The 72,089-nt window shown below is 37.9% G+C and overlaps 1 long non-coding RNA gene and 1 pseudogene across 1 annotated transcript; one reads left to right on the top strand and one right to left on the bottom strand.

Annotated features, from left to right (window-relative positions):
- The first annotated feature begins 7,185 nt into the window (after positions 1–7,185).
- On the top strand, positions 7,186–22,869 carry LOC113619028 (uncharacterized). Its single transcript, XR_003432258.1, has 3 exons — positions 7,186–7,287; positions 20,295–20,298; positions 22,859–22,869. It is a non-coding gene; the product is annotated as an uncharacterized LOC113619028 (long non-coding RNA).
- A 23,486-nt stretch (positions 22,870–46,355) lies between these two features.
- Positions 46,356–49,870, bottom strand: LOC113619034 (upstream-binding protein 1 pseudogene; annotated as a pseudogene).
- Between the last annotated feature and the right edge of the window lie 22,219 nt (positions 49,871–72,089).

Below are 72,089 nucleotides of genomic sequence, written 5' to 3'. Positions count from 1 at the left end.
GGTTTCTTCCCAGACCTCAGTCTTTATGGGCTGTTGGATTTAGCTACTGAGTTGATGAGACTCACAAATATTTATCTTTAAACCTGAATTCTAACTCTATGCCTGTGACAGCCATCTATTTCCTGCCCTCTGACAGGTCATGGACATATAGATATCCTGATGTCATCTCTAATCCAGCATTTATAAAAACAAAACTCATCTCTCACTCTTCTTACTGGTTTTCTTTTTAATTTCCAAGCAGGTCAATGACACCACCATTAAGCTAAAAATTTTGGCATCTCATTCCTTACAACTAGGCATCGTTATATCCTTTTGATTCTTAGTGAAAATAGTTTTTGGTTTTGTTATTTTTAACTCTGTAGTCTAGAGCAGTGCTATTCAAAGCCTGGTCCATGGATCAACAACATTAGCACCACCTGAAAGCCTGTTAGAAATGCAAATTCTTGGTCCTATCCCAGCCCTTCTGAATTACAATCTGTATTTTAACTGTATTTTAGCAAGCTCTCCAGCTGAGTCTAATGTGTGGTGGCGTTCAGTAACCACTGGTCTAGAGTCGAGTGTTGGCGGGCATCGCTCCAGGCTGAGATCACGGCGGCAGCTTCTTAATAGGAGGTGAGTCTCCCTATTTCCAGTCAAATGTCTTATGGACAGTTACTTTCTTTTTCAATTCCTATTTTCTCTGTCAATCTTTTTTTTTTTTTTTGCAGTTCGTGGGCCTCTCACTGTTGTGGCCTCTCCCGTTGCGGAGCACAGGCTCCAGACGCGCAGGCTCAGCGGCCATGGCTCACGGGCCCAGCCGCTCCGCGGCATGTGGGATCCTCCCGGACCAGGGCACGAACCCGCGTCCCCTGCATCGGCAAGCGGACTCTCAACCACTGCGCCACCAGGGAAGCCCCTCTGTCAATCTTATTTCATATCTTACAGTGTTGTGTATTTCATGTGTATGAACTATGTGGAAACTGGCCAAGAGGACATGTTCAAGGGAAACAGACATCTAGAATTAATTAACGCACTTCCAGGTTTCATTCCTCTTTTGAGTGACAGGCTGTAGCAGTTTTTTTCCCTTTTCTTCTTTTCTTTTTATAATGCTCCCAGCTCAGTGGACTTAGCTCCTTCCGTAGTAGAAAACTTCAAAACAGAAGTCTTGTTCCATCTGGGAAAGTTGGGGACAGGAAGGAGACTAGGAGAGGGAGAGGACTGCTATCCAAAAACTCAGTGTGGATTGCAAATATGAGTAGGAATTTTAGCATCAAATGCATTGCTGAGGTTTGTCACATATTAGTAGTTTTTTTTGAGTAAAATAACTTAAAATTTCCAAGTCTTTTCAGCTCCTCCTAGCTTTCTTCATGCAGCTAGAATTCATGGCAATGGTTTATCTGAGATAATCTCCTTTTCTATTTTTCAACATTAGTTAAGGCCAAGAACACAAGGAGATCCTTTTGTTAGATGACTAGCATTTGGAAAAAAAATTTGGATAGAAGGGAGAAAGTCTTCAAATAACTTAATTACCTGCTCTTTTCTGCCCCACGACTCCTGAATGTATTGATTTAACTAAAATTTAGTATTCCATGAACACCTTTCAAATAAAAAAAAGAAGGAATTAAACATTTGTCAGTGTTGAGATACATGCTAGAAATAGAACACAATGATGCTTGCAAGGGACTCTCTCTTGTTGCTCACAGTTTAATGTGGGAAACAGACTAGTAAACAGACACTTAAAATACAGCCCCCAACCATGTAATTGGCCCCAGGCCTCTCTGCTTTTAGGATGTCAGAGAAGCTCTTAATTCTGCCACACAGTTACGAGAGGTTCAGCAGAGTAAAGACTGTCCTGTGAGTGGCACGTCATCTGTTCCGGAACAGCGGAGCAATAGTGCAGGAACATTTGTGCTGAGAAAATGGCAGAGTCAAAGGTCTGTGAGACTGGTTTCAGTTATAAACTTCACTGACTTATTGTAGGAGAAAGAAAAAAAGTGGAGCAGGGCTCCTACCAAATCATGCCTATTTAATTCCCCACGATTGGAAGTTAAATTTAATTGTTTCAGCAGTGTGTCCAAGATAAGGGAGTTGAAATGATGGATCAACTCCTTCATTCATATAATAATTTGAGTCATTCTGAACCAAGATAAAATTATTGAAGGATGTGCTGAGGTGGCTTACATCTTTGGCCATTTTAGGTTCAAAAGCTATTTAAACTTGAACTTTCTTAGAGATTTCTTGATGAATTAAACTGATGATTCATTCTTTTTCAAGAGGCTAATAAGTTTATAAGAGCCAAACAAAATCATTTATTCAGAGGTTCCATCCCTTAATGAATAAAACTATTGATTTCACATTGTCTGTTTAACAACAAATAAGAATTTTATAGTTTGCTGTCAATGGTTTTATACTGTCTGGATGGCAATAAGGAGAACAAAGTTGAAGACCCAGGATCTAAAGACAGTACCAAATGTTCTTTAAATAGTGCAAAACAGATTTTTTTCCTCCCTCCCTCCCTCCCTCCCTTCCTTCCTTCCTCCCTTCCTTCCTCCTTCCCTCCCTCCCTCCCTCCCTTCCTCCTCCCTTCCTCCCTTCCTCCCTTCCTCCCTCCCTCCCTCCCTCCCTCCCTTCCTCCCTTCCTCCCTTCCCTCCTTCCCTCCCTCCCTCCCTCCCTCCCTCCTATTGTTAAAGTGCAAGAGCAAGGATCATCCTTTACAAATACCTGAAAAATATAACTTGGTTAAGCATTATTCTACCTTAAATCTTTCTTGGCCACTTATAGGAAAATATGATATGGGAACAACTTATCTCACATTTTGGCGCTAATGCACTTAATCCAAGTGATAGGAATGAGGCCGCATTTTAAAAATTATTTCATGCACATACCTTATCAAAATCATATTTCAAGTGTGTCTCCCATTGATTTTACTTACAATACTTATGCATCAATCTCCAACATTTATAGAAGACCACTGAGTATACACAGCACAATACTAGGCACAGTGTACTTGGTTGGAAAACAGCCTCTCGTAAATTCACAATGTTCTTGAGAAATCTAAACTGATGTGTAAAACCATGGGCAACATACATTGCTGTGTGAAAATAGAAACATTAAACCGGCACTCTACTAAGTAAGTAGAAAAATGGACAAAGTTATGCTCAGTTGTGACGGCTTGAGAGTAAAGTCCTTTGCTAGTTTGTTCTGCTGAATACCCACTAGATCTGTACAGGTTACTAGAATTCCAGACTGATGTTTATATAAAGTTGTGTTTATGTGACATTTAGGAACCATTGGCATGAATCTCTTTGAAGTTTATTGTAAGCAGCATAAATCAAATAAAATCTTGTAACAAACTGTGGCAACTCTCAGCTTCTGTTGGGACATTTTAAAAGCCCCACTTTTTTTCTTTTGTCTCAATATAGGACCTCTGGAAATCAGAGGATGTAAGTAGATCTTAGGGTATCGTTTCATGCTTTTAACTCTATTTAATCTCACCCTCAGCCCTACTTCATATCAATAATCTGTATTGTCATATCCTCTTAGAATTTTTTCAAGTACATGCATCTTTAAAAAATTACTTTTTGCTAATATAGTGTTTTACAACCTCTCTTAAACTTTGTCATATTGTGGTAAATCTTATGTCCTTTTTTAACGTTATTTGAAATTTTAAAATTAAATATTGTGACAGACACTGTTAATAATAACCAAATATTCTTGCACATTTCTACATTTCCCAGTCTCTGCAGTTAGGGTGGGAACAATGTGACTCCTTCAGGCAAAAAAGTATATAAGTAAAGAGATGGTTTCTTGACCAGGGCAGTTAAGGCCCAGTGTGGCACTACCATCTCTGTCTCTCTTTTATCTGTGTAACTGGAGAAATCCAAGATGCTGGAGTTGCAAGATTGAAGAGCCTGGGGCCCCAAGACACTGCTTGCCCAACCGATTTGCATTGGATTGATAAACAAAACAAAACAAGACAAACCCTTGCAGTTAAACCACTGAAATTGCAGGATTTATTTGCTACTGAGGCATAACCAAGAATTACTTAAATAATACCAATATCTTGAATAAAATATTAATCAGAGAAATGGGATAAAAGGCCACTTTACATGCCTATTTCACAATCACTGGATGGGATTTGGACTCAAATAAGCTAGTTTCTAAGCAACACTTCAGGACTACTTCCAAACAATGAAGTATTTTCTGTCTGGTGATAAAGATTTAAACTGCCTAAGGAAGCTGGTCTCCACTTAGTTTTTCAAATATATTGGGGGACCATGTTATTATGACAAAAACCCTTTGTTATTAAAAAAAAAAATTGAGCTACTGGTTTAAATGACAAAGTTATTCTTTCAAAGCTTTGCTTTTTATATATTTTTTCTGATTATAAAAGCAACATATGCTTATTGAGGGAGAAATTTTTTGTATTTTAAGAAATACAAAAAATAAATTTAAAAAATCCCCTCAGGGGCTTCCCTGGTGGCGCAGTGGTTGAGAGTCCGCCTGCCAATGCAGGGCACACGGGTTCGTGCCCTGGTCCGGGAAGATCCCACATGCCGCGGAGCGGCTGGGCCCGTGAGCCATGGCCACGGAGCCTGCGCGTCCGGAGCCTGTGCTCCGCAAACGGGAGAGGCCACAACAGTGAGTGGCCCGCCTACCGCAAAAAAAAAAAAAAAAAAATTGGCTTTAAGCTTTTTGTGATTGCATGTATTTGTTCTCCCAAATGGTATGCTTTTGGAGCCAATCACAACAGATGAGTATGATTTAGAATAGATTTGGCACAATGCTTTTGTTTTCTTTTGTTTAATGTGTTATGCAGTTAAAATCATAAATAGCAGTTTTTTTCAACTGTGTTGTGAGATAGCCAATTATAAATAGTGAGGAAAGCCATGGATCAGCTTTCAACTTCCATGAGCCTATTTTAAGTATTGTCTGTGAATACCAGAGGCATCTTTGTATTTTCTGCTCTTTTGATTATCATTGATGGAGTCAGTGTTTATAATTGTGGACACATTTTGGTGATCTTTCTCATTCCTTGGACCCCATTAACACTATGGCATTTCTCTTTCTTCTTCCTCCTGCACTTTCACCAGGGTGCTCTAAGTTTAACTGAGATGCTTCTAAATTTTTTTTCTCTTTTGTTTTCCTCTTCAAACTTTTGTTGTTATCAGTTTAACTCTAACATATATGTAAATGTCTCTCAAATTCATATTTTACTCCAGATTTTTTCCAGACACTTATTTAACCACTTGTTGTATTCTTACTGCATCTCCCAGTGTCCTTATCTTCTTCTCTCAAATCAGTTACCAATTTCATATCTTGGTTTTCTGTGTCTTTGACTTCCCTTTCCCAATCACTTGGGCTCAAACAAGGTCAGCCTTCATTCCTTTGTCCTTCACCACTGATCCAGTGAGTTGTAAAGCTCCCAATAACTCCTTTTTTTTTTTTTTTTTTTTTTTTTTGCGGTACGCGGGCCTCTCACTGCTGTGGCCTCTCCCGTTGCGGAGCACAGGCTCCGGACCCGCAGGCTCCGCGGCCATGGCTCACGGGCCCAGCCGCTCCGCGGCATGTGGGATCTTCCCGGACCGGGGCACAAACCCGTGTCCCCTGCATCGGCAGGCGGACTCTCAACCACTGCGCCATCAGGGAAGCCCCCATTAACTCTTTTTAACTAAACTACTTCAAGTACATGGCATCAGAGCAGTAGAGAACAACTTCTGAAAGCAGTAGTTTTCTGTTTATTCCTTCCCCACCTGCACTTCTGCTCTCAGAGGAAATATACTTTAACTGTGTTTTATTCTCCAAGTGGCCACTTAAGAAAAAAAAAAAAACTATAGATAATGTGCTTATAGCTGTATTTATTTATTGATCTACCAACTTCATGCTATTGACTTCCCAACCTAAAACATAATATGTCTTTGGCTTCGTTACCCCTCCTCTTCTTCTGATGTTTCAGTATTTATATTTGTAATTCTTTTATTTTTTTACTTTTGAAATTTTAATCTATATAAGCATCTATTTCTTGTCCTTCAACTTTTGGTATTATTTCTTGATCTTCTCTTGTAAAATGAGAATATCAGTGCCCTTACCCTTTCCTCTATCTTTATTGTAGCCCACAGTTACCTTCTATCTGCAACCACTTCTAAGTTTTCTGTTTGGCTATCTCTAAAGGCTCAAACCCAATAAATACTGGCTACATTATTATAGCATTATTTTATATCTATCTATCTCCACAGCTGGATCCCCATTACATTTCCTTCCCTATAGATGCAATGTTGTGATCCCCAGGCCCTGAAGGAACATGTGCTTTGTTTCTGGGCCTATTGAATTTTCTGGTTTTTTGTTTGTTTGTTAAGAAGAAATGATTATGAGGAAATAAAAATAATAGTATATATTATAGTGTTTTTTATACATACTATTATATGGTTTATTTATATAATTTAATATAATTATGTATAATAGTATATATATGTGTATTTGTATTTTAAGGGCTTTAGTTTTTTAGACCAGTTTTAGAGTCACAGAAAAATTGAGAGGAAGGTACAAAGATTTCCCGTGTATTTTCTGCCTCCACACATGTATAGCCTCCCCTGTTATCAACATCCTCCATCAGAGTGGTACATTTGTTATGATTGATGAACCTACATTGACACATCATTATCAGCCAAAGACCATAGTTTACATTAGGGTTCATTCTTGGTGTTGTACATTCCATGGATTTGACCAAATGTATAATGACATGTATACACCATTATGGTATACAGAGTAGTTTCACTGCCATAAAAATCCTCTGTGCTCTTCCTATTCATCTCACCCTCCTCCCTAATCCCTGGCAACCACTGATCGCTTTACTGTCTCCATAGTCTTGCCTTTTCCGGAATGTCCTACAGTTGGAATCATACAGTATGTAGCCTTTTCAGATTGGCTTCTTTCATTTAGTAATATGCATTTAAGTTTCCTCCACATCTTTACATGGCTTGATAGCTCATTTCTTTTTAGTGCTGAATAATAATCCATTGTCTGACAGTTTATTTATCCATCCACCTACTGAAACACATCCTGGTTGCTTCCAAGTTTTGGCAATTAGGAATAAAGCAGCTGTAAACATTTGTGTGCAGGTTTCTGTGTGGATATAAGTTTTCAAATCATTTGGGTAAATACCAAGGGGCAAAATTGCTGAATCACGTGGTAGGAATATGTTAGTTTTGTAAGAAAGCACCAAACTGTCTTCCAAAGTGGCTGTACCATTCTGCATTCCCACCAGCAATGAATGAAGTTCCCGTTGCTCTACATCCTCCCAGCATCTGGTGACATAAAAATAGTGTCAGTTGGGAATTTGGGCCATTCTGTTAGGTGTGTAGTGGTATCTTGTTTTAATTTGCATTTCCCTGATGACATATGATATGGCCATCTTCTCGTGTTTATTGCCATTTGTACATCTTCTTTGATCAGGTGTCTGTTAAGGTCTTTGGCCCATTTTTAAATTGGGTTTTCTGTTTATTGTTGAGTTTTAAGAGTTCTTTGTTTATCAGACATGTCTTTTGCAAATATTTCCTCCCATTCTGGCCCTGTCTTTTTACTATTTTGATAGTGTCATTTGCAGAGCAGAAAAAGTTAATTTTAATAAAATCTAGCTTATCAGTTCTTTCTTTCATGTGTCGTAACTTTGGTGTTGTCTTTAAAATGTCATCGCCATACCCAAAGTCATCTAGGTTTTCTCCTATTTTATCTTCTAGGAGTTTTATAGTTTTACATTTTATTTTAGGTCTCTAATCCAATTTGAGACAATTTTTGAGAAGTGTATCAGGTCTGTGTCTAGATTGATGTTTTTGCATGTGAATGTCCAGTTGTTCCAGTACAATTTGTTGAAAAGACATTCTTTCTCCATTGTATTGCCTTTACTCCTTTGTCAAAGGTCAGTTAGCTATATTTAGGTGGTTCTATTTCTGGACTCTGTTCCATTGATCTATTTGCCTATTCTTGGCCAATACCACACAGGCATACTTACTGTAACTTTATAATTAATCTTGAAGTTGGATAATATCAGTAGCCCAATTTTGTTCTTAAATATTTTTTTGGCTATTCTGGGTCTTTTACTTCTCCATATAAACTTTAGAATCAGTTTGTCAATATCCCACAATATAACTTGTTGGGATTTTGATTGGGATTACATTGAATCTATAGATCAAGTTAGGAAGAACTGACATCTTACTAACATTGTCTTCCTATCCATGAACATGGAAAATCTCTTCATTTATTTAGTTCCTTGATTTTGTTCATTAGAGTTTTGTGGTTTCCCTTATAAGGTATTGTAATATTTTGTTAGATTTATACCTAAACATTTCAGTTTTGGGGGGTGCTAATGTAAATGGTATTGTATTTTTAATTTCAAATTCCATTTATTCATTGTGGGTATACAGAAAGTGATTGACTTTTGTGTATTAACCTTGTATCCTGCAACCTTGCCTTAGTTGCTTATCAGTTCTAGGAGATTTTTGTCAATTCTTTTGGATTTTCTACATAATTATGTCATCTGCCAACAAAGACAGCTTTATTTCTTCCTTTCCAATCTGTATACCTTTTATTTCCTTTTCTTATTACATTAGTTAGGACTTCCAGTATAACTTTGAAAAAGAGTGGTAAGAAGGGACATCCTTGCCTTATTCCTGTACATAATAGGAAAGCTTTGAGTTTCTCATCATTGAGTATGATGTTAGCTGTAAGTTTTTTGTGGCTACTTTATCAAGTTGAGGAAGTTCCCCTCTATTCCTAGTTTACTAAGAGTTTTTATCATGAATTGACATTGAATTTGTTAAATATATGCATTCACTGCTTTAAATTTTCCTCTAAGCACTGCTTTGTCTGCATCCTAGAAATGTTGATAAGTTGTGTTTCACTTTCATTTAGTTCAAAATATTTTAAAAAAATTTTGAGATGTCTCTTTTGACCCATATGTTACTTAGAAGTGTGTTGTTTAATCTCCATGTTTTTTTGGGATTCCATTTATATTTCTGTTATTGATTTCTAGTTAAATCCATTGCTGTCTGAGAGCAGACATTGTGTGATTTCTAGTCTTCTAAATTTGTTATGATATGTTTTATGGCTATCTTTCTATTTTGTTGAATTTCAATGTGAACTTGAGAAGAATGTGTATTTTGCTCCTTTTGGATGAAGTAGTCTATTGATGTTGATTATATCCAGATGATTGTTGGGATTTTGAGTTCACTTACTGATTTTCTGCCTGCTGGATCTATCCATTCCTGAGGGAGGGGTGTCAAAATCTCCAAGTAGAATAGTGGATTCATCTATTTCTCCTTACAGTTCTATCATTTTTTGCCTCATGTAGTTTGCCCCTCTTTTGTTAGGTTAGTACATGTTAAGGATTATGGAGAATTGGAGAACTTGGAGAATTGGCCCCTTTATCATTATGTAATGCCCCTCCTTTTTCCTGATAAATTTCCTTGCTTTGAAGTCTGCTTTGTCTGAAATTAATATAGCTACTTCTACTTGCTTTCTTTTGATTCGTGTTGGCTTGGTATATCTTTCTCCATCCATTTACTTTTTCTTTTTTTTTTTTTTTTTTTTGCGGTGCATGGGCCTCTCACTGTTGCGGCCGCTCCCGTTGCGGAGCACAGGCTCCGGACGCGCAGGCTCAGCAGCCACGGCTCATGGGCCCAGCTGCTCTGCGGCACGTGGGGTCTTCCCGGACCGGGGCACGAACCCGCGTCCTCTGCATCGGCAGGCGGACTCTCAACCACTGCGCCACCAGGGAAGCCCCATCCATTTACTTTTAACCAATATGTTCTTTATGTTTAAAGTGGGTTTCTTGTAGACAACATAGAGTGGGTCTTGTTCTTTGATACCCTCTGACAATCTTTGTCTTTTAATTGGTTTATTTAGACCATTGATGTATAAAGTGATAATTGGTATATTTGGATTAATATTTACCATATTAGTTACTGCTTTGAGTTGTTGCCCTTCCTATTTTTGTCTTCTACTCTTTTTCTGCTTATTTTTTTAATTGAGCCTTTTATATGATTCCAATTTTTCTCCTTTCTTAACATGTGTTATACATTTTTTTCCTATTTTAAGTGGTTGCCATAGAGTTTGAAATATACAACTAATCCAGGTCCTCTCAAATAACACTATAATTTCATGGATAGTGTATTTTATAATAAGTAAATAATGCCAATTCCTTCATTCCATCCTTTGTATCATTGCTGTCTTTCATTTCACTTGTCTATAAGCATACATAAACATACATACAATATTGTTGTTATTGTTATTTTGAGAAAACTATTATCTGTTCAATCAATTATGAATAAGAAAAGTAAGAGTTTTTATATTACTTATTCCTTCTCTGTTGCTCTTCCTTTCTTTATGTTGATCTGAATTACTGATGTATAATTTTTCTTCTCTCTGAAGAATTTTTTGTTAAACATTTCTTGTAAGGAGGCAACAAATTCCCTCAATTTTGTTTGTGTTAGAAAGTCTTTATTTTCCTTCATTTTTGAAGGATAATTTCACAGAGTACAGAATTCTGGTTTTTGATTCTTTTCTCTCAACATTTTAAATATTTCACTCTGCTCTTTTCTTGCCAGCATGGATTCTGAGAAGTCAGATGTAATTCTTATCTTTTTTCTGCTACAGGTAAGGTGTATTTTCCTCTGGCTTCTTTCGGGACTTTTTAGTTATCTTTGATTTTCTACCATTTGAATATGATATGCCTGGGTATAGTTTTTTGGCATTTATCCTGCTTGGAGTTCTCTGATCTTCCTGTATCTGTGATTTGATGTCTGACATTAATTTGGGGAAATTCTCACTTATTTCTGTTTCAAATATTTCTTCTATTCCTTTCTCTCTTCTCCTTCTGATATTCCCGTTATACATGTGTTATACTTTTTGTAGTTGTCCCGTAGTCCTTGAGTATTGTGGGGGTTTTTTTTTCAGTCTTTCTTTTTCATTTTGGAAGTTTCTATTGAGATATCCTCAGACTCAGAGATTCTTTCCTCAGCCATGTTCAGTACACTAATGAACCCGTCAAAGGCATTCTTCATTTCAGTTACAGTGTTTTTTATCTCTAGCATTTCCTTTTGTTTTTTTCTTAGAATTTTTATCTCTCTGCTTACATTGCCCATCTGTTCTTGCATGCTGTCTACTTTATTCATTAAAGCCTTGTATTGGTGGGCCTGTAGCTGGTGTATTAAATTAAGAATATACAGATTATGACCTGCTGAATGAGAAGGCACAAGCCATCCACATGACAGGTAGCTCCCTCATCATCTGGGCTCCCACTCTGGGGAAATGAAAACCATGGGGACATTTTGATTGAAGATGCAGTTTAAAACACTCACATAGAGGAAGTAAAGTCACAAGATTTATTACTTACAAATCCCAGAAACAAGGGAAGCAGTCTGTGCAGTGAGCTGGGAGAAGGGTGGTCCTCCATCCCAGGTTACAGGCAAGAAAGAGATAGAAGACAGCACCTATTATTTATAAGGGGGTTGGGGCTGAGGTCACTAACTTTTTGTGGGCTCAACTCTAAGTAGTTATTTTAAAAGGTGCCCTGGGAAAAGCAAAGTAGGAACTTGTGGCAGGAATCCTAAGTTCAGATTCTTATCTAAATGTCCAGACTCTGGGTGTGAGCGTGGTTGTTATACTGTAAAGTACCTACACAGCAACTCAAAATAGCCAGTTTCTCATCACAAGCCTTTAACATAGTAATCATAGTTGTTTTAAGTTTCTGGTCTGATAATTCCAACATCCCTGCCATGTCTGTTTCTAATGCTTGCTCTGTCCCTTCCAACTTTTTTTTTTTAATTTTAGTATGTCTTATAATTTTTAAAAATAGCCAAACATAGATGTACTAGATGAAAGGAATTTATGTAAATAGGCCTTTAGTAACATGGGCATAATGTATGGGGAAAGGGGAAGTGTTCTAGAGACCTATGATTGCGTCTCAGTCTTTTAGTCAGTCTGTCCCTCTGGACTGTGAACTTCACAAATGCTTCTATCTTCTTTTCCCCCACCTTAGGTGAAACAGTATGGCTTGAGTGGTCTGGAGATGGCTATTTCCCTTTTCCCACATGGAAGGCTAGAAAGGGCTGGAGCTGTGCATTTCCATTCCTCCAGGTCAGCTGGACTCTGATAAAACTCTAGCAGATTAGGCTGTGGTCAAATAATTTCTCCGGAGCACAGACCTTGTTTAAGAAGAACAGTGTGTTCCAGCGTATTCAAATTAGTTCCTTTCCCTGTTCCTTGCTGGAAGCATTAGGGGATTTTTCTCTGATATTTACTGTAAGAACCTGTATGATATCTTAGAGATAAAAGCCATAAAAGAATGAGGCTCTCCTACAACTAGGTCTTCCTGAAGTTTTTTTACTGTCAGATTTGTTCACTCTGAGCTTCCAAAAATTCATCAATTATAGTTCTGATTTTTCTACCATAGCACTGGTTCCTGTAGAGATTTCAGCTTGTGAGTTTCTACCTTGTAAGTTGCGATTGTTTGAATTCACTTACCAGACTCTCCAATTTTGGGGGCAGCAGTTTGTCCCATGACTTTACTTCTCTTTTGCATCTAAGAAAAGTTGTGAATACTTCAATTTGTTCCGCTTTTTCTTTGTTGTTAGGATGGAGTGGTCCGCGTTTTCTTTGTTGTTAGGATGGAGTGGTGACTTCTAAAGTCCTATGTTGTACCAGAAACCAGAAGTCTTGAATTCTGTTTTCTTATACTGTAGCAATTGCTTAACATTATTTCCCATTTCAGTTTGCTGCATATTTAGAAAGTGACTTTTTGAAGAGATGGAGCTTTGGGATTCTTATCCTGCATTATTTTTTAAAATTAAGGTTTAATTCACACATCATAAAACTTAACCTTTTAAACTATGCAGTTCAGTAACTTTTAGTACATTCACAAAGTTGTGCAACCATCACCACTATCTAATTTCGGAATAATTTCATCATTCCCCCAAAGCAACTTGTTTAGCAGTCATTCCACATTCCTCTCTACCCCAGATGCTGGCAACGATTAATTTACTTTCTGTCTTTGGATTTGTCTATTTTGGACATTTCATATAGATAGAATCATACTATATGTAATCTTTTGTGTCTGGATTCTTAGCATAATGTTTTCATCCATGTTTTGTCATGTTCATCCATATTGTAGCATGAATAAGTATTTCATTCCTTTTTGTGGCTAAATAATATTCCATTCTATGAATATACTATATTTACCTATTCATCAGTTGATGGAAATTTGGATTGTTTCCACTTTTTGGCTATTATGAACATTGTTGCTATGAATATTTTTATAAGTTTTGGTGTGAACATAGGTTTTAATTTCTCTTGGGACTGGAATTGTTGACTCATATGATAACTCTGTGTTTAACCTTTGAGTAACTGTAACTGCTTCCAAAGAAGCTGCATCATTTTACATCCTCACCAGCAATGTATGACGGTTCCAATTTCTCCACAGTCTCACCAACACTTGTTATTGTTTCTCTTTTTGACTATAGCCATCCTAGTTGGTGTGAAGTGGTATCTCATCATGGTTTTGACTGGCATTTTGCTAATGACTAATGACATTGAACATCTTTTTATGCACTTCTTGGAAATTTGTATATCTTCTTTGGAGACTTGTCTACTCAGATTCTTTGTGCCTTTTTTAATGGGTTGTCTTATTGATAAGTTGCTAAGAGTTTTAAAATATATATATTCTGAATATTATACTCTTACTGGATGTATGATTTCCTATTCTATGGATTGTCTTCTCACCTTCTTGATAGTGTCTTCTGAAGTACAAAAGTTTCTAATTTTAATGAAGTCCAACTTATCTATTTTTCTTTGCTTGTGCCTTTGGTGTCATATCTATGGAACCATTATCTAATCCAAGGTCACAGAAATTATATCTGTTTTCATCCAGTAATTTTACAGTTTTATCTCTTAGGTCTTTGATTCATTTTGAGTTAATTTTTGTATATTGTGTGAAGTAGATGCCCAACTTCATTCTTTTGCATGTGAGGATCTAATTGTCACACTGGATGACTTATTATTATTATTATTTTAACATCTTTATTGGAGTATAATTGCTTTACATCGTTGTGTTAGTTGCTGCTGTATAACAAAGTGAATCAGCTATACATATACATATATCTCCATATCCCCTCCCTCTTGCATCTCCCTCCCACCCTCCCTATCCCACCCCTCTAGGTAGTCACAAAGCACTGAGCTGATCTCCCCGTGCTATGCGGCTGCTTCCCACTAGCTACCTATTTTACATTTGGTAGTGTATATATGTCAATGCCACTCTCTCACTTTGTCCCAGCTTACACTTCCCACTCCCCGTGTTCTTAAGTCCACTCTCTACATCTGTGTCTTTATTCCTGCTCTGCCCCTAGGTTCATCAGAACCTTTTTTTTTTTTAGATTCCATATATATGTGTTAGCATACGGTATTTGTTTTTCTCTTTCTGACTTACTTCACTCTGTATGACAGACTCTTGGTCCATCCATCTCACTACAAATAACTCAATTTCGTTTCTTTTCATGGCTGAGTAATATTCCATTGTATATATGTGCCACATCTTTATCCATTCATCTGTTGATGGACACTTAGGTTGCTTCCCTGTCCTGGCTATTGTAAATAGTGCTGCAATGAACATTGTGGTACATGACTCTTTTTGAGTTATGGTTTTCTCAGGGTATATGCCCAGTAGTGGGATTGCTGGGTCCTATGGTAGTTCTATTTTTAGTTTTTTAAGGACCCTCCATACTGTTCTCCATAGTGGCTGTATCAATTTACATTCCCACCAACAGTGTAGGAGGGTTCCCTTTTCTCCACACCCTCTCCACCATTTATTGTTTGTAGATTTTTTGATGATGGCCATTCTCACTAGTGTGAGGTGATACCTCACTGTAGTTTTGATTTGCATTTCTCTAATGGTTGGTGATGTAGAGCATCCTTTCATGTGTTTGTTGGCAATCTGCATATCTTCTTTGGAGAAATGTCTGTTTAGGTCTTCTGCCCATTTTTGGATTGGATTGTTTGTTTTTTTTTTGATATTGAGCTGCATGAGCTGCTTGTATATTTTGGAGATTAATCCTTTGTCAGTTGCTTCATTTGCAAATATTTTCTCCCATTCTGTGGGTTGTCTTTGGATGAGATTTGAAGAAGATCAAATAAAGATATCTTTGTGAACGGGGTCTTCCAGGGGATGACCAGACAGGTCAAATAATGGCAGTGCTCTGGGGAAGAGAAGCCCCATAGAGTGGCTGCCAAGCTTCTGGTTTTCACCATGATCATGGGTTGTTGCTTTCCAAGGATACTACAGAGCTGGAGAGTGGGGAATGAGAATAGGGCAAGTTAAAATGACACAGAACTCACTATATTTCCTGAAATTCAGTCACTTGTTTTGAACAAATGCTCCATGGATTGCTACAAGCCTTTGGTTAATTTCCAGAGTTCTAAAAAAGTTGATTTTGGCAAATTTTACCAGTGTTCTCATTGCTTTTATGAAGGAGAGGTTTTTCAGATGTCTTTACTCTTCCATTTTCACTGATGTCACCCCTGCACTGTTATTTCTATGTTACATTCTCACCATTTTCTAATCTGTCAGTCGTATTTACTGTTTTATTGAGTCCCTGCCCCTCACCCCTCTTAAAGATTGGAGCCTGTGTCCTCCTTATCCAGTCTTTTGATATTCTCCCTGGGCCTACAGCATGGCTTTTATCCTAAACATTTTGGATTGGATTCACTGTTTTCTAGATACAGTGCCTTGTTCTGTCTTGCTTTGACCTTCATTTTCCTGGAAAACTTTTGTAAGTAATTTCTTAAGAAAGTGATATGTGAGAAGAAATAGGTATGTATTCTTGCATTTTTGAAATGTCTTCTTCTTGCCTTCACTCTTGATTGATAGTTTGGCTAGGTATTGAATTTTAGCTTTAAAACTTTTCCTCAAAAAATTTGAGGGCATTGATCCTTTGTGTTTCTGTCTGTTATTTATTGCCACAACAATGATGAATAACAAAGTACCTTAAATAAGTCCAAACATTTATCATTGCTCCCAATTCTGTGAGTTATCTGGGCAATTCTTTTAGTCTCAGTTGGGATACTTATGAGTGTGGTCTGTTAAGAGTAGCTCTGTGACTGCTGATTTTAAATGGAATCACATATTTGGGAATTGGCTAGCTGTAGGCTGGTCTAGGATGACTTCATCTGGAGTGACTCAGCTATTTTCCATATCATTCTCTTATTCTCCCTCCATGTTAGCCTGAATACGTTCTCATGACAGTAGCAGGGATCCAAGAAAAAAGCTGAACACATACAAGCTCCTTTTCAAATCTCTTTTGCTAATAACTCATTGGTCAAAGCAAGTCATGTAGTTAAGCTAAGAGTCAGATGAGAGAAGACTACAAATTTACAAGGCAAAGGGTTTGATATGGTGAGATTATTATTTTGAGCCAGTAATGTGCTTAATTTATTATGGTGTTCTAGTATATAATGTGGCTGATGAGAAGTCTTGTACCAGTCTAATTCTTATCCTTTTGTTTTTGTTTAGGATTTACTCTTTATCCTTGACCTAAAATTTCAGAGTGGTGCATCTAGGTACATTTAAAAAATATTACTAAGAAGTAATTTTAATGTATACTTGGTGGATACTTTCAATCTGAAGATTTGTCCCTAAACCCTGAAATTATCCCCTGTGATAACTTTTTTTCTCATCATTTTCTTTTTACACTTTGAAGTTCCCATTAATTGAATCTGCTGGATTTGTTCTGCGTGTCTCCTGTCTTTCATAGAGTCCATGTTTTGGTCTTCTTATTCTGGGAGATTACCAAAATTTTGTTTTCCAGTCATTATACCAAATATTTATTTTGGCTATTTAAAAAAATTTCTAAAAGCACTTTCTTGTTCTCTTCCTTTTTCATTGCTTTCTATTTTAGTGTTATGGATGTAATTTCTGAGTAAATTATAAATTTTCTTTTGTCTTTTAAATTTTTTTCTTCTATACCTTGAATTATTTGTTTCTACCAAGGTCTTAAAATTGTTTTTTTTTTTTCTCTTTTTTTTTTTTTGGGGAGGTGGGGAGGTCTTTCTGTTTTATAAAGTTGGTTCTCCTCATATATATACCTGGTAGTCCTTAGTTTTCCATTTACATTCCTGATTAAAGTATAGGATAACTGGCATGTGCCTCCTTTATTATTTTATGCATAGCTTTATTTTCTAAATTTCTTTATTTCTTTATTTAAATGTCTTCTCTGAATGACCATTTTTACCAAGAGTCTATGTGGAGTGAGTAGTTTTCATCACCTGTCTTGCTTTAAGACCAAGGGATGGAGTAAGGTTAGTGCTGAGGACAGAATAGCCCCTACTCAAACATATGGGAAATTTTTATCCTTTCTGTTGCACACTGGACACTTTATTGTTTTGTATAGTTAAGTCTTCCTGTCTCTTAGCTCTCTAACTAGATTAAAGTGTGGGAACACTATTATATACATACTTTACCTCACAAAATTCTGCTTTGGCCAAGACAGTTGTGTAATTACATTGATTAATTAACCTGTTGCCAGAAGACTTTAATACTTGAGCAAGCTTCCCTTTCTTGCTAGAAAATGTTAACTGATCTTACTTGGTTAAGAATAAAAAAAACTTACTTCCAGTTTTACTCTAAGTTGTTTTTCTTACTAGAATCCCCTAATTAGTTTAGGTATTTCACATTCCAATAACTAAATTTATTTTGCAACTTCAGAGTTTCCTGGGATTTCCCATAGAGTCAGAGATATCTGCAGAATAATCTGGGAAAATTTTTGAAGTAGAAGAAGGAGTACGTGAACATCTACTGAAATTCTCATTAACTGTACTTAGAAACTGAACTTTATCGATTAAAAATTAGTTTCAATCTCTGTATGATATGTACCCCTGGAAATCTTCAAATCAGTATTTTCTAAGTTTTTGTTTCTCTTTTTTGTAAAGTTTATTTTGGAAAATTTCCATAATACAAATGTAGAGAGTATTATCATTAACTTAAATATCCATCACCCTGAATTATCAACAGTTCCCAATTTTGTTGCTTCTACTCCCTGCTACATTTTTTCTTCTGGAGTATTTTAAAGCAAATTTTAGTCATCATTTCATTTCACCTGTTTTTTTTTCTTCATAATCACTATGCCATTTTCAAACCAAACCAAATTTAAATTTCTTAATGTCATCTAATAGTACATAGTTCAGGGCTTCCCTGGTGGCGCAGTGGTTGAGAGTCCGCCTGCCGATGCAGGTGACACGGGTTCGTGACCCGGTCCGGGAAGATCCCACATGCCGCTGAGTGGTTGGGCCCGTGAGCCATGGCCGCTGGGCCTGCGCGTTCGGAGCCTGTGCTTCGTAACGAGAGAGGCCGCCAACAGTGAGAGGCCCGTGTACTGCAAAAAAAAAAAAAAAAAAAAAAAATAGTACATAGTTCAATTTTCCTTGTATCTCAGAAATGTCTTTTTTACTTTTTAGAATTAGGATTCAAGCAAGACACATTCACTACATTTGGTTATTATGTAAGTTCCTATCCTGTCTTTTGGAGTTCTGACTCCTTGTTTTTTTTTCTTATCAGTGTTGTGTTAGGGCACTGGTTCTCAGTTTTTGTGTTTTTTTTTTTTTTTTTTTTGCCTCAGGACTCCTTTACTCTCTTAAAAATTATGGGGGACTCCAAAGAGCTGTAATTTATGTGAATTATTTATAATTTAATTTGTTTTTAATTTATTGAGTTAATATTTACCAATTAGAAAATAAAACAAATTTAAAACATATATTAATAAAAATATTTTAAATAATTTTTTTCATTAAAAATAATAATAGTAAACCCATTGCATGTTAACATAAATAAAAATTTTATGAAAAATAATTAATTTCCAAAACAAAACTGATTTAGTGAGAAGTACAATAGCACTGTTTTACACTTCTACAGATCGCTAATGTCTGGCTTACTAGAAGGCAGCTAGATTCCACATCTGCTTCTGCATTCAAACTACTGCATTATGTTAATTTGATTGAAGAAATACATATGACTACATATATATGAAGAAATATATATATATGAAGAAAATCTAGCCTTCATACAGTTATGAAGTCCTGTAGCTTTTTTTTTCCCATGGATATTTATTTATTTTTACTTTTAATTTTTGACTCATATTTCTATTTTATTTTTTTTTTGTTTAACTTTTTATTTTATATTAGAGTATAGCTGATTAACAATGTTGTGATAGTTTCAGGTGCACAGCAAATCCACTCAGCCATACATATACATGTATCCATTCTCCCCTGACTCCCCTCCCATCCAGGCTGCCACATAACATTGAGCAGAGTTCCCTTTGCTATACAGTAGGTCATTGTTGGTTATCCTTTTTAAATATAGCAGTGTGTAAATGTCAATTCCAAACTCCCTAACTAACCCTTCCCTCCACCCTTCCCCCCCGCCGGTAACCATAAGTTCATTCTCTAAGTCTGTGAGTCCGTTTCTGTTTTGTAAATATGTTCATTTGTATCATTTCTTTTTATTTTTTAAAATTTTTTATTAATTTTTTTCATTTCTTTTTAGATTCCACATATAAGCGATATCTTACGATATTTCTCTTTCTCTGTCTCTGAAGTACTGTAGCTTTTGAAGAACTCCATAGTATTCTTGTCAGACAATAAAAGTGCAAAAGCAAATAATATCTCAGTGTTATTCTAAAGATAGTCTTGACCTGCCAGATCACATAAATAGGTCTCAGGGACCCTGGGCTTCTACTCCTTACACTGAGCCACGATGGCTCCCCCATCTCATAGAGGTGCTTGTCTTACTCTGCTCCATCTAATAGCTCTAGGACTGTGGTGTTTGGGAAGAAGCGAGAGTGGGACAGAACAGAAATCTTGAACTTTATGTATAAGTATTGAGGTTTATTATAGTACTGAAGAGTTAATTCTGAAACTTGTATGCGTATCACGTTGAGAGAGTGAGTAAAAATATTGATGTTGGGAACAAGGGTTCTTGCTGTAAGAAAAAGGAGAGACAAATGTAGAATTGGGAAGGTGAGGAAGAATCTTGTACTTTAATGAAGTTGAATTGGGGATATAAGTATGAACTAATCAATATGAATTTATAATGTTTAAAAAATGTATTTCCTAATTCTGTCCAGTAGAAGGGCATAGAAGCAATAGCATCATAGTAACAATTTTACTTGTGCCCAGATCTTGTCTTCTGAATCCCTGCTTTTGAGAAATGCCTGATTACAGTCCTGGGAAAGGAGGGCACAGGTGAGCCTTAAACACCTTGTGGTGCCAGCAGGCTGAGATGTGTGCAATGACAGGTGGGACCCCCAAAGGATATGGGAGCTACCTGGAGGGTCTCCCACTGGACTTAAACTATCTGTGTTTTACTGTTACTTAGCTATTTTATATTTGTCCATATTTATCAAGTCCTTGTATCTGTGACTCTTTACACAAATGTGAAACAAATTTGCAAGTAAGCAAATAATATTATAAAATCAAATATAAGTCAATGACCTGTTTTAATATGCATATTTTGTTGAAACTAAATTACCTTTTGTTAGGTGTAATATATTTACTTTGTGTGTTTGAGCTTCAGCTCTACAGATGCAGAGGATGCCTGCTTATATAAGTATGTTGTACAGAATAGCGTTAATAATTTCAAAGCTTTTAAAATAGTTCATTATAATCAGTTCACCCTTCATCAAAACTCTACCAAGGAACAATCCTAGATGTCACTGTCAATAATATATCATTTTAACTCTAAAGCTTCCATGTTTATTCAAGACAAGATTAGCATTGTGTTGTTATTGAATTCTATATTACAATGGCATCTAATCAAATTACTGGAGAAGAAAAATATCTGAAGTTCTTGATTTTTGCAGATGTTGAAAATGGTAATAGTTCACACACTGAGCCTGCTCTCAGACTGAGGCCTATCTGTAAATACTGGAAGTGATTTGTACACCCCATTTAAAAATGACATGACTGTAACTCAGGTTTCCCTATTCCTTTTCTTAATCCCTAGCTAGAAATTTTAAACTGTTGAAAACTTCTATTTCTCCCTTGATGGATGTGAGTACATTTAGATCTTAAGTCCATGTTTATGTTATTTCTCATAATTTGTGACAATTAAATTAGTACATTTCTTCACCATACCATGGTGTTCTTATATCAAATTGGCTTCAATGTTAGTACCTTAAACTGAAGTCTGTTTCTGTGAAAGACATGCTTTTCAACTATAGATTCTCTTGGTAAAAGGAAATTGTCTTTATAACTGATAAAAATAATTCAATACAAAAACAGTGCAGAATAGTTAGCTTGACATTAGGTCTTACCAAACGATAGCAGTTAGCCATGCTTATTCCCACATACAAAGTTAAGTTCTGTGACTTTAGGTGGTCCTTGGTGCTCCCATAATCATTATTCTTGGGGAGGCAGGATTCATCTTTGAGGTGGCTTTTTGGATGATGCAGGATATATTCACATAATTTTTAAAGTTGCCAAATAAAAAAATAAGCTTTAAAAACATTCCTAGAGCACTTGTAGACAGTCCACAGTATCCTCTTACCCCCACCAACCCACCTGCCCCCCCCACCCCCAGAGAAAAATAAGACTTTTGGAAACACCCAAATGATGGATTTGGAACAATGTTTGGGAAAGGTGTAAATTAGGCCCGTTTTCTCTTGGTCATAATCCAGATTTCCAATTAATTTGATAGAAGCACTTCCAGTTGACATTCATTCACCAATTTTCTGTATTGGTGCAGTTTTTTCCCCTCTTAAAGGCTGTTTTCAATACTGATAGCATACTGAGCCTGTTCACATAAGCTGTAGGCTACTTTCTATTTTTATTTATTTTTTTGCTGTGTTGGGTCTTCATTTCTGTGCGAGGGCTTTCTCTAATTGTGGCAAGCGGGGGCCACTCTTCATCGCGGTGTTCAGGCCTCTCACTATCGAGGCCTCTCTTGTTGCGGAGCACAGGCTCCAGACGCGCAGGCTCAGTAGTTGTGGCTCATGGGCCTAGTTGCTCCGCGGCATGTGGGATCTTCCCAGACCAGGGCTTGAACCCGTGTCCCCTGAATTAGCAGGCAGATTCTCAACCACTGCGCCACCAGGGAATCCCTGTAGGCTACTTTCTATCACAGCCGTATACTTCTACCACCGATGAAATTGTTCGTTCTAAAATCTTTTTATTCCAGTTTTTAAATTTTATACAATCTATGTTTATTATATTATAATTATATAATCTTATTAGACACTGTATACATCAATGAAACAAATACTGGAAGGAGAATTATTTCTAGGAAAACTAAGATGAATGCTTTGGATGTTGATAAAAACATGGCACTGTGCTTGCTGCCTAATTAGGTGTGAATGAGAGAATTGAGATCAGAAGGAAGGATCATACTAATCTAGAAAACATTTTCACTTAAACTGCTTGACAAGGGACCCTGTGTTCTTTCCTGCCCTGAGACTAATTGGGAATTTAATGTGATGTTGTGATAATTTTCCTTATATCTGAAGATTGGTTAAATAAATGTGTACTTTCATGTTTTAGATAAAATGCTTAAATTACTAATCAATTTGTGATTGTCCCCATCAACCAACTTTTCTTTAGCCAGCCATCTACTGGTCCTGAGTATATCATATAATCCCATTACCTAAATCTTTAGTCCTAGATGGAAAATAAACAGTGATGCTAGGATAGTTATTCCATTTTCTTAGATGAGCTTTTATAACACGTCCTAGTGTTTGCTTTTTTTAAAAAAAATTTATTAAGAAGATGACATATATCTATTTGGTTCCTGAGAAGGGAAAGGAAGAAATTAGAAAAGACTACTGCAGTTATCCAAAAGTTTTGTAGAAGTGTCATTGTTCTTTATTCACAGTAGATGCACAGGAAAGACTTGATTCATTCCAAAAGTAGAGTAGAGCCAAGATATTTGTTTTTTTAATTAATTAATTTTATTTATTTATTTTTGGCTCTGTTGGGTCTTTGTTGCTGCGCATAGGCTTCTCTAGTTGTGGCAAGCAGGGGCTACTCTTTGTTGCGGTGTGCGGGCTTCTCATTGCAGTGGCTTCTCTTGTTGTGGAGCACAGTTTCTAGGCGCGCTGGCTTCAGTAGTTTTGGCACATGGGCTCAGTAGTTGTGGCTCGCGGGCTCTAGAGCACAGGCTCAGTAGTTTGGCACACGGGCTTAGTTGCTCCGCAGCATGTGGGATCTTCCCGGACCAGGGCTCGAACCCGTGTCCCCTGCATTGGCAGGTGGATTCTTAACAACTGTGCCACCAGGGAAGTCCACGATATTTGTTTTAAAATCCAAAAATGTTTAGGAATTCTTCCTATCTCTTTTTGAAGCTGGTCTTTGAATATTTGTATTCCTGTCTCCTCGTGTTTTCTGACTTGTGCTGGAGTGACCTGTCTGAACAGGGGATAATCTTGTTATGTGCTTATGGCTGTGGAGAAATTAAAGCTGCTCTTGGCTAAGGACTTGGACTTGAAAGAAATGACTGTGTGATGTATACAATTCCGTAAGCTCACTTGTCTCCTCTACAGGTCCATGCTGTTCTAACACCCATGTAGGTACTTGAAGATGTGCTGACCTTGACCTCTTACAATAACAGAAAGGTTTGCAGACTTACAGTTGAGATCTTTTAATAATTTGAAAGAATTCTGGAGAGATTTTGTCTCTGAAAAATACTCACCATATGAAAATGCAAGGTACTTTTTCCTCGAGTTGGAAATCAGTGAAGTTTCTCAACTCTAATTTACTTTTCATAGGCTATAATATCACAGTTTTGAGAATTTCCAGTAACCCAGGTTACAGCACAGCTGCACAGTTTGGAAAGCAGCTGCCTAAATGGGGTGGATCTTGTCATGCTTATTTGAAAGGATGTTTGTGGTTGTTTGACAAAATGAAGAGCTTAATCAGGATACAACTTTTTATTCTGTCTCTCCCTTCTCTATATGCTGCCTAATATTTTTTTATTAAATGACTTCTCTGATAATTACAAACACTTGGTTAATGTTAGAATATTTTTATTTTAATACATAGTTGGACAAGTTGACTTTTTCCCCTTTCTCTCCACATTCATCCCATGAGAGTGGTGAAGCAACTACCAACATCTTTTTGCCATCAACACAATTATTTTGTTGAATGTATTTTTTGGTAAATCCATGTTCACCCTTGAAAAGAGCCTGAGTTAGAATTTTCTTAAAGCCCCCTTTGTGTAATGTAGTTTTTGAAGAAATAGACTTTATTTTTGAGAGCAGTTTTAGATTCACAGAAAAATTGAGTGGAAAGTACAGAGTTCCCATATATCTCCTGCCTCTACACACGCATAATCTCCCTCAGTATCAACATCCTGCACCAGATGGTTACATTTGTTACAACGTATGAACCTATATTGACAAATATCTATAGTCAACATCTATATAGTCTTGGTGCTGTACATTCTGTGGGTTTGGAAAATGTATAATATCATGTATCCGCCATTATAGTATCATACAGTGTAGTTTCACTCTACTAAAAATCCTCTGCGCTCTGCCTAGTCATCCTTCCTTCCCCCCTCCTCCCAGCAACCACTGATCTTGTTACTGTCTCCTTAGTCTGCCTTTTCCAGGATGACATATAGTTGGAATCATACAGTATGTAGCTTTTTCAGATTGGCTTCTTTTACTTAGTAATACGTATTTAAGTTCCTCCAGGTCAGGCTTCCCTGGTGGTGCAGTGGTTGAGAGTCCGCCTGCCAATGCAGGGGACATGGTTCGTGCCCTGGTCCGGGAGGATCCCACATGCCGCGAAGCAACTAGGCCTGTGAGCCATGGGTGCTGAGCCTGCGCGTCTGGAGCCTGTGCTCTGCGACGGGAGAGGCCACAACAGTGAGAGGCCCACGTACCCAATAAGTTCCTCCAGGTCTTTATGTGGCTTGTTAGCTCTTTTCTTTGCAGTGTTGTATAATAGTCTGTGGTCTGGATGGGCCTCAGTTTATTTATCCATTCACCTACTGAATGCTTGGTTGCTTCCAAGTTTGGGCAATGATGAATAAAGTGGCTGTAAGTATCTGTGTGCAGGTTTTTGGCTGTATATAAGTTTTCAACTCCTACGGATAAATACTAAGGAGTGAGATTGCTGGATCCTATGGTAAGAGTATGTTTAATTGATAAGAACCTGCTAACTGTCTTCCAAAGTGGCTGTAGCAGTTTACATTCCCACCAGCAATGAATGAGAGTTACTAGTGAGATGTATTTTTAAGTACATTTATTTTAAAATTTATAACAACCTTATAAAATGGGTATTAATGAGGTTAACATGCAAAAGTGATCAGACTCAAGGAGACTGACTATCCTGAGGCTAAGAAACTAGCCTGGGGGCTTCCCTGGTGGCACAGTGGTTAAGAATCCGCCTGCCAATGCAGGGGACACGGGTTCAAGCCCTGATCTGGGAAGATCCCACATGCCGGGGAGCAATGAAGCCCGTGCGCCACAACTACTGAGTCTGCACTCTAGAGCCTGCGAGCCACAACTACTGAGCCCATGTGCCACAACTGCTGAGCTCATGTGCCACAACTAATGAAGCCTGTGTGCCTAGAACTCATGCTCTGCAACAAGAGAAGCCACTGCAGTGAGAAGCACACGCACCACAACAAAGAGTAGCCCCTGCTCGCTGCAACTGGAGAAAGCCTGTGTGCAGCAACGAAGACCCAATGCAGCCAAAAATGAATAAATAAATAAAAATTTAAAAAATGAATAAAATCTATCTAAAAAAAAGAAAAAAAAGAAAAAAAAGAAACTAGTCTGAAGTCTATTCTAGTTCAAAAGTTTGCATTATTTCTTTTGTGCCTTAATGACTCTGCTAAATATAAGCCATGAAGGACACATAAAACATTTATAAATGTTTTAAGTTGAACTGTTAAGGTTCAACTTAAATGTATTAAGTTGAACTGTTTTTTTCTAAATGATCTTGAAACATTATAATTAGACCATCCATGCACTACTCTATATATGTTGAAACTGAGGTCTAGCTTGCTTAAGTGATAGAGTCATGGTGACACAGCTAACTAGTAGTAGGGCCAATTTTGTCCCAAGGTCTCTTGACTTTGGATATTAGCACTGGTAAGACTGATTTTCAAATATTGCTTATGGGATTGTCTTGCTACATTATATTGACTTTTATTTTTAAAAAGTTTTTTTTTCTCCTTAAGATTCAATCCTTTTTATTTAAATTAGCTTTAACATCTGTTTTAACAAGGAAAAATTTCTAAAGTGAAAATATGCCTTTCACCTTTCTAGTTTATATGAGTATTTTTTCCTACATTTCTTTTACTTTTAAAAAGTTTGGTTCAATTGGATTTTTTTAAACAATGTTTTGCTCTATTTGGTCATATATATTATTAAATTTCCAGATAAATTCATATCTGAATAACTTGGAAAACTTGAGCATTTTAAAGTGAGAACTGACACAGAAAGGTGTATGTGTCATAAAAACAAAGAGAATTTATTCTAGTTGCCACAATAGATCGTTTCAGTTATTTATAGCTCCTCCAATGTAGTTAGTACTTAAATAACAACACAATGTTCATCTTCCTACTCCTGCTTTTCTACTGCTCTCTGCTCCTTGCATCCAGGTTCAACATACATTCATTGGTCATCTATTAATACTTTGTGCCAGGCTTCATGTGAGTGAAAGTATATGACATAGTGTGTATGTACTCAGCTCTTTATTGCAACCCTGCAGAATGGACATGAAACTCACAGGAAAATAATATGGCTTCCTTTCTGTTCTTTAACTATTAATTACTCCATGAATGTTTTCCTTCTTGCTAATGGTTCAATTGTTTCTTACTTTAATTTTCAATACTGTCTTACTTTAATTTTCATGTTTTACCTCCTCAACTATATATGGCATAATTTTCCTCCCATAAAATGTATCCTACCATGATTGATCCCTTGGTTTACTGAACCTCAAAAAGATACTACACCAATTTCTTTTACAGCTCCTGTGTTTCAGCTATATGTCGTCCAAGCCAGCACATTTCTACCGCATAGCATTTGATCAGCACATTAGGATTACAAATACATTATGGGAAAGAACTTTAGTAATGATGATGGTAAGCATCACTTAAAAGTAACTTTTAGATAAAAACTAAAAAATAATTAATTGATGATTATTATGATATGTTAAAGAATCTTAAGTAAAAAAGATGAATTTTCTATTGGAAGAGTGAGCTAGAAAGGGAAGTTTAGTGCTGGTACCCACTCTACTCTCAAACCCAGATGAGTTTAGTTCCCCACTTGATTATTAGTTAGGAGGCAAGCAGTGTGCTTGAAACTCTGTCTTTTCTAACCTCATCTCCTTCATGGATGTCTTGGAGACAAGTTCTTATGGTTCTGTGTCCTTCTCACCCCTCAAGCTAGGTGTTGCTTGGCTGTTATGCTATTATAGTCCAGGGACTTTAATTCTCAATCTGACTATGAGTACAATTTACTAGATGTATAGTGTGTCTAAACTAGTTGGTAGCGTTGGGGTGAAGGCAATCCATTTCTCGGACCAAAGGTAGGTCTCCCTAAAACTTAATTTTTACACTGTTGCAAGAGAAACAAGTGTGCCCGTTGTTATACAAGGGAAGTAGATGATTTTGAAAACACTATTATCTTTTTTTTTTTTTTTTTTTCGGTATGCGGGCCTGTCGCTGTTGTGTCCTCTCCTGTTGCGGAGCACAGGCTCTGGACGCGCAGGCTCAGCGGCCATGGCTCACGGGCCCAGCCGCTCCGCGGCGTGTGGGATCTTCCTAGACCGGGGCACGAACCTGTGTCCCCTGCATCGGCAGGCAGACTCTCAACCACTGCACCACCAGGGAAGCCCCACACTATTTTTATGAGTTTTTTCCACTTAGAAAAATGGAAAAAATTGTGTGTATTTGTACATATGTAACTGTATTCTTCTCATCCCTTGTACCCTCTCCCAAATATGGTTACACCCTTTGCTATTTTGCCCTGTAATCTTACTATTCCTCCAGTTAGATATCCTGTAATGTGCTTTATACATCTTGAATCTCTACTGCCTCATACAAAAGCTTGTAAACATCCCCCATCCCACACTGTTCTCTCCCCCACTTCTCTTCATGTCTTCTTCCAAGGACTAATCCCTCTTCCCACTACATATTCTATTAATTACATTATATTATGGCTGTTGGTTTAGCTATCTAGCCTAAATGGGTCCCAGAAGAATAGATCCTCTATATCCTTATTCCCTCTTTCTTCAATGCTTAGCACAGTATGTGGTGCAGACACAGAATAGGGACCAAAATGTTAGAATGGAGGATGTGTCTTGTGAGAGAAGATCCTCATTATCTTCAAGTGTGTGGGTACACTCTGAGAGCGTGCTGATATGTGTGTGGACACATGGTTCTTATATTAGCCTTCTGTGACCATAGGAAAAATGTTAAATTTCTTCCTAACCACTTGCAGGACATAAAACATCACAGCTTAACAAAAATCTATGAAATCAGATCTCCAAGGTTTCTTTGTTATGTTCTTGTGGGATAAAAAAAAAAAAACAGTTAAGTGGACTCCATTTATCTCATTCTTGAATTAGTAGAATTGAACTAGAAACTTGAAGCACTGGGCTTCCCTGGTGGCGCAGTGGTTGAGAATCTGCCTGCTAATGCAGGGGACATGGGTTCGAGCCCTGGTCTGGGAAGATCCCACTATGCCGCGGAACAACTAGGTCCGTGAGCCACAACTACTGAGCCTGCGCGTCTGGAGACTGTGCTCTGCAATAAGAGAGGCCGTGATAGTGAGAGGCCCGCGCACCACGATGAAGAGTGGCCCCCGCTTGCTGCAACTAGAGAAAGCCCTCGCACAGAAACGAAGACCCAGCACAGCCAAAAATAAATAAATAAATATTTAAAAAAAATTGAAGCACTAAGTTACTTCAAATTTAGCAAGTATCTTAACATTTTGGAAATAGTATAAGATCCCAATAGTATAGCAGGAGTATTATTCTAGGTTAAGGGTGACATAGGTGATCCTATGGTGTGTGATTACTTAACTGAAGAAAATATACTAGGTTGATATTGAAAATTAAAGCAAAACCTCTCATGAAGCCCTCCATTAACCTGTAAATGGTTAACCCCCAGGTGGGCTCATGCCATTGGCTCTAGCAGCCTCCAGCTTCTCCTTGCGTGTCACAACACAGCCTGAGCCCATGAAGATGCTACACCTATTCTTGGCAGCATTTTACCTGGATTTCTAAGGCTATAAAATGATTTAAGGAAAAATTATGGCATGTGAGAAGGATTCTTAATATGTATACTCTTAGGCATAATAAATAATTTTTCTATAAATTAGTCAAAAAATTTCCTAGTGTCTTCTTTATTTTCAAAGGCAAAGGAAGGGGGCTTCCCTGGTGGCGCAGTTGTTGAGAGTCTGCCTGCCGATGCAGGGGACACAGGTTCGTGCCCCGGTCCAGGAAGATCCCACATGCTGCGGAGCGGCTGGGCCTGTGAGCCATGGCCGCTGAGCCTGCGCATCTGGAGCCTGTGCTCTGCAACGGGAGAGGCCACAACAGTGAGAGAGAGGCCCGCGTACCGCCCAAAAAAAAAAAAAAAAAAAAAAGGCAAAGGAAGAAAGCTGGAGTCCTTTTTGTATTCTCACATCAACGGTCGTGAGGCATTTTAATTTAAGGGGAAACAAATCTGTGACCCACTTTTAAACAACTGAGACTGATTAACCTTTGTTTAAATTCATCTAATTTAAAATAAACAGCCTGGAAATAAATTAGACATTTTTCGGTAGGAAGTAGAGAAAGGGATCATGTAAATACAGAAAGTGAGAAGAGATGTTAACCGCATAGATGCTGGTGTGAACTGGGGGAGAGTTTCATTTAAGAAAAGTTCTCTTGGCTCTCGTGTATAGAGATCATACCCCCTTCTCACCCGGTTTCAGTGATGAATTGTTTTTGCACATGAGGGAAATCAAACAGAATCTTGACAAGTGTCTATATTTTACATGTGTATAACTTCACAGAGAAAAATACGTGTTTGTTCTTTGTGGAAATTGGGGCTCTCTTTTACCTCCTCCTCCAATGCATAGAGAATCAGTCACAGTGTTAAATACAGGATCCCTGGTCAGGGCTAATCTGTGAGAAACTTCAACCTAAACCCGCAAGCACCTGAATTCTTACTGAGCATGGCATGATGGTGTGTGGCATTCTTCACAGTGGTCTAGTTTGCATAGTTTGGGGCCATGGTGGTACGTAGAGTGTCCTAGATCAGGAGTCAGGAGGCTTGACTTTGTTATTAACAAGTTGTATGACTTGAGCAAGCTATTTAACCTCTGTGTGCCTTAGTCTCTGTTGAAGAATAGAAAAGAGGAGAGGAACCTGTCTTTGTTGAGGTAAAAACTCAATATGAGCAAAACGTGTTTCATTCATATACTTCTATAAAAACTCAAGTAGAATTAAGACATCAGTATTGAAGAGGTTGGCTTAGGTGATGATGCTGTTATGAATTTCCATGGCAACACAACATACTAAGTTTTATCTTTAAAAATTGTTGTGTCCATAAATCGAATGCCCTTACAGAATAAACGATTATGCATTTTGTTGATAGAACGTAGTGTGCTGCTAATTAGTTGAGAAATCTTTTAACTTTTGTGGGCATATATTTAGTGCTTACCGAATATCTGATTAATCTATCCAATAGTTAGCATTTTATATCACTAATATGATTGCTTTTCAGTTAGCCAAGATTAGTTTCAGCTTGAAACCAAGAACTCAGACTATTGTATATTGACTTCTTCTTTTTTTTTCTTTTTGCTTTAACTTACTTATTCTAACTTTTGTTAGATGAATGTCATTTAACCAATCCTTTTTTAGGCTTTTCTTCACAAATATTTCAAACTATAGCTTTTGTTTTATATCTGTGTGAAACTTATCAAAGACTTTTGAAGTATAACTCAGCATATGATTAATTATTAGCACTCTGTTGATAAGGGAACCAAGAGTAAATTGATTTAATCTATTAAAGGGAAAGTTGGGATTTATATAAGAGAAAGTGGCAAAGAAGAAAAAATATAGATCTTTCAGAAACAACAAATTGTTTTCTTGGGCAAGATGTGGACAAGTTGATAGTAAGCAAAGAGATCTTTCTTTTCAATTGCTCATGGATTCTCCGGAAGACCTTAGATGTTTCACTATAACAAGTTGCTCTGCATTCTATTAGTGTCCTACATTAGCATCTCCATCTCGGTTTTGCTAGGTGTGCTCCATTTCTCTCATTACCATTTTTCACAGTCAGTCACTTTTTTAATATATCCCCAGTGCATAGCTGTCTTAGTTTTCTATTGTTGCTGAAACAAATTACCACAAAATCTGTTACTTAAAGCAGCAGTAATTAATTGAATTATAGCTGACATAAAACATTATATTAGTTTTGGGTGTACAACATAATGATTCAATATATGCATATGTTGCAAAATGATCACCATGTCTGGTTACCATCCATAACCACATATAGTTCCAAAATTTTTTCAGTGTGATGAGAACTTTTTAAGATCTACTCTCTTAGCAACTTCCAAATATACAACTACTAACTATAGTCACCATGTTGTACATTACACCCCAGGACTTAATTATTTTTGTAAATCAAAGTATGTGTTTTTTGACCCTCTTCATACATTTCACATGCTCTCACCCACTGTCTCTGGCAGCCACCAATCTGTTCTCTGTATCTATGAGTTCAGTATTTTTTTTTTTACTTTTTTGATTTTAATTTTGGCCATGCCCCACGACATGTCAAGCAGGGATCGAACCCAGGCCCTTGGCAGTGAGAGCACAGAGTACTAACCACTGGACTGCCAAGGAATTCCCAGTATTCTTTTTTTTAGATTCCACTTAAAAGAGAGATCATATGGTATTTGTTCTTCTCTGTCTCTGACTTATTTCACTTAACATAAGGCCCTCAAGTTCTATCCATGTTATTGCAAATGGCAGGATTTCATTCTTTTTTAATGGCTGAATAATATTCTGTTGTGTATGTGTGTGTTATACAAATATATGCATTTATATATACATGTGTGCCTATATATATATAGGCATTTTCTTTTCCATTCATTCTTTGATAGACACTAGGTTGTTTCCTTTTCTTCGCTATTGTAAATAATGTTGCAATGAACATGGGGATGTGTATATCTTTTCGAGTTAGTGTTTTTATTTCCTTTGGATAAATACCCAGAAGTGGGATTTCTGAATCATATAGTAGTTTTATTTTTAATTGTTTGATAAACTTCCATATTGTTCTCCATAGTGGCTGTACCAATTTATATTCCAACAGTGCACAAGGATTCCCTTTTCTCCACATCCTTACCAACCCTTGTTTTCTCTTGTCTTTTTGATAATCACCATTCTAATAGATGTGAAGTAATATTCCATTGTGGTTTTGATTTGCATTTCCCTGATAATGAGTGATGTTCAGCATATTTTCATGTACTTGTTGGCCATATGTATGACTTCTTTGGGAAAATATCTATTCAGTTCTTCTGTCTATTTTTAATCAGATTTTTTTGGATGTAAAGTTATGTGAGTTCTTTATGTATTTTGTGTATTAAACCCTTATTAAATATATGATTTGCAAATACTTTTTCCTATTCCATAGGTTGCCTTTTCATTTTGTTTATGGTTTCCTTTACTGTGCAGAAGTTTTTTGATTTTTAGTTATTATTTTTAGGTTTAGCAACACAGAATTTATTTTTGGGTTGGATTTCCAGGCTTTTACATAAAACAAACAAAGAAAATGACAACTATGTCAAGTATGAATATGAGCTTGCTCTGGCTTTCACAAGACATAAGGAGTTCAGTCTGCTTCCCTTTGGTTACTAAATTATAGGCAGGCACATGATGTACTGGAAAGAAAACTAATCTGGAAATCAGGAGGCTCCGATCTTGCATTTATCTTAGTCTGGGCTCTGTAACTTTGAATGAGTTGCTTCCGTTCTTTGGAACCTAGTTTCTTTTTTATAATGGAAGCAAAATTGTTAAAACTTTCTTTTTTTTAATTGAAGTATAGTTGGTATATAATATTATATAGGTTACAGGTGTAAAATATAGTGATTAACAATTTTTAAAGACTATACTCCATGTATAGTTATTATAAAATATTTGCTATAGTCCATGTGTTGTACAATATATCTTTGTAGCTTATATTATACCTAATAGTTTGTAGCTCTTAGTTCCCTACCCCTATGTTGTCCCTCCGCCTTGCCTCTCCTCACTGGTAACCACTAGTTTGTTCTCTATATCTGTGAGTCTGCTTCTGTTTTTATTATATTCACTAGTTTGTTGTATTTTTCAGATTCCACATATATGTGATATCATACAGTATTTTTCTTTGTCTGATTTATTTCACTTAGCCTAATGCCCTCCAGGTCCATCCATGTTGCTGCAAATGGCAAAATTTTATTTTTTTAATGACTAAGTAGTATTCCATTGTATATATGTATATATACCAGATCTTCTTTACCCAGTCATCTGTTGATGGTTACTTAGGTTGCTTCCATGTCTTGGCAATTATAAATAATGCTGCTATGAACATTGGGGTGCATGTATCCTTTCAAATTAGTGTTTTTGCATTTGTTTTGTTTTGTTTTGGATATAAACCTGGGAGTGAAATTGCTAGGTCATATGGTAATTCTATTTTTAGTTTTTTGAGAAACCTCCATACTGTTTTCCACAGTGGCTGTACCAATTTACATTCCAACCAATAGTGAATGAGAATTCCCTGCCAAAGCTTTTCAGTTTGATATAGTCCCACTTTACTTCTGCTTTTGTTGCCTGTGCTTTTCATGTCAAATCCAAAAAATCATCACCAGGATTAATGTCAAGGAGCTTATTGCCTATGTTTTCTTCTAGAAGTTTATGGTTTTAGGTCTTAAGATCAATTCTTTAATCCATTTTGAGTTAATTTTGTGTATGGTATAAGATAATGGTCCAATTTCACTCTTTTGCATATGGCTGTCCAGTTTTCCCAACATCATTTTTGAGGAAACCCTTCCCCATTGTATATTCATGGTTTCTTTGTTAAAGATTAATTGACTATATTTGTGTGGGTTTATTTTGGGGCTCTCTATTCCTTTCAATTGATCTATTTGTCTGTTTTTATGCCAGTACCATACTGCTTTGATTACTATAACTTTGTAATCAGGAAATGTGAGGCCTCCAGCTTTGTTCTTCTTTCTCGAGATTGCTTTGGCTGTTAGGGTTCTTTTTCAGTTCCATACAAATTTTAGACTTTTTTCTATTTCTGTGAAAAATGCCATTGGAATGTTGATAGGGATTGCACTGAATCTGTAGATTGCTTTGGGTAGTATGGACATTTTAAAAATATTAATTCTTCTGCGTAAGCATGGAATATCTTTCCATTTATTTGTATCTTCAGTTTCTTTCATTAGTGTTTCACAGTTTTCAGGGTACAGATCTTTCACCTCCTTGGCTAGATTTAGTCCTAAGTGATTTATTCTTTTTGACGCTATTGTAAATCAGATTGTTTTCTTAATTTCTCTTTCTGGTAGTTTGTTATTAGTATATAGAAATGACACAGATTTTTGTATATTGATTTTGTTTCCTGCAACTTTACCAAATTCATTTATTAGTTCTAACAGGTTTCTTTTTTGTAGAGCCTTTAGAGTTTTCTGTATATAAGATCATGTTGTCTGCATAAATGACATTTTTACTTCTTCCTTTCTGATGTCCATGGCTTTTATTATCTTTTTTCTTGCCTAATTGCTTTGGCTGGACTTCAAATAATATGTTGAATAAAAGCGGTGAGAGTAGGCATTCTTGTTTTGTTCCTGATCTTAGAAAAGCTGAACGCTTTCACCACTGAGTATGATGTTGGCTGTAGTTTTGTCATATACGGCCTTTATCATGTTGAAGTATGTTTCCTCTGTACCTATCTTGTTGAGAGTTTTTACCATATATGCATGTTGAATTTTGTCAAATGCTTTTTCTGCACCTTATCTTGACATGATCATATAATTTTTATCCTTCATTTTGTTAATGTGGTATATGACATTGATTTATGGATATTGAATCATCCTTGCATCCCTGGAATAAATCACACTGGATCATGGTGTGTGATCCTTTTAATGTATTGTTGAATTTGGTTTGCTAATATTTTATTGAGGTTTGTTCCATCTATGTTCATAAGGGATATTGGCCTGCAATTTTCTTTTTTCGTAGTGTCTTCACTGGTTTTGGTATCAGGGTAATGCAGGCCTTATAAATTGAGTTCAGAATTGTAAAACACAAATATTTTATAGTTCTATAGGTCAGAGTTTGAAAGGAGTCTGCAAGGCTGTGTTCCCTTCTGGAGACTCAGAGGGGGTTGATTAATTTCTGTTCCCTTCCCAGATTCTAGAGGTTGTCTGCATTCTTTGGCTCATGGCTACATCACTCTGACCTCTGCTTCTATCATCATATCTCTTTCTCTGACTCAGACACTCCTGCTTTCCTCTTATAAAGACACTTCTGATTACATTGGGCTCACCCAGAAAATCCAAGGTAAGTTTTCTAAAGATCCTTGACTTAATTACATCTGCAAAGTCTCTTTTGCCATATAAAGTGACATATTCACGGGTTTTGGGGATTACAATGAGGATAGCTTTGGGAGGGTTCATTATTCTGCATGTGTTAACAACACATGACAAGATCCATGGTAGATACAAAGAGCTACAGTTATTATAATAATGTATATAATTACCCAGGAGTGTAAAACAAAAGCTAATGCTATCTTGACATATCAATAATTGATAATTATGCCTTTTATGATGAATAATTCTAAGGCCCATTGACAAAGTAGTTAAAAAGTATAAGTAGACTTTATAATACAGTTCCAGTGAGACCCATCAATGAAATCTTAATGTGCTTTTACTTTCTCCATGAAGATTCATTTATTCACATGTATATATATTTATCGGTTAATAATTAGAATTAAAAAACTATGTGCCAGGTCCTGCTCTCATAGAGGCTTACAATAAAAGGTGGAAGATAAGTATTGATGAAGTTATTACCTTTGTTGATTGATGTGATTACAGATGGCAGTGCTGGAAATGAGAGATGTAGAGGGCTTGATGAGAGTATAAATTGAGTTCCTCACCTGGTGTGGGCATCAGGGTAGTTTTCAGAAGTCATAGAGATAAATGGCCAAAATTTCTTGGAAAATAACAGGTTTACCTGTAGGCATTAGTGTTCTAGGCGTTTATACCATGAGAAGGCCAACTATAAAAACTGTCAATAGCTTTCCCTCATTAATCTATCCATGCAGGGCATGTTCCATTGACAACTTTTGTTATGAGTAAATTCTTCTTGGTTTTCAAGAGTCCTGTGGTGCCATTTTTAGACAATGGTCTTATGACCACAAGGAAAGGAAGAACTGCAATCACTTCAGTGAGCATCAGGTGGTCTGGTGATAGGATAGATATAAAGTTGAAACTGTCATCTTCTCAGGTTACTGCCTCAGTGATGTCAATCACTGCCTGAATACCTCATTAAAAAAAAAGACATTCAGTTTGTGTTATGTATACTCGTCAGTACAAGAAATTCTTGGCTTCTTGGGACATGGGTTTCCTATGGAGTTTTTGCCATGTTGAAGGCAAGGTACCCAGCACAAGGGTACCTTCCCTAATGCCCAGGAGTTTTTGAACCTGACCAGTGCTTCTGAGGAATGTAGACCACTCAGAACTGATGCTCTTTTACCTTATGATATTGAAACTGTCCTTGGGGCCAAAGAATGGTATTTAACTCTGGTGCAACAATTACAACAGAACATATTACTTGCAGATTTGTATATAAATTATTAAGTTCTGGTTGTTACCTGGAAACCTATCTCCATGGCCATGTCTTAATAAACTGTGCTGATGGCATACTTCTTTAAGAGTTGTTTTTTTCAAGATGCACCTATGACTTTATTCTTCTCATTGTACTACAGCTATTGAAGCTTTTGTTCCAGGCTTTTGTCCTGAGAAATCAGTCACAGGATTATAGATTTGGTGAAACTCACCCAGGAAATTTGACTATTTTAGAACCTACCTTAAGCAGCTTTTCAGGCTGATTACATTTTATGGTTGATTACCTTCAGGCTACTGATTTGAAGAGATGGATGATAGATGACTAATCAGAAAGCTCCTGGAAGAATCTAAGCTTGTATAGACTATACTTCCTCATAAAGATTACATTTTGTGGGGAAACAGACTTTATATTCCCAAAGGTGGCTGCTGCATTGACCTTAGATGTTATTTACTTTCATAGGTTTTGTTTTTAAATGTTTGTTTTTAATCTATCTTGACTGTCTGTGGTCACATAAAAGATTTTGGTTTAGATTATTCCAGGAACAGATTTTTTTTTTTAATTGAGGAAGTACTGTTAAGGCGAATCTATGTTTGTTTAAGCCTAAAAACCCATTTTTAATATAGACGTTTTTACTTTGTGCAGGAAATATGCTTCCACACAAATATGTTCGTTATTTATATAGTGGTACTGTTAGACATATGTCTCTATGAAGGTAAAACAAATAACTAATTTCAGAGAATCTAAAAGTTTCTAAAAAAGGGGTTATTTAAGGTTTTGTAAACTTTTATACAAGTTACTTGCTATTAGATAAACATTCTAGGGGAGTATTTTTCTTAGATGATTTTGAGCTCTAATATCCTGCTTTCTGGAAATTCCTGGAGCTTATGAATTTGACATACCAGACAAAGTTATTAAGGAATTTAAAATAGGTTTGTCGGCCTGAGTAAGTGGGAAAATTAAGGAATTTCTTATGTAAAATGCCACACAACTTGATTATTTTCTCTATAGTTTTGGCTTTCTTACAATGAAGTAACTAACAAATGCAACTATAACCACAGGCTTATTTAGGATAAATGCAAAGAGTTAGCTCCTAGCACCCTGTGCTCTTTTTCAGACTAATTATTGCCCCCCCATTTTATTAAGATATAATTGATAAATAAAATTGTGTATATTTAAACTGTACAGTGTGACAATTTGAAATACATATACATTGTGAACTGACTACTACAATCAAGTTAACAAATTTATCACCTCACAGTTACCATTTTTTCCTTTTTAATTTTAATTTTTAGAACTTATTTTATTGAGGCAATGTCAATTTATAACATTATCTAAGTTTCATGTATTCAACATTATATTTCTACTTCTGTACACCCTCCAATATGCTCACCACCAAAAATTTAATTTCCATCCATCACCATACAGTTGAGCCCTATTACTCTGTTCTTTGTATTTGTGTGTTTGTTTTGTTTATTTATTTATTCATTTATTTTTAATAGTTTGTTTTTTACATTCCACATACGAGTGAAATCATACAGTATATGAACCATCTGAAAGAGAAATTAAGAAAACAATCCCATTTACATTAGCATCAAAAAGAATAAAACACATAGGAATAAATTTAACCAAGAAGGTGAAAGATCTGTACCCTGAAAACTATAAAACATTGATGAAAGAAATTGAAGAAGACACAAATAAGTGGAAAGATATCTCATTGTCATGAACTGGAAGTTTTATTATTGTTAAAATGTACCTACTACCTAAAGCAGTCTTCAGATTCAATGCAATCTCTATCAAAACTTCAAAGGCATTTCTCACAGAAATAGAAAAAGCAACCTTAAAATTCACATGGAACCACAGAAGACCCCTAATAGCCAAAGTAATCTTGATAAAGAAGAACAAAGCTGGAGGCATCATGCTTCCTGATTTAAAGCTCTATTACAAAGCTACAGTAATCAAAAAAAATATGGTACTGGCATAAAACAGACACATAGACCAGTGGAAAGGAATAGCCCAGAAAAAAAATCCATGCATATATGATCAATTAATCTTTGACAAGGGTGCCAAGAATACACGATGGGGAAAAGATAGTGTCTTCAATAAATGGCATCAGGAAAACTGGACCACTACCTCATACCATACACCAAAACCAACTCAAAATGAATTAAAGACTTAAATGTAAGATCTGAAACCATATAACTCCTAGAAGAAAACATAGGGTAAAATCTTCTTGGCATTGGTTTTGGCAATAATATTTCAGATATGGCACCAAAAGCACAGGCAACAAAAGCAAAATAAACAAGCAAGCCTACATCAAACTAAGAAGCTTCTGCACAGCAAACGAAACAATCAGTAGTGAAGAGACAGCCTATGGAATGGGAGAAAATATTTGCAAATCAGATATTTCATAAGGGATTAAATAGGTAAGGAACTCATACAACTCAATTACAAAAAAATCCAATTAAAAAATGGTCAAAGGACTTGAAAAGACATTTTTCCAAGGAAGACATGAATGGACAACAGGTACATGAAAAGGCGTTCAATGTCACTAATCATCAGGGAAATGAAAATCAAAACCACAACGAGGTATCACTTCACACCTGTTAGGATGGCTGTAATAATAATAATAAAAGATAACAAAGGCAGGCAAAGATGTGGAGAAAAAGGGACCCTTGTACACTCTTGGTGGGAATTTATATTGGTGCAGCCACTATGGAGAACATTATGGTGGTTCTTTAAAAAATTTAAAACAGGATTGCCATATTATCCAGAAATCTCATTTCTGTGTATATATCTGAAGGAAACAAAATCAGTATCTCAAAGAGATATCTGCACCCCCATGTTCATTGTAGCATTATTCACAGTAGCCATGACATTCTAACAACCTAAGTGTCCTTTGATGAATGAATGGATAAAGAAAATATGATATCTATATGTCTATATAGCTACATCTTTTGCTGTGATACAACATACAATAAACACATGCCACTTTAAAGATTATTTTTTTCTGTCTTTCAAATGACAATTTAAGGGTTATATCCAATTTGATTTTTTTTATTGGAATATAATTGTTTTACAATGTTGTGTTTCTGCTGTACAATGAAGTGAATCAGCTATATGTATACCTATATCCCCCCCCGCCTTGGACCTCCCGCCCACCCCCGCTCCACCGAGCTGAGCTCCCTGTGCTATATAGCAAGTTCCCACTAGCTATCTATTTTACACATGGTAATGTATTTACCTCAAACCTAATCTCCCAATTCATCCCACCCTCTCCTTCCCCACTGTGTCCACATGTTCATTCTCTACGTCTACACCTCTATTCCTGCCCTGCAAATAGGTTCATCTGTTCCATTATTCTAGATTCCACATATATGCGTTAATATTATGTTATTTGTTTTTCTCTTTCTGTCTTACTTCACTCCATATGACAAACTCTAGGTCCATGCACTCTCTACAAATGACCCAATTTTGTTCCTTTTTATGGCTGAGTAATATTCCATTGTATGTATATACCACATCTTCCTTATTCATTCATTTGTCATTGGACAATTAGGTTGTTTCCATGTCCTGGCTATTATAAATAGTGCTGCAATGAACATTATTAGTACTGTCTCCTGCACTGCTTAGTTCTTACTTTCTAATCCTGCAATGTTAAATAAAAAGAGATTCTTGTCTTGAGCTTTAGAAGTAAAGTATTATGTCCCAGTAAGATTGAGAAGCAGTACTCTGTTTTATCAACTAGATTTCAGGCCCTAATGAAACTAAGAACAATGATTCCTTTTGGTAGTGGTTTGTTGGTTGGTTTTTAACACTTGGTTTAGAATAGTTATCTGTACCACGATGGAGGAGTGATAGTGGAGAGTCTGTCACTGTCAGTTAAACTCAAAATTAAAACCATGGGACTTCCATGTTGGCGCAGTTGTTAAGAATCCGCCTGCCAATGCAGGGGACATGGGTTCGAGCCCTGGTCTGGGACGATCCTACATGCCATAGAGCAACTAAGCCCGTGCGCCACAACTACTGAGCCTGTGCTCTAGAGCCCATGAGCCACAACTACTGAAGCTCGTGTGCCTAGAGCCCGTGTTCCGCGACAAGAGAAGCCACTGCAATGAGAAGCCCACGCAACGCAATGAAGAGTAGCCCCCACTCGCCGCAACTAGAGAAGCCTGTGCACAGCAACAAAGACCCAGCTCAGCCAAAAATAAATAAATTTATTTAAAAAAATTTAAAAAAATTTAAAACCATGCAGGTAATTTAAGTGAGTAAATTTTACATTTTGGAAGACACTTGCCCCATGTAAATGTGAGAAATTGCACTGGATAGTCTAAATCTTTAAGAAGAGGTAAAAGTCTGTAACTTTCATATGAAGCGTATTGTCATTTAATATTGGTAATAAACTAAATCAAACATCGCAGACGAAAGAAATCACTACTGCAAAACCACCTGTCAAGTTGAAACTTCTGGAGTAAATGATACCTAGGTTTCTTCCAGTTGTAAAAAAGGTCTAGTCAATAAATTATAGTCACCATTTCGTTGCCCTGTACAGTTTTTTAATTGAATAAGATATCAATGCATGCTATCTAAATAACTTGGTTATGTTTTTCTACCACAGAGATCTAGTTTTAAATTTTAATTTAGTAGAATGATGCTGATAAATGGCTCTAGATTTTTGCCTCATTGATGCTAATGGGAGTAATGGGGTTCCTTTCGATAGGATACTTTAATATCATTGTCAGAATAGGTACTACCTTGAGTATGAACTTGTACTTTTAAATAAACTGTTGTATCAAGTCAGGGATCAGGTTGTCAGCCATCACAGATCTAACTGATGAAATTAGCCAGAAAGCACAGTGACTTTTGTTCTAGGATTTTGGTTAAAGAAAACTTGATATATAACTCTTAATCATAGGAATTTTAACTCTTTGGGGAAAGTCTGTGATAAAATTATAACTGAGGGAAAAAATAAATCAGAATTTCTGCATCCAAAAATAGAATGATAGATTTTTTTCAAAATATCTAGCATTAGTGTTTAACTCTTGTATTGGACTCTCTATTAGAAATAAGTTGTAGAAGCTGTATAGTATAGTAAAAGAATATAGTAAAAGAAGTATCAGGAATTCTTGGTTAGTTTTAAGCCTTCACTCTTAGATGGAAGATGCTTTTCAGTGAATCCCTGAAACATCTGGACAGAGCTCAAGGGTGGCCCTGGGTTGGTGCATGATGCAAAGGTTTGAGCCTTGACAAATTTCTTTAAATATCAATCATTCTAAATGACTAGTTAGTGATTGAGTTTCAGATTCTTTTTGGAGGATATTAAGCAAGAGGGGGAAAAAAAAAAGGGTACTGGATATAGGAGGAATGCAGGTGGCATGGGAGACCAAGTGAGGACTCAGACATACTTCAACTTGTTTCTGCTTTCTTTATAAAGTGGTAGACTTTGTTTTAGGTGACCTTTCTCTGTCTGACAAATCTACTTACAGGTAACATTGTAGCAGCTCAGGATTAGTACTCACAGAGGGAGAAACTGGTCAGAGGTCTGACTAGGGAAGGAGGACTCAAAGTACACTTGACATGGGTCGTGGGCCAGCAAAGGAATGAACGATGAAGATAATGCTATCTTACACAGCAGTGAAACCTAGTAAACTTTCTACCTGAGCAAGAAGGCTATGATTTGTGAGCTAGATTTCAAAATACAGTCAACCCTCAATATCTGCTATTCCACATTCGCGGATTCAACCGACTGCGGATTGATTTTCCAGCGGATTTTGCTTTTCCGGAACTCGCAGCTAGGGAGAGCCAACCGTACCACACCATTTTATGTAAGGGACACGAGCATCCTCGGATTTTGGTATATGCGGGCGTCCTGGAACCAGTCCCTCGTGGATACTGAAGAGCGACTGCAGTGCACGAAGTTGCACATGATGTGGAGGCCAGGTCTTAGTGGGTAAGACTGTATGGGCAAGATCACTCAGAAAAATATTTAATCGTTATAGCACTGGTAGAGGACTTCAGAGAGTGGTGTTTGGGTAACAGAAGTTGGGACTTACATATGAAAGTAGACATGCTATTTACTTATGAATGGCCATCAAAATCCAGTTTCCCTTAGAGTTTTGGAAAAGAGAATACACTGGACACATTTCCTGAAAGAATTACCTGAGACATTTGTGGAAGAGTGCCTGTTTGTCACCTTTTTCTATTTAAAGCTCTCCAGCATTTTACCTCTTTCCTATATTTTGAAAATTCCTTGCTGCAGAGGTTCTGCTGGGAAGCAGCGTCCACCTCCCACTAGGGAGGTGGAAAATTTTGTAACATCATAGAAACAGAAAATTCTCAGAAATTGCTTCTCTAGCTCTTATGGGACTAGGTAGATCAGATATAGTGGTCTGGGCTGTTCAGCTTGGAGTTCCTGGAGCCAAGTTGGAGGTCTAGATAGGGAGGTGCTCTCTGAGGGCAGCAGCAGGTGTGTCCAGGGAGCGGCTCCAGTTCTGGGGGTGGGGAGGGAGGGTAGGGGCTACATGTCCTCCCAGCTGGTCTGTGCTGGACGCTGGGTGTGATCCTACCTGCAGAGCTTTCTTTTGTTCCTGCCTGTTCTGAGTCTGATTTTCCAGTCTCCCCAGGAATTGTGAAATACCCATATACTTCAGCATCATTTTTTCTTTGCAGCTTAAGTCAGGTAGATTTGGTTTCCATTCTTTGCAACTGACTATATAATACATGAGGGAATCACAAAACCTTCTCCCTTTGAATCCCTGGAGAAGAGAACTTGATGGCATTTAAAAAGCTGGAAATTAAATTGAGCTTTTTAACTACAGAACTTTTTAAGGCCAAGTACCACCCTGGGATGGGGAGGGGACAACATTGTTCTGCGTGAAAACTCATGAGCTCTGAGCAGGGCAAAAAACAAAGAATCTGACCATATAAGATTGCTTGACTACTTCTCTTTCCTCATCAAGCCATTTCTGTCTTCTTTTACTTATGAGGCTTCGGTTCTTGCTTCTCCTGTATGCTCTTCTAACCTTTGATCCTAACATGAAGCCTGGCAAGCCGTAGTTGCTGCAGGATTTGTTGAATCAACTTTCATGGTTCTGTAGTTTCTTGACTCTTGGAAATAAGTAGCCAAAATAGTTTAAAGAATGATGTATTTTTGGTTTATTTCTTTTTGAATGCTGTGAAATCATTCCCTAATTAGAAAATAGACTTATTTTTTCATGGGGTCTTATGGAATCCCTTCATATACTTTTTGCTTTGCAGAGAACTCTTTTCTACCGCAGACTTGTTCTTGTGGTTTTATTTTTGAGTGATTAACTTGGGATAAGGGAACCATTTTGAAGGATTTACTCGTGAGTTCAAAATGTATATACATCATTGCAACAATTGCTGCTGTAGGGAGAGTCCTAAAACAAAACAAAACTTAGAAATTTGCTTACAAAATGGCAGGACTTTGTCTTATCCCCTACCCCCCACCAAGAGAGAGACAGACAGACAGACAGAAAGAGAGAGAGAGAAAGAGAGAAATCTCTATGGCATCATAGTTGGAACCCAGTGCATTTAGAGCCAGTTGGCTTGCCCTTGGCTTTGGAGACCAGCCGGCTGATCTCCAAACATCACAGCCAAAGACAGCTTTATAATCAAAGCGGAAAATAGCTGAGGAAACATTTGGAAAGCCCCTAGTTTCTGTTTCTGTTTGTTCCTTTGCCCACCTGGTAATAATAAGACTTTTTACATTCTTTCCACAGTATTTGGTGTGGTCTTCTGACCACTAACATTTGTCCTTTGTCCATACACATATTAGACGAATCTTGCAACATAAAGAGGTTTGTAGAGGATCGGTCTAATATTTTATATAGCCCGATTCTTTGCTTTTAGGGAGTGACATTAAACTATCATCCTAGGGGTGTGTGGTAGTTATTTCACTGATGCTACGCTTCTCCAGAGCAAAAAGGGCATCAGAAACATGTGACTCTTGTTTAGCTTCACATGAATTACGTTGAAGTTTGAAGCATGGAGTTAAATAATAGCTGAAATAAATATTAAGTAAACAATTTGCTTCCTGTTTTCCTGAGATTATCTGAAATGGCCAGTTTTACAGTCCAGCTACTTAGCTCAGGATATGTGCCCATTCTGAAATTTTGCACTTGGTAATGAAATCTAAATATTTTCTGCGACTAAGCAGGCATATGAATTAGAAGGCCATGAAATATTAAATATGAGGGAAAATAAGTTTATAGCTTAATATGAAAGAAATTTAAAACATATAGAGTAAACTTGTGCCAAAATCAGAGATTCTCAGCCTTGGCTGTACATTGGAACCACATGGGGAGCTTTAAGAAGCACTGATGCTTGGGTCCCACCCCAGTCTGACTTACCTGGTCCTGGGTGTCTCCAAGCCATCAGGATTTTAAGTGCTGTAAAACTGTTTGATAGACTGAAAAATACTAGAATTCATTGACTTTATCCAGGTGCTTTACAGAGTCAAGTTAAACAATAACAGATGAAATACAGTCATCAGGTGGTAAGAAGCAGTATAGTGTCTAACTCTACTTCTTTCCTTAAGTTTAATTACAGATTGTGTACTTTGTTTAATGTCTATCTCGCCCTCTAGACTGTATGTTTTCTGAGTGCAGGGAACATCCCTGTGTTATTCACTGTTGTGTATTCCCAAGGCTCAATGGCTCTATACAGTGTAGAGCATATGATTGGCCCTCAGATATTATAAAATAAATGAATACTTACAAAAGATTTGGCTTATAGAGACTCTGAAGAGCATCAGATCAGGGTAATGTCATGCCCAAATTCCTTCTATGGGAATGAATTACCTTTAATTCTTTCAGTTCAAAGCTCTAATTCTCTATCAACTAAACTACCTCTTAAGAAAATATGCTAAGCTATTGATTTTTCACATTTCAGTGTCATGGTAGAATATAAACTCCACGAGGGCAAGGACTTTGCCTTGTTTCTTGCTCTATCTTCTATGTCCCCAATAGTAAGATCTCATATATTGGTGAAAAGAATGAATTATGTATCAGTGCTTTTTAAACTGCGTTCCAAGGAGATCAAGCCTCTTAGATGTGCCCCAAGGTTTGGAGGTGGGAGTGGTGCATAACGGAGAGACACACCAAGCAACCGGAGCTAACCTCTATTCCATGTTCACTTCAACTAGAATAGGCCTTGTGTTTCTTGGGGCTCCTTATTTTATTTTTAAAAGCTTGAGCCACTAAGTTGTACTATTTCAGAAGAACATTTCCATAAAAAATTAGTCCTTATAAGTTTATTTTAAAGAATGAAACATTTTAACTATATAATTATATAGTTTAATATACATACATAAAATTGCACAAAACACATGTAATATATTTATAACACAAAGAAAATACCCACATAAACATGAAGGTCAAAAAGTAGGTTACTGACATCTCAGAGCCCCTTTCCTCTCCCCTCAAATACTGCCTCTTCCCCCCAGAAGAAACCACTCTCCTGACTTCTAACCCTCTGGTTTTGCCTGCTTTTTTCAGCATTAAAAATGACATTTATTGTTCCATAACTCTTGAGGCTCAGAAAGGAATGCTAAATAGACAAGCAAAACTCTCAACAATTAAGAGACGCTCACTTCCTTCCCAAGTGACTGGTACGGAAAACACGCGGTCACACAAAAGCAAAGGGCAAATGACGGAAAGGAAAGCTCTCCTGCTTCAGGGTCTATACAAGTTGTTACGGATATTTTCAAACCAAAGATGGAATATTTAGAGACATTACTTTTTCATATCAAATAACCCCCTTTATGAACAAAACATAAAATGCCAAAGCTTTCACCCACTGAAGTAGTTTTGTCTTCTGGGAGAGATTTTAAACTCAAAATTACCCATTCTTATTTCTGCCTGAACAAAGATAAGGATCAAATAATACACTCAAAACCAAGACACTGGGTAAACGGACAGAGATGGTATAATTAAAATGGAATCGAAGTTTGAAAAGAAAATTGTGTCTAGTACACCACAGGCCTCAAATGCTTGCTGATGAATTTTGGGAAGGCTTCGGGTGAAGGGAAGAGATAATAATGATTGATTGATTGATAGTAGAAAAAATTGCAAAAACAGTGATTCCCTTTGGAAAGTATACTGGCCAACAAGCATTGGTTTTGTGAAAGAGGCACTCTTTTTATAGAAAAAGAAGCTATTATGTGGTGTATAAAAAAGTCCCTAAATAATCACCAGAATGTTACCCGTGATTGTACTAAAGCTCCATATTAGAGAAATGTGAGGAATTTTGATGGTACAATATAGTGTTTGTGATGTCTAGTGTTCCACAAATAAATTTCAACTCTTGATAATGAAGACCCCTTAACACCAAGTCAGAAACTATCACACTGTTTTCTCCTGCTTAGGTGTATTTCCAATGTTGGGGACAGGTCTTTAAAAAAGTTCAACAACAGTATGGTGCAGGGTGGGGTGGGTGGTCAGAGACAGAGAGAGTGAGGAAAAGGAGAAAGAAAACCACATGAGTTTAAAAGGCATTGGGGCTTCAAAAATGAAAACCAAAATGCTAAAAACGGAAGCAGAAGCAAAAAGTTTTTCAATAAATCTGTGACAAAGCAAAAACACAAAAGTCTTTGTACCTATTAGGATTTACACTGATCCTCTCACCAAGGTACTCTTGATAATGCAGTTTGCTTCACGCCCCTCTTCCTGGCTTGGGGCTTCTCCGATCTGGCATGATCACGGCAGATGCGCACCCTTAGACATGATTTTTTCCAAGAAGGCGCCAAGCCTCTCCCCTGACCAGTGATCGGCCCGTATCAGCGCCGGCCTCCCTCTCTCCACACGTGGATTTGGCACTGGCCCCGCAGCAGCCAGTGCCCCCCCACCCCGACCCAGGTCAGCATAAGGTCCCGGCAGCAGAAGCCGAACTGGCCCAGAAAGGTAAATGCCCACAGTACGTCTTTACATTCATTTCCAAACCGCATACAGTGTAAAAAGACAGCGAAGGCTGCTTCTAGGGACTGTGTCTACTGGCCTCTCTGGCAGAGAAGCAGGCGGCCTACCTGCACCGGGGCCCGACGTGCTCACTGTCCCGGGCCGAGGCCGAGGCAGTGAAGCGAAGGAGACGTGCCTCTCATCCAGCTTGTGAGAAGGGTCATCCTGTGTTTTCAATATGAAACATTTCATACGGTAAAATCCAATCCCAAGACTTCTTGGATTCAGTCTTCACACACTTTTAAGCGTAACTTTAACTGGTGCTGAATAGAGTTCAGACTACGTCAAGACGTCACTTCAAAATTATGTGGACGCCACCGCCGTTTTCAGCTTTTACTGTGGAGAATAAAAAACAACTCTCATCTTGAAAGTTCTGAACCATCTGATCGCTAACAAGAATGTGAATACCGGTGGGACCCTGTCTGTAAACCTGGTTAATTTGGTGGAAAGGAATATTAAACACCAACGCAAGTTTTCGAGCAACTTCTGAAGCAACCATTTCTTCTAAGTAGATTGCATGATAAACGTAGGGTGTGGCGGCGCTGCTGTCGCCCCCGCCACCCGCTGCCTGCTGCTGCCCCTGCGGCGCCGGCTGCTCGCGGCAGACGTAGAGGGTCAGGCGGGGCCGCACCGACCTTGACTTCAGTGAATTATAGAGCCGAATTCCATTGGCTGCACCACAAATTTGTACTAGATCTTCCTTTGTCAGTTTTAACAAGTCGGCACCTAAAAAATTGGAGAACAGTCTTGTGTAGGAAGAGAATCTGTTTTTGAGCAGCCATTGTTGTGTTTCCTGGATCGTGGCTGAAGGCTGAAGTTGTTCACTAGAGGCCTGTGAAACTCCATCTCCTTGATGATTTGGGGAAGAAGAATTGCTGTCCGGGACGCTGCAAGCGCTCTGCTGCGGGGCCGTGAAGGTGGGCGCCGTGGAAGGGCTGCTATTCACATAGGCGGTGGGGGTGTCGGGCCATGGAGAGCACTCTGTGAGGACCGTGGTGTCATAGGACGGCTGGTACTTCTCCTTCTCATGAGCGGTTCTCTTCTCCATCTTCTCTCGATCAGTTTTTTGTTTCCTATCTGCACCTTTCGGCTTAAAAACTTTGATTTGGCAGCTAGCTGAGTGTAGATGATCTGTGTATTCTCCATTTTCATTCTGCTTAAAGGTGTCAACCTGGATCCTAAAAGGCACTCCCTTTTCACCTCCGTGCTTCCGGGGAGTAAATTCTGTGCTGATGCAGTGTACCTGAATGAAAGCAGATGTGCGTTTTGCAGGATCCCACAGAAATTCAACTGCATTTAACTGGCTTGGATTTGTCTTTGTGTCAATTATTCCCACAGACATTGGAATATCTAAATCGAGGAGTCTGTCTCCTGGGCGATTCCACTTCCAACCTTCAAGTTGCTGATGCTCTGTATATTGGAGCCGTCTGTCATGGAACACAACTCTTATGATGCTCTTTACCAGTTTTCCAGTGATCTCAGGCACATCTCCCATTTTCCGATTATCCAGCATGCGAATTTCGTAAGACTGACCTTGGTTCAAGTACGTGAGCGTTTCATCGTGCAGCTTCACAGCTGGTGACGTTGCTGCACACATCACATACTGGAAGGGCGGGTGTTTGGTTTCGTCATCCAATGGAAGGCTGGAATCTTCCTGCTTGAAAATTGGCAATGCCAAGACATCGCTCATGCTGTAGGCGCCGGCGCCCAGCTCCTGCCCGATGCCCGAGAGACTGGCGTCGAAGTCGTGCACCAGCCCGGACTCGATCACCTCGTCCATCTTGAGCACCCAGGCCATCTTCCGGCTTCGCCGCCGCCCGGCGCGCAGCGCGGCCTCCGCGAGCGGGGCGAAGAGGCCGGAGCTCCACGGGCGCGTCCTGGGGGAGGGCGCGGGTGAAGCCTCCGGCGGCGCGGCGAGTGGTCACCAGCGGCAGCCTGGGCGGCGGCCGGGATGAGAACAGCCAGGGCCCCGCGGGCAGGGCACGGCGAACCCGGCGAGCAGCTGCAGCGAGAGCGGCCGGGCCGCGGGCAGCGCCTCCCTCCCGCGGACGCCGGCCCCGCGCCTCATGCCGCCGCCGCCCACCCCCTGCGCCGCTAGCGCTGCCGCCGCCACCGCCCGCCCCGCCCCGAGGCCCCCGGCCGCATCCTCCCCGGGACCGCGCGGGGGCGGGAGCTCAGCCCGCCCGTCACCCGACCCCCGGCCTCGACCCCCGGCCCGCTGCCCGCCCGCCCCGGCTCTAGCGCCCCGCCGCCCCGGCCAACCCAGCCGACGCCGTCCCGCCGGCCCGGACGCTGGCTTCGCTACGGCTCCGGCTCCAGCTCGCTCGCCCTGCCTGCTTTTTAAAGAATGTTTTGTGAAAAAAACCCATACTGTATATATCCTTTTGTGTATACTTTTTTCTCCTTGATATTATTTTCAAAATGACTCCATATGGTTTTATTTGACTCATTTTCAGTGCTATGTAATATTCTGTTTTATGAATATTACATAATTAATCCATTCTACTACTGATTGATCATTTGGGTTTCTAATTTTGACAGCTATGAAAAATGTTGCTACTGTGAATATTCTCATACATGTGTATGCATTTCTGTTGGGTTCCACTAGGAGTGGAATTGCTGATTATAGGATATGGATGGGTATTTATATAGCTTTATTTGGGACAGTCAATTTTTTTTTTCTAACATGATTATTTCAGTTTAAAATTTCTTTTTTCTTTTTTTTTTTTTTTTGCGGTACGCGGGCCTCTCACTATTGTGGCCTCTCCCATTGTGGAGCACAGGCTCTGGACATGCAGGCTCAGCGGCCATGGCTCATGGGCCCAGCCGCTCCGTGGCATGTGGGATCCTCCCAGACTGGGGCACGAACCTGCATCGGCAGGCGGACTCTCAACCACTGCGCCACCAGGGAAGCCCCTCATTATTGTTTTAATTTCCATTTTCTCAGCTACTGAAAATTTCACCAGCAGTATATGAATAGTCCCTTCCCATTTTTCCTTTTTCACACCAATTCCTTGTATTATCAGCCTCTTTACTTTGAGCCATCCTGTTTGGACGTGTAGTGGGAGCTCATTTTGGTTGTGTTTTTTTTTTTTAACATTTTATTTTTGGATACGTTGGGTCCTCATTGCTCTGTGCGGTCTTTCTCTAGTTGTGGCGAGTGGGGGCAACTCTTAGTTGTGGTGCATGGGCTTCTTCTTGTGGTGGCTTCTCTTGTTGCAGAGCATGGGCTCTGGGAGCACGGGCTTCAGTAGTTGTGGCACATAGGCTCTAGAGCGCACGCTCATTAGTTGTGGTGCACAGGCTTAGTTGCTCCGCAGCATGTGGAATCTTCCCAGACCAGGGATCAAACTGGTGTGCCCTGCATTGGCAGGTGGATTCCTAACCACTGTGCCACCAGGGAAGTCCCTCATTATTGTTTTAATTTCCATTTTCTCAGCTACTGAAAAGTAGGCTAGAGGGCAGACAGCAGAAGCAAGAAGAACTACAATCCTGCAGCCTGTGGAATGAAAACCAGATTCACAGAAAGGTAGACAAAATGAAAAGGCAGAGGACTATGTACCAGATGAAGGAACAGGATAAAACCCCAGAAAAACAATTAAATGAAGTGGAGATAGGCAACCTTCCAGAAAAAGAATTCAGAATAATGATAGTGAAGATGATCCAGGACCTCGGAAAAAGAATGGAGGCAAAGATTGAGAAGATGCAAGAAATGTTTAACAAAGAACTAGAAGAATAAAAAAACAAACACCTAGAAGAATTAAAGAACAAACAAACGGAGATGAACAATACAATAACTGAAATGAAAAATACACTAGAAGCAATCAATAGCAGAATAACTGAGGAAGAAAACTTACAAGTAACGTGGAAGACAGAATGGTGGAATTCACTGCTGCAGAACAGAATAAAGAAAAAGAATGAAAAGAAATAAAGACAGCCTAAGAAACCTCTGGGACAACATTAAATGCAACAACATTCACATTATAGGGGTCCCAGAGGGAGGAGAGAGAGAGAAAGGACCCAAGAAAACGTTTGAAGAGATTATAGTTGAAAATTTCCCTAAAATGGGAAAGGAAATAGCCACCCAAGTACAGGAAGCACAGAGAGTCCCAGGCAGGATAAACCCAAGGAGAAACACACCGAGACAAATACTAATCAAATTGACAAAAATTAGAGATAAAGAAAAATTATTGAAAGCAACAAGGGAAAAACGACAAATAACATACAAAGGAACTCCCATAAGGTTAACAGCTGATTTCTCAGCAGAAACTCTACAAGCCAGAAGGGAGTGGCATGGTATACTTAAAGTGATGAAAGGGAAGAACCTACAACCAAGATTACTCTACCCAGCAAGGATCTCTTTCAGATTCAATGGAGAAATCAAAAGGTTTACAGACAAGCAAAGGCTAAGATAATTCAGCACCACCAAACCAGCTCTACAGCAAATGCTAAAGGAACTTCTCTAAGTGGAAAACACAAGAGAAGAAAAGGACCTACAATAACAAACCCAAAACCATTAAGAAAATGGTAATAGGAACATACATATTGATAATTACCTTAAATGTAAATGGATTAAGTGCTCCAACCAAAAGACACAGTCATGCTGAATGGATAGAAAAGCAAGAGCCATATATATGCTGTCCACAACAGACCCACTTCAGACCTAGGGACACATACAGACTGAAAGTGAGGGAATGGAAAAAGGTTTTCCATGCAAATGGAAATCCAAAGAAACCTGGAGTAGCAATACTCATATCAGATAAATAGACTTTAAAATAAAGAATGTTACAAGGAACATGGAAGGACATTACATAATGATCAAGGGATCCATTCAAGAAAAATATATAACAATTATAAATATATATGCACCCAATATTGGAGCACCTCAATACATAAGGCAAATGCTAACAGCTATAAAAGAGGCAATTGACAGTAACACAATAGTAGTGGGGGACTTTAACACCTCACTGACTACAATGGACATAATCCAGACAGAAAATCAAAAAGGAAACAGAAACTTTAAATGACATATTAGATGACATAGATTTAACTGATATTTATAGGACATTCCATCCAAAAACAGGAGATTACACTTTCTTCTCAAGTGCACACAGAACATTCTCCAGGATACATCACATCTTGGGTCACAACTCAAGTCTCAGTAAATTTTAGAAAATTGAAACCATATCAAGCATCTTTTCCAACACAATGATATGAGATTAGAAATAAGTTACAGGGAAAAATATGTAAAACCACAAACACATGGAGGCTAAACAATACATTACAAAATAACCAAGAGATCACTGAGGGAATCAAAAAATAACTAGAGACAAATGGCAATGAAAACATGATGATCCAAAACCTAAGGGATATGGAAAAGCAGTTCTAAGAGGGAAGTTTATAGCAATGCAATCCTACCTCAAGAAACAAGAAAAATCTCAAATGAACCATCTAACCTTACACATAAAGGAACTAGAGAAAGAAGAAAAAACACATCCCAAACTTGGTAGAAGGAAAGAAATCATAAGTATCAGCAGAAATAAATGAAATAGAAACAAAGGAAGCAATAGTAAAGATCAATAAAATTAAAAGCTGGTTCTTTGACAAGATAAACAAAATAGATAAACCTTTAGCCAGACTCATCAAGAAAATGAGGGAGAGGACTCAAACGCATATATGTGGAATGTAGAAAAATGGTACAGATGAACCAGTTTGCAAGGCAGAAGGGACTAAGGGACTACTAAGGGACTACTACAAGCAACTCTATGCCAATAAAATGGACAAACTGGAAGAAATGGACAAATTCTTAGACAGGTATAACCTTCCAAGACTGAACCAGGAAGAAATAGAAAATATGAACAGACAATCACAAGTAATGAAATTGAAACTGTGATTAAAAATCTGCCAACAAACAAAAGTCCAGGACCAGATGGCTTCACAGGTGAATTTTATCAAACATTTAGAGAAGAGCTAACACCCATCCTTCTCAAACTCTTCCAAAAATTTGCAGAGTAAGGAACACTCCCAAACTCATTCTACAAGGCCACCATCACCCTGATACCAAAACCAGACAAAGATACTACAAAAAAAGAAAATTACAGACCAATATCACTGATGAATATAGATGCAAAAATCCTCGGTAAAACACTAGCAAACAGAATCCAACAACACATTACAAGGGTTATACACCATGATAAAGTGGGATTTATCCCAGGGATGCAAGGATTCTTCAATATATGCAAATCAGTCAATGTGATACACCATATTAACAAATTGAAGAATAAAAACCATATGATTAGGTCAGTAGATGCAGAAAAAGCTTTTGACAAAATTCAACACCCGCTTATGATAAAAACCCTCCAGAAGGTGGGCATAGAGGGAACCTATGCCCACTTTCAACCTAATAAAGGCCATATATGGCAAACTCACAGCAAACATCATTCTCAGTGGTGAAAAACTGAAAGCATTTCCTCTAAAATCAGGAAAAAGACAAGGTTGTCCACTCTCACCACTATTATTCGACGTAGTTTTGGAAGTTCTAGCCACAGCAATCAGAGAAGAAAAAGAAATAAAAGGAATACAAATTGGAAAAGTAGAAGTAATACTATCAGTGTTTGCAGATGACATGATACTATATATAGATAATCCTAAAGATGCTGCCAGAAAATTACTAGAGCTAATCAATGAATATGGTAAAATTGCAGGATACAAAATTAACGCACAGAAGTCTCTTGCATTCCTATACACTAACAACAAAAGATCAGAAAGAGAAATTAAGGATACAATCCCATTCACCATTGCAATAAAAAGAATAAAATACCTAGGAATAAATCTTTCTAAGGAGACAAAAGACCTATGTACAGAAAACTATAAGACACTGCGGAAAGAAATCAAAGATGATACAAACAGATGGAGAAATATACTATGTTCTTGGATTGGAAGATTGTGAAAATGAGTATACTACCCAAAGCAATCCAAAGATTTAATGCAATCCCTGTGACATTTTTTACAGAAATAGAACAAAAAATCTTAAAATTTGTGCGGAGACACAAAAGACCCTGAATAGCCAAAGCATTCTTGAGGAAAAATACTGAGCTGGAGAACTCACACTCCCTGACTTCAGACTATACTACAAAGCTACAGTAATCAAGACAATATGGTACTGGCACAAAAACAGAAATATAGATCAATGGAACAGGATGGAAAACCCAGAGATAAACCCACACACCTGTGGTCAACTAATCTATGAAAAAGGTGGCAAGGATATACAATGGAGAAAAGACAGTCTATTCAATAAGTGGTGCTGGGAAAACTGGACAGCTACATGTAAAAGAATAAAATTAGAACACTCCCTAACACCATACACAAAAATAAACTCAAAATGGATTAAAGACCTAAGTGTAAGGCCAGACACTATAAAACTCTTGGGGGAAAACATAGGCAGAACACTCTATGACATAAATCACTGCAAGATCCTTTTTGACCCACCTCCTAGAGAAATGGAAATAAAAACAAAAACAAATGGGACCTAATGAAACTTAAAATCTTTTGCAGAGCAAAGGAAACTATAAACAAGATGAAAAGACAGGTCTCAGAATGGGAGGAAATATTTGCCAATGAATTAATGAACAAAGGATTAATCTCCAAAATATACAAACAGCTCATGCAGCTCAATATTAAAAAAACAAAAAACCCAATCAAAAAATTGTCAGAAGACCTAAATAGACATTTCTCCAAAGAAGACATACAGATGGCCAACAAACACATGAAATGCTGCTCAACATCACTAATTATTAGAGAAATGCAAATCAAAACTACAATGAGGTATCACCTCACACCAGTTAAAGTGGGCATTATCCGAAAATCTACAAACAATAAATGCTGAATAGGGTGTGGAGAAAAGGGAACGCTCTTCCACTGTTGGTGGGAATGTAAATTGATACAGTAACTATGGAGAACAGTATGGACATTCCTTAAAAAACTAAAAATAGAACTACCATAAGACCCAGCAATCCCACTACTCAACATATACCCTGAGAAAACCATAATTCAAAAACACATGCACCCCAACTTTCATTGCAGCATTATTTACAATAGCCGTGTCATGGAAGCAGCCTAAATGCCCATCGACAGACTAATGGATAAAGAAGATGTGGTACATATATACAATGGAATATTACTCAGCCATAAAAAGGAAAGAAATTGGGTCATTTGTAGAGACGTGGGTGGACCTAGAGACTGTCATACAGAGTGAAGTAAGTCAGAAAGAGAAAAACAAATATCGTATATTAACGCATATATGTGGAATGTAGAAAAATGGTACAGATGAACCAGTTTGCAAGACAGAAATACAGACACAGATGTAGAGAGCAAACATATGGACACCAACGGGGGAAAGTGGGGTGGTGGTGGTGATGGTTAGATGTATTGGGAGATTGGGATTCACATGTATACACTAATATGTATAAAATAGGTAACTAATACGAACCTGCTGTATAAAAAATAAAATTAAATTAAATTAAAAAAAAAAGAAAAGTAGGCTATTTCGATATCCTATTTGTGACATACCTTTGAATTTCTTTCCCATTACTATTGGGTTGTCCGTGTCCTGGTTTGTATGAGTTCATTGCATATTTTGGATATAAGCCTTTTGCTGATGTATTGCAAATATCTGCTCCCATCTGCAGCTTGCTTTTTCAATTCTCTTTGTGGTGTATCTTGAATAGAACGTTTTAGGTTTAATGTTGTCTAGTTGATCAGTTTTTTCCTTTATGGTTAGGTGTTGTTGTTGTTGTTGTGTGTGCTCTGTTTTAATCATCTTTCCAATGCTGAGGTCATAATGATATACCTTATTATATTCTAGAGCAACACTATCCAATAGAACTTTCAAAAATGATGGAAATATTCTGTATCTGGGCTGTCACATACTATTTTCAGATGCTATTGAGCACTTGAAATGTGGCTAGTAAGACTGAGGAACTGAATTTTAAATTTTATTTAATTTTAATTAATTTAGATCTTTGTGGCTGGGAACTACCGTATCCAACAAAGCAACTCTAGGAGGCTATTGCTTTGTCTTTTATGTTTAAATGTACAATCCAGCTGGAATTGATTTTGTGTGTTTGTATGGTATGAGATAAGGGTTCGGCTCAATATTTTTTCCCATATCTAATTGACCAGAATGATTTTGTTGAAAATGATTGCTTTCTCCATTGCTCTGTAGTACCACTTTTGTCATAAATTAGGTGTATATACACACTTGGATCTTTGAACTCTTTTTTCTTGTCTATTTGCATATCTTTGTGTTGATTCCATATGATCTTTTTTTTTTTTTTTTTTTTTTTTTTTGCTGTACACAGGCTTCTCACTGTTGTGGCCTCTCCCATCGCGGAGCACAGGCTCCAGACACGCAGGCCCAATGGCCATTGCTCACGGGCCTAGCCGCTCCATGACATGTGGGATCTTCCTGGACCAGGGCATGAACCCGTGTCCCCTGCATTGGCAGGCAGACTCTCAACCACTGCGCCACCAGGGAAGCCCCATATGATCTTAATTGTATAGATATATTAATATTTATTGAGTTCTACTTTGTTTTTTGAGAGCATCTTGGTTATTGTTAGCTTTTTTTATTTCCATGTAAATTTTAGAATTAACTTGTTAAACTACACACACACACACTCCTATTGTGTTTGTTTATTAATTAATTAAGTTTTTCACACACACACACACACACACACACACTGTATCTTATTTTTTACAAGAGATAAATAAACTGACACCAGGCATTGTAAATGGATGACCACAACAAAAGCAACAATGATTGCAATTACCAAACACAAAACACACTCATACTATGTCATAATATTGACATTCAGTCCAGTAATCCTCCACTGTAACAGCTCCTTTACTTTGCAGTGAAAATTGATTTTTATATTCTTTGCCTCTGAGTCTTTGTGGGATTTTTTTTTAATTCAAACAGAAAGTCACAAAAATTATAATCATCTTCATCAGTTCACTCAGTCCCATGTAATTAATTTTTTTCATCTTGATCTTTTGTTAGCACTTTTATGAATTCATCAGTTTTCCATTTGAGTTCTGAAAATGCTTATTCATTCAGTTCAGCAGTATAGTCAGTTACCAGAAACCTGTACTTGTCACAGTCTTTTCCATGAATTCCTTGAAGATGAAACCCTTTTATAGGAACATTATTGCAAAAGCATCAGAGTACACCCAGAACTGTCTGTAAATGAGAAAAGACTTAAAAATGACCACGGTTAAAGATTTGATGAAAGTTCATAATAATGCAATCAACAAAGAAATTTAGTTATTTCTGAGATATACATTTTAAAGTAATAACTAGAATTATGACTTACAACATTATACCAGAACATATAAGATTTTTAGAAATTTCATGTAATGTCTGAAATATTTATATTAACATATTTCATACATATAACCCAAAGAACGTTTAGTATTGGTTGTTTTTGTTTGTTTTTTTATACTGCAGGTTCTTATTAGTCATCAATTTTATACACATCAGTGTATACATGTCAATCCCAATTGCCCAATTCAGCACACCACCATCCCCACCCCACCGTGGTTTTCCCCCCTTGGTGTCCATACGTCTGTTCTCTACATCTGTGTCTCAACTTCTGTCCTGCAAACCGGCTCATCTGTACCATTCTTCTAGGTTCCACGTACATACGTTAATACACAGTATTTGTTTTTCTCTTTCTGATTTACTTCACTCTGTATAACAGTCTCTAGATCCATCCATGTCTCAACAAATGACCCAATTTCGTTCCGTTTTATAGTTGAGTAATATTCCATTGTATATATGTACCACAACTTCTTTATCCATTGGTCTGTTGATGGGCATTTAGGTTGCTTCCATGACTTGGCTATTGTAAATAGTGCTGCAATGAACATTGGAGTGCATGTGTCTTTTTGAATTATGGTTTTCTCTGGGTATATGCCCAGTAGTGGGATTCCTGGATCATGTGGTAATTCTATTTTTAGTATTTTTAAGGAACTTCCATACTGTCTCCATAGTGGCTATATCAATTTACATTCCCACCAACAGTGGAAGAGCGTTCCCTTTTCTCCACACCCTATCCAGCATTTGTTGTTTGTAGATTTTCTGATGAAGCCCATTATAACTGGTGTGAGGTGATACCTCATTATAGTTTTGATTTGCATTTCTCTAATAATTAGTGATGTTGAGCAGCTTTTCATGTGCTTCTTGACGATCAGTATGTCTTCTTTGGAGAAATATCTATTTAGGTCTTCTGCCCATTTTTGGATTGAGTTGTTTGTTTCTTTAATATTGAGCTGCATGAGCTGTTTATATATTTTGGAGATTAATCCTTTGTCCCTTGATTCATTTGCAAATATTTTCTCCCATTCTGAGGGTTGTCTTTTGGTCTTGTTTATGGTTTCCTTTGCTGTGCAAAAGCTTTGAAGTTTCATTAGGTCCCATTTGTTTATTTTTGTTTTTATTTCCATTACTCTAGGAGGTGGGTCCAAAAAGATCTTGCTGTGATTTATGTCAAAGAGTGTTCTTCCTATGTTTTCCTCTAAGAGCTTTATAGTGTCTGGCCTTCCATTTAGGTCTTTAATCTATTTTGAGTTAATTTTTGTGTATGATGTTAGGGAGTGTTCTAATTTCATTCTTTTACATGTAGCTGTCCAGTTTTCCCAGCATCACTTATTGAATAGACTGTCTTTTCTCCATCGTATATCTTTGCCTCTTTTGTCATAGATTAGTTGACTATAGGTGTGTGGGTTTATCTCTGGGCTTTCTATCTTATTCCATTGATCTGTGTTTCTGTTTTTGTGCCAGTACCATATTGTCTTGATTACTGTAGCTTTGTAGTATAGTCTGAAGGCAGGGAGTGTGAGTTCTCCAGCTCAGTTTTTTCCCCTCAAGACTGCTTTGGCTATTCGGGGTCTTTTGTGTCTCCATACAAATTTTAAGATGATTTGTTCTATTTCCATAAAAAATGCCATTGGTAATTTGATAGGGATTGCATTGAATCTGTAGATTGCTCTGGGTAGTATAGTCATTTTCACAATATTGATTCTTCCAATCTAAGAACATGGTATATCTCTCCATCTGTTGGTATCATGTTTAATTTCTTTCATCAGTGTCCTATAGTTTTCTGCATACATGTCTTTTGTCTCCCTAGGTAGGTTTACTTCTGGGTATTTTATTCTTTTTGTTGCAATGGTAAATGGGAGTGTTTTCATAACTTCTCTTTCAGATTTTTCATCATTAGTGTATAGGAATGCAAGAGATTTCTGTGCATTAAGTTTGTATCCTTCAACTTTGCCAAATTTCTTGATTATCTCTAGTAGTTTTCTGGTGGCATTTTTAGGATTCTTTATGTATAGTATCATGTCATCTGCAAACAGTGACAGTTTTATTTCTTCATTTCCAATTTGTATAACTTTTATTACTTTTTCTCCTCTGATTGCCTTGGCTAGGACTCCCCAAACTATGTTGAATAATAGTGGTGAGATTGGACATCCTTGTCTCATTCCTGATCTTAGAGGAAATGCTTTCAGTTTTTCCACATTGAGAATGATGTTTGCTGTGGGTTTTTTGTATATGGCCTTTATTATGTTGAAATAGGTTCCCTCTGTGCCCACTTTCTTGAGAGTTTTTATCATAAATGGGTGTTTAATTTTCTCAAAAGCTTTTCCTGCATCTAATGCGATGATCATATGGTTTTTATTCTTCAACTTATTAATATGGTGTGTCACATTGATGATTTGTGTATATTGAAGAATTCTTACATACCTGGGATAAATCCCACTTGATCATGGTGTATGATCCTTGTAATGTGTTGTTGGATTCTGTTTGCTAGTATTTTGTTGGGGATTTTTGCATGTATATTCATGAGTGATATTGGTCTGTAATTTTCTTTTTTTGTAGTATCTTTGTCTGGTTTTGGTATCAGGGTGATGGTGGCCTCATAGAATGAGTTTTGGAGTGTTCCTTCCTCTGCAGTTTTTTTAGAAGAGTTTGAGAAGGATAGGTTTTAGCTCTTCTCTAAATGTTTGATAGAATTCACCTGTGAAGCCATTTGGTCCTGGACTTTCGTTTGTTGGAAGATTTTTAATCACAGTTTCAATTTCATTACTTGTGATTGGTCTGTTCATATTTTCTATTTCTTCCTGGTTCAGTCTTGGAAGGTTGTACCTTTCTAAGAATTTGTCCATTTCTTCCAGGTTGTCCATTTTATTTTCTGTGTCCATTTTATCTTTCTGTGAATGTGGTTTTGTTCCACAGGCTGCAGGATTGTAGTTCTTCTTGCTTCTGCTGTCTGCCCTCTGGTGGATGAGTCTATATAAGAGGCTTGATGGGAGGGACTGGTGGTGGGCAGAACTGACTGTTGCTCTGGTGGGCAGAGCTCATTAATACTTTAATCTACTTGACTGTTGATGGGTGGGGTTGGTTGTTTGGCCTGAGACATCCCAACACTGCAGCCTGCCTGGGCTCTTGGGTGGGGCTAATGACAGACTCTGGGAGGGCTCACACCAAAGAGTACTTTCCAGAACTTCTGCCAGTGTCCTTTTCCCCACGGTTAGCCACCCCCCGCCTCTGCAGGAGACCCTCCAACACTAGCAGGTAGGTCTGGTTCAGTCTCCCCTGGGGTCACTGCTCCTTCCCCTGGGACCTGATGTGCACACTACTTTGGTGTGCCCTCCAAGAGTGGAATCTCTGTGTCCCCCAGTCCTGTTGAAGTCCTGCAATCAATTCCCACATGGCTTCACATTCTGGTTCTCTAGGAATTCCTCCTCCCATTGCCGGACCCCCATGTTGGGAACCCTGATGTGCAGCTCAGAACCTTCACTCCAGTGGGTGGACTTCTGTGGTATAAGTGTTCTCCAGTCTGTGAGTCACCCACCCACCAGTTATGGGATTTGATTTTACTGTGATTGCACCCCTCCTACCATCTCATTGTGGCTTCTCCTTTGTCTTTGGATGTGGGGTATATTTACTGGTGAGTTCCAGTGTCTTCCTGTCGATGATTGTCCAGCAGCTAGTTGTGATTCTGGTGTTCTCACAAGAGGGAGTGAGAATACGTCCTTGTACTCCACCATCTGTTTCCTCCTTGATGTAGCCCTCCTATTGGGTTTTAATTAGCATTTTATCAACTCTGTAGGCCAGTTCGGGGAGGACAAACAGCTTTACATGATTGAGTTTTCTATGTAAGAAATGCCATACCTCCTTTATGGTCTTTATTTTCTGTCAGACATGGTAGTGATTTTTCACATATTTTATTGGATTTATTCCTAGGGATTGGATATTTTTGACACTATTATAAATGACACCTCTAAATATTTCATTTTCTGTTTGCTCTTGGTACAGAAATGCAGTTGATTTTGTCATATTGATCTTGTATTTGGCAATCTTGCTAAACTCATTTTTTATTCTAATAATTTGTAGATTATTTGTAGATTATTTCATATATTCTACAAGCAGATCATAAGCAAATAATTGTTGTCTTATTTCTTCACTGTCTGAACTTTGAATCTCTTACTTCTTTTTCTTGCTTTATTGCACTGGCTAGAACTTCCACTACAATGAATAGTAATGCATATTTTGTAAAATTATTACCATTGTAGTGTGAGCAGAGACCTCCATCATGTCACATAACTACCATTTCTTTTTCTGATGAGAACATTTGATCTATTCTCTTAGCAACTTTCAAGTATACAATACAATATTGTTAACTATAATCACCATGCTGTAAAATAGATCCCCAAAACTTATTTATCTTGTAAATGAAAGTCTGTACCCTTTGATCAGCATCTCCCCTTTCCCCCACTCTCTCAATCCTGGCAGCCACCATTCTACTCTCTGTTTCTATGACTTAAACTATTTTAGAAGCCGCATATAAGTGAGATCATTTAGTAATTGTCTTTCTATGTCTGACTTATTTCACTTAGCATAATGTCTTCCAGGTTCATCCATGTTGTCACAAATAGCAGGATTTTCTTTTTTTTTTTGTATGGTTTATACATACTACATTTTCTTTACCTATATCCATCTATGGACCCTTTGTTGTTTCCATATGTTGGCTATTGTGAATAATGCTGCAATGAACATGGAAATGCAGATATCTCTTTAATATACTGATTTTATTTCATTTGGACATATACCCAGGAGTGGGATTTCTGGATCATATGGAAGTTCTCTTTATTTTTTGAGGAATGGCTACTGTTTTTCATAATGGCTGTACCAATTTACATTCTCACTGACAGTCTACAAGAGTTTCCTTTTCTCCTACCCGATCAGTGCTTGCTGTCTCTTGTCTTTTTTTAAATAGCCATTCTAACAGGTGTGAGGTGGTATCTCATTGTGGTTTTGATTTGCATTTCCCTGATGAAGAGTGATGTTGAGTACATTTTCGTATAATTGTTGGCCACCTGAATGTCTTCTTTGGAGAATGCCTATTCAGTTCTTCTGCCCATTTTAAAATCAGATTATCATTATTATTTGTTATTAAGTTATATGAATTCTGTATATATTTTTGATATTAACCCCTTATCAGATATCTGATTTGCAAATATTTTCTTCCATTTAGTAGGTTGGCTTTTCATTTTGCTGATGGTTTCCTTTGATTACCAGAAGCTTTTATTTATTTATTTATTATTTTTGGCTGTGTTGTGTCTTCGTTGCTGGGCATGGGCTTTCTCTAGTTGTGGCAAGCGGGGGCTACTCTTCAATGTGGTGTGCGGGCTTCTCACTGTGGTGACTTCTTTTGTTGCGGAGCTTGGGCTCTAGGGGTGCAGGCTTCAGTAGTTGTGGCATACGGGCTCAGTTGTTGTGGTTCGCAGGCTCTAGATCGCAGGCTCAGTAGTTGTGGCGCACGGGCTTTGTTGCTCCATGGCATGTGGGACCTTCCTGGACCAGGGCTCGAACCTCTGTCCCCTGTGTTGGCAGGAGGATTCTTAACCACTGTGCCATCAGGGAAGTCCCCAAACAATATTAATTCTTCCAATACATAAAGTTAGGATATCCTTCCCTTTATTTTTGTCTTCTTTAATTTCTTTCATCAGTCTTTTATAGTTTTCAGTGTACTAATTTTTCACCTCCTTGGTTAAATTTATTCCTAAGTATTTTATTCTTTTTGATACTATTGTAAATGGGATTGTTTTATTAAATTCTTTGTCAGACAGTTCTTTGTTAGCATTTAGAGGTGCAACTAATTTTTATACTGATTTTGTGTCCTGCAATTTTATTGAATTAGTTTATTAGTTCTAACAGTGTTTTTTTGTTTTTTGGGTTTTTTTTGGCTGTGTTGGGTCTTCATTGCTGTGCGTGGGCTTTCTCTAGTTGCGTTGAGTGGGGGCTACTCTTCATTGCGGTGCACGGGCTTCTCATTGCAGTGGCTTCTCTTGTTGCAGAGCACAGAATATAGGCACATGGGCTTCAGTAGTTGTGGTACGCGGGCTCCGTAGTTGTGGCTTACAGGCTCTAAAGCACAGGGTCAGTAGTTGTGGCGCACGGGCTTAGTTGCTCCGTGGCATGTGGGATCTTGCCGGACCAGGGATCGAACCCGTGTCCCCTGCATTGGCAGGTGGATTTTTAGCCACTGTGCCACCAGGGAAGTCCCCTCACAGTGTTTTGATGGGGTCTTTAGATTTTTCTCTATGTAAGATTATGTCATCTGCAGACAGAGATAATTTCACTTCTTCCTTTCCAATTTGGATGCTTTTAATTACTTCTCCTTGCTTAACTGTTCAAGCTAGGACTTCCAGTACAATGTTAAATAGGACTGGTGAGTGTGGGCATGCTTGTTTTGTTCGTGATTTTAGGGAAAAAGCAAAACAAACAAACAAACGAACACATGAAGCACTGCATACCAAAGCTTATGGGATGATGCAGATGTATCCAAAGTAGTTCTAAGAGGTAAACTTATAGCAGTAAATCCCTACATTAAGAAAAAAGGAAGATCTCAAATAAGCAACTTAACATTACACCTCAAGGAGCTAGAAAAAGAATAAACTAAGCCCAGAGTTAGCAGAAGGCAGGAGATAATAAAGATTAGAGCAGAAACAAATAAAACACACACCAGAAAGACAATAGAAAAGATCAACATAACTTGGATTTGATTTTTTAAAACAAAAATTGACCAAACTTTAGCTAGACTTACCAAGAAAAAAAGAGAGAGGAACTCAACTAAAATTATAAATGGAAGATGAGGCCTTATAACACACCACAAAAATACAAAGATTCATAAGAGACTGCTCTGAACAATTATATACCAACAAATTGAATTACCTAGAATAAATGAATACATTCCTAGAAACATACATCCTACCAAGACTAAATCCTGAAGAAATAGAAAATCTGAACAAGCCAGTGATGGGTAAAGAGAATGTATCAGTAATCAACAACCTCCCAGCAAAGAAAAGCCCAGGATCAGATGGCTTTGCAGCTGAAATTACCAGATATTTAAAGAAGAGTTAATGCCAGTCCTTCTCAAACTCTTACAAAAAATTTAAAAAGAGGAAACACTTCCAGACTCATTTTAAGAGAATAGCATTACCCTCATATCAAAGCCAGACGAGAACACTACAAAGAAAAGAAATTACAGGTCAATATCCCTATAAACATAGATGCAAAAATTATCTACAAAACACTAGCAATTTGTGACCACTTAGAGGGGTAGGATAGGGAGGGTGGGAGGGAGGGAGATGCAAGAAGGAAGAGATATGGGGACATATGTATATGTTTAACTGATTCACTTTGTTATAAAGCAGAAACTAACACACCATTGTAAAGCAATTATACTCCAATAAAGATGTTAAAAAAACACAAAACACTAGCAAGCCAAATTCAACAGCACATTTAAAAGATCATACATTATGATCAAGTGGGATTCATCCTTGGGATGCAAGGATGGTTCAAAATACATAAATCAATAAACATGATACACCACATTAACAGAATTAAAGATAAAAATCACATGATCGATCTAAATAGATGTAGAAAAAGCATTTGACAAAATTCAGCACCTTTCATGATAAAAACTCGAATCAAGTTAGGTTTAGAAAAATGTACCTCATCCTAATGAAGGCCCCATATGACAAGGCCACAGCTGACATCATACTCAACTGTGAAAAGAACTAATTCTTTAATGTTGTGTCAGATACATTTGTTAGTTGCATTTTTTTGGTAGTTTCATTGCTTTCTCTATTTTTTGTTATCTTTCTTTTTATGTTTCTCTTTTTAATCTAGTTGTAATTTTTAATTGAATGTTTTATTCATTTATTCTCTTTCTTCAAGGTTATTATTTTTACTAAAAGCAGCTTTATAAGCTCTAACTCATAGTTTTGGCATATAGGGAATTGAATTTTATTTTGCCCAGCTAATCTTTTGCATATTTGATTTTTATTATTGATATTTTAAGTTAAGGGGGAATTTAAAAGTATAACTTTCTTCATTGTTATATCTCAACTGAAAAGCAAGGATGTTTAATAACTGCCCCCCCTCCCTGCCCCACCCCCTTGGTGGGTCATGAATTCCCACTTCTGTCTCTCTAGCACTGATGACTGCTAAATCTTGGCTTTAGGCTTTGGCAGCTCAGCTGGATTTTTTTGCTTGGATTTTCAAGTCTCACTCTGCATGAGAAAGGCTTAGGAGTTGGCAAATGCCTCAAGGGCAAATTACTGCCTCATTTTGGGCGATCATCTTTTTTTTCCTTCCTCCCTGTCATGCTTTGGCCTCTTTGGTCTATCCTCCCCAACCTATCCTCCCTGGTGGAACTGCTCCAAGCCCCAGTCTGCCACTTTGTGTTTAGAAATGATGGTCCAAATCACCAACACCTCTGAGGGAAAAACCAGTCATCACTGTGGGTTCACCTTGGTCTGCCCTTCTTTTCTCTGGGACTTTTGCCCCTCAGCTGCTGATTGTCTTGGTTGATCTCTGATGCCTTCACTGATGCTTTCAATTTTTCACGTCTTTTATTCAGCTTTCATAATTGTTTTTGGCAAGAGAATTGGTAATGAGAATGCAAGATTTTCCCCTTAATTCTTTTTTTATAATGGTCAGTTCCTTTAAAATTTTAATCTTAGCTTTTATTTTAGTTGATTCTATTTTATACTCATCTCTTGACTTACATCTCAAAAAGTCTGTTTTCTTTTAATTTATTAAAAACACAAAGTGGATAATTTCTAAAAATATCTTTAGTTTTTTTTTTTTTTAACTATAAATCAGTTTCTTGCTCTAAATCATTTTATGTGTATACCCTGAATCCCTAAGGGACTTCCTTGCTTTATGTTGTTTAATATTGCTTTACTCAGTCTTGAAAGAGAAGAAATATTCCCAGGTTCTGTGTTTGGAAAAAACAATCTAAAATTCCTGTAAGTCCCCTGTACTGTTCATTTGGGTGTGGAGTAAATCTCTTATATCTTAAACTGAAGGGGGTTATTTTTATTAGATATCTACTAGCCAGATTTCAAAGGTCAGTGAGTCATTGGTTTAGAATGGCTCTTCTAGCTTTGCTCTTGTCTTTCAGCTGAATTCACTGACTCAGAAGGGAGTTTATCCCTGAATCATTAGAGAACAGCTGAGGTACTTTCACCAGGGTAGCATTTGAGAAGTAACAATCCCAAATGCATTGGCTTCCTTGCCTCTTCCTTTATTTCACCCCTGCCTTTTAAATACTTCACATCAAAAATGCAGGATACCTCCACTTATGTGTTTTTATAGGGCCCAATTACCTTGGGTACCGAGAGAGACTGAGAAAGAGAATGCCTTAAAAGTTATCCTTGTGTTGCAGACAAGGGGCTGCCAAGTGTGGGATAAGGAAAAGAGCAGGGCTTTTATGTCAGTAGTCTTGGTTACCCCAACTCTCAAGCTTCTCAACAGTGAAAAGATCATTTAAATCATTCTCATTGTAAAATTGGTGTGATAATGTACCCTCCTCAAAGGATTATTGTAAGGACAAACAATACCATCAGTACTTTCTTGTTACAAAGAAAGTGCTCCAAATACTAGCTGTTATTATCACTTTTATTATTATTATTACTCTTCTAATAACAAACATTAGTAAATTCATATTGGGTACCAGACTCCTTTGTGAAGTATATGTATTTTGTATATTAAGCAAGGTTTTGTAACATTTCTAATTTGGTGAGGTGGGTATGGGTTCAAGGTGGGGCAGTGAAAAAAGAAGGCTCATGGGAAGTTCCTTAGGCTAATCTTTTGTTTTACTGAAAGCTTGCTTTTGGTTTTAAGATTCATTGGATTTGCTGGCAAAATAACCACTCCTTTCAAACAAATAAACAACTTTAATTAATTTTTTAATGAAAGGTGATTTAACTTAATTTTAATATACAATCATTAGAAGGAAAGGAATAAGAATATTAGAGAAACATAACAGGGTATATATCACTGAGTTGGGCCGGCACCTACTTCCAGATCCAAACAGCAGCTGGGAAGTCCCAAGTAACAGCAATCTGGAGCCCCAGTTGGAAAGGGTCCCGGGTGGTGCATCCACCCCATGGGTGAGATTGGAGTTCTGGGGGCTTCCGTTTACAATTCCAGGCTGCAAACTGATACTATCAGTTTGCCTGCAAAATTGCAGCTCTGGTACTATTGTAACAATGTTGGTTTCACCATGTGAGTCACAAGATTTTCTACACCCCGGGGGTGGGGGTGGGGTGGGGGGTGGGGGGGGGACTGGCCAGGTCCCCAGGGCTCAAGAAATTCCAAGATTCACTCCCTTTCTTATCGCGCCGCCACTTGACTTGCTAGCAGCAGTTGCTAGGTGTGTCAGCAGGCAGGCTGTCCAGGCTCACAAGTCAGTCAGAGGCCTGCTTCTGCCTCTGAAGCCTGAACAAGACTATTTTACTAGTTTTCCCAACATCTCTGCAACATAAGTGATTTGGGGGGCAGATCTTCTGCATCAGAGCCTCAGCAAAGCCCTACTGTAATTATCCGTGCTATTTTCTCCAACGTTTTGTTGTCGCTGCCATTTCTAGACCTCATTTTACTATGAAGGCCTTCACAAGCTGACTTCAATTTAACTTTCCAACCAGAAATCCTACCATTTACTCTCAGAGACTCAAAGTTACAACCACACAGAGCAACTGCAATATTCTCTGAATATGGTAACACTTTTCCTGTCGCATGCATTTTTGCAGACAGTTTACCAGCTTGACCAGCCTTGACTGCTCTTTCTCAGAATCTGCCTGCCAACGCAGGGGAAATGGGTTAGATCCCGGCTCTGGGAAGATCCCACATGCCACGGTGCAACTAAGCCCGTGTGCCACAACTACCGAAGCCCACGCACCTACAGCCTGTGCTCCGCAACAAGAGAAGCCACCACAATGAGAAGCCCGCGCACCGCAACGAAGAATAGCCCCTGTTCACCGCAACTAGAGAAAGTCCGTTTGGAGCAATGAAGACCCAATGCAGTCAAAAATAAATAAATTTAAAAAAAAAATCTTAAACTCTTCCTCCTACATGACTCAGCATAAGCATCTTCTTTTTATTTTTTAGCAGGCTGAACAGACTAAGACAGATGTATTATTTGATCTTATGGCCTGAGAATACATGAGAAGCCTTTCTCTTCTATTTTTAGCTTTATGTAACATATCTGCTTTAATTTTTTAATATTAGTTTCAGGTGTACAACACAGTGACTCGATATTTTAATAGATTACTCCATTTAAAGTTATAAAATATCGACTATATTCCTTGTGCCGTACAATATATCCTTGTAGCTTATTTATTTTATGCATGGTAGTTTGTACCTCTTAATCCTCCATCCCTATCTTGCCCCTCTTCCCTTCCCTCTTCCCCCTGGTAACCACTAGTTTGTTCTCTATATCTGTAAGCCTGTACTGTTTTGTTATATTCATTTGTTTCATACTTTAGATTCCACACATAAGTAATAACACAGAGTATTTCTCATTCTCTATTTCACTAAGCATAATACCCTCCAGGTCCAAACATGTTGTTGCAAATGGCAAAATTTCATTCATTTTTATGGCTGAGTAATATTCCATTGTATATATATCACATCTTCTTTATCCATTCATCTTGATGGATACTTAGGTTGCTTCCATATTTTGGCTACTTTTAATAATGCTGCTATGAACATTATGGTGCATGTATCATTAGTGTTTTTTTTAACATCTTTATTGGAGTATGACTGCTTTATAATGTTGTGTTAGTTTCTGTGGTAGAACAAAGTGAATCAGCTCTATGTACACATATATCCCCATATCCCCTCCCTCTTGCATCTCCCTCCCACCCTGCCTATCCCACCCATCTACGTGGTCACAAAGCACCGAGCTGATCTCCCTGTCCGATGGCTTCCCACTAGCTACTTATTTTACATGTGGTAGTGTATATATGGCCATGCCACTCTCTCACTTCGTCCCACCTTACCCTTACCCTTCTCCATGTCCTCAAGTCCATTCTCTATGTCTGTGTATTTATTCCTGTGTTGCCCTTAGGTTCATCAGAACCATTTTATTTTTTTATTTTATTTTTTAGATTCCATGATATGTGATATGCATACGGTATTTGTTTTTCTCTTTCTGACTTACTTCACTCTGTATGACAGACTCTAGGTCCATCCACTTCACTACAGATAACTCAATTTCATTTTTTTTCATGGCTGAGTAATATTCCATTGTATATATGTGCCACATCTTCTTTATCCATTCATCTGTCAGTAGACGCTTAGGATGCTTCCATGTCCTGGCTATTGTAAATAGAGCTGCAGTGAACATTGTGGTACATGACTCTTTTTGAATTATAGTTTTCTCAGGGTATATGCCCAGTAGGTGGGATTGCTGGGGCATATGGTAGTTCTATTTTTAGTTTTCTAAGGCATCTCCATACTGTTCTCCATAGTGACTGTATCAGTTTACATCTCCACCAACAGTGCAAGAGGGTTCCCTTTTTGCCACACCCTCCTCAGCATTAATTGTTTATAGATTTTTTGATGATGGCTATTCTGACCAGTGTGAGGTGATACCTCATTGTAGTTTTGTTTTTGTTTTTTTGCGGTACACGGGCCTCTCACTGTTGTGGCCTCTCCCATTGCGGAGCACAAGCTCCAGACGTGCAGGCTCAGTGGCCATGTCTCACAGGCCCAGCCACTTCGCGGCATGTGGGATCCTCCCAGACCGGGGCACGAACCCGTGTCCCCTGTATCGGCAGGCGGACTCTCAACCACTGCACCACTAGGGAAGCCCTCAATGTAGTTTTGATTTGCATTTCTCTAGTGATAAGTGATGTTGAGCATCTTTTCATGTGTGTGTTGGCAATCTGTATATCTTGTTTGGAGAAATGTCTATTTAGGTCTTCTGCCCATTTTTGGACTGGGTTATTGTGTTTTTGATATTGAGCTGCATGAGCTGCTTGTACATTTTGGCGATTAATCGTTTGTCAGTTGCTTCATGTGCAAATATTTTCTCCCGTTCTGAGGGTTGCCTTTTCGTCTTGTTTATGGTTTCCTTTGCTGTGCAAAAGCTTTGAAGTTTCATTAGGTCCCATTTGTTTATTTTTGTTTTTATTTCCATTTCTCTAGGAGGTGGGTCAAGAAGGATCTTGCTGTGATTTATGTCATAGAGTGTTCTGCCTATGTTTTCCTCTAAGAGTTTGATAGTTTCTGGCCTTACATTTAGGTCTTTAATCAATTTTGAGCTTATTTTTGTGTATGGTGTTAGGGAGTGTTCTACTTTCATTCTTTTACATGTAGCTGTCCCGTTTTCCCAGCACCACTTATTGAAGAGGCTCTCTTTTCTCCTTTGTATATTCTTGCCTCCTTTATCAAAGATAAGGTGACCACATGTGCGCAGGTATACTTCTGGGCTTTCTATCCTGTACCATTGATCTATATTTCTGTTTTTGTGCCAGTACCTTGCTGTCTTGATTACTGTAGCTTTGTAGTATAGTCTGAAGTACAGGAGCCTGATTGCTCTAGTTCCGTTTTTCTTTCTCAAGATTGCTTTCACTATTCGGGATCTTTTGTGTTTCCATACAAATTGTGAAATTGTTTGCTCTGGTTCTGTGAGAAATGCCACTGGTAGCTTGATAGGGATTGTATTGAATCTGTAGATTGCTTTAGGTAGTATAGTCATTTTCACAGTGTTGATTCTTCCAATTCAAGAACACAGTATATCTCTCCATCTGTTGGTGTCATCTTTAATTTCTTTCATCAGTGTCTTATAGTTTTCTACATACAGGTCTTTGTCTCCTTAGGTAGGTTTATTCCTAGGTATCTTATTCTTTTTGTTGCA

This window comes from Aethalodelphis obliquidens, unplaced genomic scaffold (assembly GCF_003676395.1).
Source record: "Aethalodelphis obliquidens isolate GAN/ISIS:26980383/991018 unplaced genomic scaffold, ASM367639v1 scaffold1, whole genome shotgun sequence".
NCBI lineage: Eukaryota > Metazoa > Chordata > Mammalia > Artiodactyla > Delphinidae > Aethalodelphis > Aethalodelphis obliquidens.
This window is presented reverse-complemented; position numbering and strand designations above follow the sequence as displayed.